The sequence below is a fragment of the Artibeus jamaicensis genome, unplaced genomic scaffold, assembly GCF_021234435.1.
Source record: "Artibeus jamaicensis isolate MK-2021 breed Jamaican fruit bat unplaced genomic scaffold, CSHL_Jam_final contig_867, whole genome shotgun sequence".
In the NCBI taxonomy this organism is placed as follows: Eukaryota; Metazoa; Chordata; class Mammalia; order Chiroptera; family Phyllostomidae; genus Artibeus; species Artibeus jamaicensis.
This window is the reverse complement of record NW_026521995.1, coordinates 8463306-8535394: the sequence shown is the minus strand read 5'-3', so window position 1 is coordinate 8535394 and position 72089 is coordinate 8463306. Positions and strand designations below refer to the sequence as shown.

The 72089-nt window shown below is 37.8% G+C and overlaps 1 protein-coding gene across 2 annotated transcripts; it reads left to right on the top strand.

Moving 5' to 3' along the window:
* The first annotated feature begins 22105 nt into the window (after positions 1-22105).
* RAB18 (RAB18, member RAS oncogene family) lies at positions 22106-52839 on the top strand. 2 transcript variants are annotated; one of them, XM_037140828.2, is made up of 7 exons: positions 22108-22309; positions 26623-26678; positions 38251-38312; positions 46886-46958; positions 48933-49051; positions 49125-49191; positions 50920-52839. In XM_037140828.2, exons 1-7 carry the CDS (start codon positions 22242-22244, stop codon positions 51093-51095), a joined length of 621 nt encoding a protein of 206 aa, XP_036996723.1. In that variant the 5' UTR covers positions 22108-22241; the 3' UTR covers positions 51096-52839. The 2 variants fall into 2 exon arrangements, with proteins under 2 accessions (XP_036996724.1, XP_036996723.1); XM_037140829.2 differs by lacking the exon at positions 49125-49191 and having other exon boundaries at positions 22106-22309.
* Positions 52840-72089: the final 19250 nt, after the last annotated feature.

Here is a 72089-nt window from a genome sequence, read left to right as displayed (position 1 = left end):
CCTCATTTTGGCAGCCTCCCTGTGTTTGTTTCTATGTATTAGGTAGAGCTGCTATGACTCCCTGTCTTGGTAGTGTGGTCTAATGTAGTAGGTGTCCAGTAGGGTCCACAGCCTCTCCTATCACCCAAGCTGGGTACTCAAGGTGCTCCCCTTGTGTGGGCTAAGTACATCTTCCTCTTGTAGTTGAGGCTTGATTGCTGTTAGCAAGTCAATGGGAGGGATTTACCCAGATCAGTCAGCTATAAGAACCAGCTATGACTATTGACCACCAATCTCCATCCTCTGTGGAGGATCAGCTGTGCAGGGGCAGAGTAGTGGTGATCTGACGTGGTCTGTAGCTGCCCACTGGGTGTGCAGGCTCTGGGGTTTCCTGGGTAGTGTAGGCCAAGGTCAGCCCCCACCTTTGTTCTGCCTGTGGCCACTCTGAGCTATACAGCAATCTGAGATGGCTGCTACTTGTGCTGGGCTTAGAGATTCCCAGGCAAAACCAAGCTGTGAATCTAGGTTGGCTGCTGCCAGTGCTGGGCCAAGCGTCACTTAGCAAGGGATACAGAGGCTGAATCTTACAACTCTTACTGAAGATTGTTACAAGTAACAATCTTACAGTTGTTACTTGTTGGATAAAATTTGGTAAGTTGAGAATCATGAGCCAAGACCAGCCATTCATAAGGAAAATTCTTAATTAACAATTTGGGTGGGCCCATAATTTGGGTGAGACAGAGTATCAGGGGATCACTAGGGAGGCAAATAGTGTTACTGCCCAGGTTGACTGAGTCTCAGATATGGCAGCAGTCTGTTGGCTCTGTGGCTGTGTGGGAAGAGGACTCAGAAAAGGGCCAATGGACTATGCCTACCTTTTTGTCTGGGATAAAGTTGTCCCCCAGCTCCTGCCTTGATTCTAGATATTTTAGTTCCTCCCCATATGCCACTGGTACCTTTCAAGCTGCTACCCCAGTGCTGGAGCTCAGAGGGAGTGAATCTGAGTAAGTCTGTGTGGGGGTTCTTTAAGGGTAACTGCTTGGGACTCCAGAAGTTTCTTCCACTGACTCAATCCCTACTGGTTTTCGCAGCCCGAAGTTATGGAGACTTACCTTCCTGTGACTGGAACCCTGGCCTGGTATGGGGCTGAGACTCCTCGCTCCTGAGACATCCCTCCTGAATTTTTATCCTTCATACATGAATGTGGGGCCAGCCTACTCTGCGTCTCTCCCCCTCCTACCAATCTGATGGATATGGTTTCTTTAATTCTGTAGCTGTCGGACTTCAATTCAACTCAGTTTTTGATTGTTCTAAGTGATGGTTGATGTGGTTGTGCAAGAAGGCACCACCATCTTGACTGGGAGTCAGTGTTTTATTTCTTACAGTGACTGTGTGTTGGCAATGAGTTCTCCCAGCCTTACTCTGTTTGAAAATATCTTTACTTTGTCCCATTTTTGAAGGATATTTTTACTGTGTATAGAATGTTAGCTTGGCAGGGTTTTTCCTCCTTTCAGGACTTTAAAAGATATATTCTAGTCTTTTCTGGTCATCCTTGTTCCTGGGAGAATTCAACTATCATTCTTATCATTATTTCCCTGAAAGTTAATGATCCCACCCCACCATCTGGATGCTCTTTTGTAATTGATTTTATCGGGGTTACATTGGTTAATAAAATTACATAAGTTTAAGGTGTACAGTTCTATAATGCATCAGCTGTATATTGCCTTGTGTGTCTATCACTCCAAGTCATGTCTATTTCTGTCACCATTTATCCCACCTTTAACCTCTTCTACCTCCCACTACCCTTTTTTTCTGGTAATGACCATATTGTTGTCTATTAGGATTTTTTTGTTTTGTTTTGTTTTTGCTTAATCCCTTCACCTTTTTCACCAAACCCCCTACACCCTCCCCTCTGACAGGTGTGAGTCTGTTTTTATTTTATTCATTAGATTTCACATATTAGTGAAATTATACAAAACATCAACAAAATGAAAAGAGAATCCACTTAATGGGAGAACATGTTCACCAATACATCTGATAAGGGGTTAATATCCAAAATTTATAAAGAACTTATAAAACTCAATACCAAAAAATAATCCACAAAAAAATCCAGTTTAAAAATGGGTAAAGACCTGGCTGGTGTAGCTCAGTGGATTGAACGTGGGCCTGAACCAAAGGATTGCAGTTCGATTCCCAGTCAGGGCACATGCCTGGGTTGCAGACCAGTTCCCTGCGGGCTATTTCCCAGCAGCAGAGGTACTAGAGGCAACCATACATTGATGTTTCTCTTCCTCTCTCCTTCCCCTCTAACGATAAATAAATAAAATATTTTTAAAAAATGGGTAAAGAACCCGAATAGACACTTCTCAAAGAGGACATACAGATGGCCAATAGACATATGAAAAGATGCTCAGTGTCACTAATCATCAGAGAAGTGCAAATTAAAACCACAATGATAGTTACTTCACCCCCATCAGAATGACTATCATCAAAAATCAATAAACAATAAGTGTTGGCATGGATGTGGAAAAGAGGGAACCCTTGTACACTGTTGATGGGAGTGCAGATTGGTATAGCCACTGTGGAAAGCAGTATGGAGTTACCTGAAAAAGTTAAAAATGGAAGAGCTTTAACTTAGTGATTCTACTCCTTGGAATTTATCTGAAGAAACCTGACACGCTAGTTTGAAAGAATATATGCACTCCTATGTTCATTGTGGCATTATTTACAATAGCCCAAATTTGAAAGAAACCTAAGTGTTTATGAGTAGATGAGTGGATAAAAAAGTGGTGTTATATTTGCAGAATGGAATACTACTATGCCATTAAAAAGAAGAAAATCTTACCTTTTGTGACAGCATGGATGGACATGGAGAGCATTATTCTAAGTGAAATTAAACTACTACATATACAATGTTAAACCATTATTGTTATTGTCCCAAAGAACTCAGATTCCCTACCTTTTTCAACCTTTTCCCCCCCTTGTTTTAGTTTTATTTGGATAATTTTAATTGACTTGTCTACAAGCTCATTGATTTTTTTCTTCTCTGCTGTGTCCTATCAACTAAGCCCATTGAATAATTCCCATATCTGTTATGCTTTTATTTCTAACATTTCTATTTGTTTCTTTTTATACCAGCTCTCTATAGATATTGTCCATGTGTTTATGCAGTGTCCATCTTTTACTCACTATATGTTTTAACATATTTATTGTGGTTAGTTTACTGTCCTTGTATGACAAGCCCAACATCTGGTCCTCAGTTTGCCTTTACTGACATTTTTTTCAACAATAGCTCACATTTTCTTGCTTCTTTGAAGGTGTCATTATTTTTAATATTAGATCTGGCATTGTGCATAAAAGAACAATGAAGAGGGAGGTAAGTAATATTTACTTCCAGAAAAGTGTATTCTGATTTTTCTTTCAGACCGCTAGTCTCATAATACCAGAGCTGGCAAGGATGTGGAACTACAGGAACTCACATGTAGAATGAATGAGTGCTTAAGTCCAATGACTTTGGAGGATGGTTTGAAATCCTGTGATAATATTCAAGGTATGTCTACTCTATGACTCAGAAATTTCACTTTTGGCTCCACCCTAGATACATGTACAGTAATAATATTCACAGCAGTGTTGTTGCTGAAACAACCCCAAACTGGAAATGACCCATGTGGTCGTCATCGGCAGAAAGGATAAAGTGTGGTATTTTTATAAAGTAGAATCTTATACAGCAATGAAGTTGTGTTAATTATAGCTGCACACAACATAGATGCAGGTTATAAATGAATTTTAAAAAGCAAGACAAAATATATTATTCCACTTAAAAATTTAAAAACAAGCAAAAAACAAAACATATTTCTTATGGATGTGTGCATATATAGTGAGAATATAAAGGAAAGCAGGAAATGATTAGCATAAACATTGGGACAAACAATGACATCTCATGGAGAGGTGGGGTTGGGAGTAGGAAGGACTGTATATATGGGTGGCTGCTTTGCCAGAAAATTTCTGTCTGGTGATCTATATGATAATTGCACTGGCATATGGGTTTTTTAAATTATTTGTTAAGCCATACACATATATTTTATGTGTGAGTAATATCTGTGTGTGTGGGGTGGGGGAGAGATTGAATCTTAGTTTGATTTATGTGGTCCCAATATTGTTCACTGAAGCAGGTATTTGTCAGCAACAATAAATATTTTGCTCAGAAATTTTAAAAATATGCCTTAAAAATTTGGAATGGAGATGAGAAAATAACCATTCAGTTACAAGAAGTCATTATTGTATCACTCAGAGATCGGCAGGGATAGAAATGCTGAAGAACTGGTGAGCTGAAGCAGATCCGTATCATCCAGTGGCTTCCTTACCACTCTTGGTCTGTGCGGAATTTTTCTATAACTCCTTAAAAACCTCTCTGTTTTCTCCTAGAAGTAGATGAGATCAGTACAGAATACTGTAGTTCTGTATTTTCCAACTGAAGGCTTTCTCACTACCCAGGAATTGAATGAGTCACATCTACTCCAGAGTTTTGCTATGTTTTTGCATCTATAAATTTTCAAAGTATGGTACCAGAAAGGGATAACAACATAACTCTGAGTTATGTTTGTAGAAGTTAAAAAGTACATATTGTTAATTCAGGGCCTCAAAGCTGCTGCAGGAACACTTCATTATTGTTTTTGTCCTTCATGGTAAAAAAGGCAAACTATAATTTTGTAGCTGTATATATAAAACACCCCTGACTTTAAATGGTATGAAGAGTTTGTTGTGAAATTTAACTCTCCTCAAAACAAACAGACATGAAACTGAAACTACATCTTGTACATACATGCACAAAAGCACCCAACAAAACAGTTTCCTATAACTGCACAGTGTGGCTTCACGTTCTCAGAAGGAAAAAAAGACCGGTATGTTCTGTATGAAAACAATTACACTAAGTATTCAAGTAAGAGGAAGTTAAGGAACTAAAAAATCCTTTAAAGGGAGAATGAATAGCTAAGAAAGTTAATGAAGGATCTGGAGAGCATTATGCTAAGTGAAATAAGCCAGGTGGTGAAAGACAAGTACCATATGCTCTCACCTATAAGTGGAACCTGATCAACAAAACAAACAGGCGAGCAAAATATAAACAAGAGACCTGGAAATAAAGAACAGACTGACAGTAACCAGAGGGGAGGGGAGAGGGGATAATGAGGAAAAGCAGGAGAAAGGTAGTCAAGGAACATGTATAAAGGACCCATGGACAAAGCCAAAGTGTGTAGGATAGAGGGTAAGAGGTGGGAGGTGGTGGGGAGGAAATGGGGGAAATGGAGACAACTGTACTTGAAAAACAATATTTTAAAAAAGGACGTTCATTATTTGTAGATGTAAAACAAAAAATTAATGAAGGAAATAAATATAGGCATTCAGGTCATGACATTGCTAATTTGGAACACGCTGTCTTCAAATATTTAAAATAATCACCCTGAAGGAAAGCACATTAAATCACAGTAATATGGTTAAATTAGAGTAGTGGTATAAAATTAAGCAAGAACTAAATTATTTATTATCTTCATTAAAGGTGAATTTTGAAAAATCCTTCCAGGATGATTGACTATGGTCAGAAAATGACATTTTAGGAAATGAATGACTTTCCAAAAATTTTTGGTGTGGTTGGCTCTTTTTGGTTTAGAGAATGACAGTTAGTTAAAATCTTTGTTCTACTGAAGAATTTCTGCCCCTTCTCTGCAGCCTGCAGGCTCGTTTCACCAGGTCAGCAGCTCCAGTTCTCCATCTCCAGATCTCCTGGGCATTCCTGCAGCTCAGTCAAGCAAAGCACATCAGGAGAACTCAAGGGAAAGGACCCTAAGGCCAGCTTCATGTTTTTGTTCCTTTAGTGTGCAGAACCCTTGAGGAAGAGATGGGGGATATGGATCCTACACACTGCATGATTTAGAGCAAAACACTCAAACTTCACAGATCTGTGGGGTTTTTTTATCTATAAGGTAGGAAAATATCACAAAAATGACAAAACTGAAGCTGTCCTACTTTGGACACATCATGAGAAGTCAGGGTTCTTTAGAAAAGTCAATAATGGTGGGAAAAAACAGAAAGCTGCAGGAAAAGAGGAAAATCAACTCTGGGGCAGATTGACTCCATAAAAGAAGCCACAGGCATGAGTCTACAGGAGGTAAGCAGGGCTGTTGAGGGCAGGACCTGGTGGAATCACTCATTCAAAGGATCTCCAGGAGTCGGAGCTGACTCAATGGCCTGTAACTGACACAAAAGCTAGTGATAAAATTACATATCTTGCTTACTCATTGCATTATTAAAAGGATCAAATAATGTGTTCTAAAAATACAAAGTAAATTATAGGATCATTACTACTGTGCTCTAGACAAACTTCCTGATGCTTATTCCACCCCTACTTCCCCAGTGTCCTTTGTCCCTGACTCAGCCATGACCTTGCTGATGAATTTCCAGGCCCTATAGTGGAGCCAGCCATAGGAAGACAGTGGTAGTGAGGTGGACAATGGGAAGCGAAGAAGCTGAACAACAGTACCAATAGCTCAGTTGCTCCAGATTACCACCTACACCCTCAGTTAAATTCATAGCTAGGAAGTAAATTTCTGACAATTATTATGCAATAATAGAAAGATTTCTGAATAAATTTTTTCTAGCTCTGAGTTATGTTATTCTGATCTCTAAAATTAAGATTTAGGATTGGTATGAAGGAGGGGTCTTATTCTGAAATAGTCACCTTTACTGGGAAGATTTCATCCACACTGTTGAATTATGAAATGAGTTAAGTACAATGGAATTTCAATGACCAAGTATGGCTTGAGATAAGCAGGACTCTATACAGGTTTCACAATGGTATCATTGTATAAAATACACATCTTCTAATGGGGTGAGGAAAAGAATGTGTAGTGACATGTTTTCTAGACTTTTCTGGGGCTGAACACAGTTTTGTATTACTACTACAGGCGCATGATTTATATAGGCCTGAACATATGATCACTTTAGAATGAAAATTACCCACTTTTATGAGAGTTCGCAGGCTAAGAAAGGAACACTTTGAGGTTAAGGAATGTTAATATGTGTGGAGGCACCAACAAAGTTGGAAACCAAGACTAACCAGACTAAATTGTCTTACTACCAGTTTCTCAGCAACAGTGCCATTGGCATTTGAGCTGGATACTTCTTTACTGTAGGAGACTGTTCTGTGTGTTGTGTGATATTTAGCAGCATCTGTGGCTTCTACTCACTAGACACCAGTAACTTTGTCCCATTTGGTAACAACCAAAAATGTCTCCAGATCTTGCCAAATGTCCCCTGGGGGGCAAAATCATCTCAGTTGAAAAATCACCGCACTAACATCATTAATTTAATTTGCTGCACAAAAATATTTTTTCTGATACCAGAAATTTGCTCTGATAAAGGACATGCTTGTCAAATAATCAACAAATTTCAATTTTCACTAATTTTACAAACAATTATTTTGTGGCTTTGCAATTTACAAAATACTTCTACATGCAATATTATGTAAGTGAGAAAAGGAAAGGTGTCGATATTTATTATTCACTATATGCTGTCTTCTAAAGGACATACTTCAAATAGGGCCCTCCAGTTAAGTCTCAGCATATCTCTCCTTGGGAGACATCTGCATTTTACAGATGAAGAAACAAACTTAGAGATGTTAACGATCTTTTCCAAGAAATGTAGATGCTCTTCGGACTTTACTCTTCTTTGTCCCACATCACCACTGTCAGTGAGACACTGATCATTTCTACTTGAAGACAAAAATATAATATAATTTATAAATTATAATTTATAACACTGAAGAAAAATATAAATTATAATCTATTTGTCAGAAGTAAGCTATCAGGTCACATTATGCTTTTCCATTTTACAATTTGAGAGACTGGCCCCAAATCACCAGGTTGCAGGCATGTATATCATCATTAAAAGAAAATCCAATGCAGTGTCCTGCAACAAGCCAGTTAGAATACCCAATCAACCCATGCTCTCTCTGGGTTATTGAGTTCCATTACTCTTCCATCTGGCTAATTGGTAATATATGGCAGCTGGGTAGCAGAGTCATCAGGGTGGTAGCAGATGTTACTGCGGATTTGGAGCAATGGAGCAGGTCTTCACTGCAGCCACCTTGGAATTAAGTATCTGGAATTAAATATTAAATACCCCTTTTGGAATTAAATATTAGATACCCCTTTTCATATAAGTCCTTCCACTACTGCCTCTCCAGAGTGCACCCCATTTTTCCAGCCATTTTCCCCAGGCCCCAACCTCCCATCACACAGCTTAACCACTCCTCCCCCTCAAGTATCCCCTCTTATTCCCTGATTCTCTAGACCCCTTCCCCTTTGGCTCTTCTGGGAATTTAATTACCTGCATTTATAGGGTAGAGCAATTAGCTCTCCACTCCCTCCTCAAGTTGAGGTTCACCTCTGCATATTTGAAAATACATGTGTCATTTTGCTAAATAAAGGGCATCTCCTCAGGAGCTCAGCCCTGTGCAACACTGAAGAACTGGCAGACTGTGCAATTTCTGTTTTTCTTTAGTTCCTGCCCCACCTGCACTGTCCTCCTCCCAGCTCTGTAAGTGGAAGACTTCAACACTGACATTTGTTTTCCCATTGATAAGAATTATCTAGCCACACCCCATGCACATCTTGAAAGGAAGCTGTGGTTAGTCAGTTTTCAATTTCTTTTAATAGTTGGTACAGACCTATAAAACACAGACTAAAAAGTGCAAATTGATAAGTGTACATCTCTATGAATTGTTATAAACTGAACATACCTGTGTAACCAGTATCCAGAGCAAGAAAGAACATTATAGGCCTTCCAGAAGCCTCTTTGTTCCCTCCCCCAATCACTGTAATACTTTCTAATGACAGAGTTTGCTCTCACAAGAGCAATGCGGTGAGTAACTTGTTATTACTGTGTTGCATTCAATCACAAGGCACACACAATGGCTTATATTACTTTTACACATACCATTGAACATGTAGTGATTATGTTAATGTTGCAGTTTAGGGGTCTGAGCGGGGAGAGAAAACCTCCCAGGTCCTGCTCCTGGGACTCCTCAGAGCCCATCAGTCTCTCCCAGGTGGGGTTCTCCCCTAGTCACCAGGAGTGATGAAGCAATTACAACTCTCCCAGCAGAGCTCACATTAAGTGCATGTGAAACTCTGGCTCCCAGAATCACCAACGCTATCACTTTACATGCGTGTGGCTGCCTCAACACGCATGAGACACTGGACTGGGGGAATTCTCTATCCCGGTGAGTCTTATTCCTGGCAGCCCATGTCAACTCTCTGTAAAATTACAATAAAGAAGGCTCGTGGCCACCCTAAACCAATGACCTCGGAATCTCTTGCGAGTCATCCAGCATTGATAATTTTAGAGTTTTAGGTATTTCTAAAGGGTTGAAGAGCATTGAGACTTTCAACTTTTTCTTGGAGCCCCCTTCCCTTTCTACTGTTGGCATAACAGCAACTCTAACGATATTCTCAAGGTGACTGAAAATTTAGCCCAAACTTGATTGCCTCACTACCTTTTAAACATAGGGTGAGGCATTGGGGTTTTTTTCCCCAGTGAAGGGACTACCCTTCAGTTGTCACTAACTGGTAAAAAAAAAAAAAAAAAACCAAACCCTGTATTTTCTCCCAATTTCCCTCCATCGAGCACAAGCACGGGGCGGGAATAGTGAGGTAACCTGAGACCCCTGCGATGAAGGTGTGATCACTGGAGTTCACTGCCACTGGAAGCCACGTCTTCTTTGGCACTGAAGTGTGCCTCCACCTGACTGTGTTCATTTCAGGACATGCAGACACTTGTGTAGGGAGCCACATATACAAGTGCTCTCTTGTCTCCGAAGGCAGTTTTACTGTCAACAATCATCCGTCAGTCACCAGCTACGTTTTGGTAGCTTGTGAGTTGCAGTTGTGATGTGAGGGGGAGAATGAGGCCTGGGGCTGCTCCAGGTGGCTGGCAGGGAAAGAGGTACTCCAGAAGTTAGGTCTGGGAGGAGTCTGGAGAGAGGTGGAGGTAGGGGAAGGTCTGTGGAAGACTTTTCTTGTGATAGAAATCAGTCCCTGTTTCCTTGCATGTTATCATATGCCCTTTTCTCTGGATTTCTCTGCCATTAGGAGGCATTGTATTCCAAGAGATCTATCTTCCTTGGAATTGCATCCCGCTTTCAGCACCGCTTTCACATAAAAATCTGAAAGTATGGCTCTACCCAGAGGACCAGTTTGTCAGGAGTTCTTTTTCTCCGTATCTTGGCTTGACTTTCTTCCCTTGGGGTTCTGTTCTTAATCAGGTTTATATGTATGACAGCTAGAGGGCTCCCAGCAGCTCCAGGCCTGTGTGTTAACCTTCCAGCCTCTCTTACAACCTGCACTTCCCCTGACAGTTTTAGTAAGAGACCAAAACTTTAGTAAGTTTCATCCCATTGAATAAGGTGCCCATCCAAGAATGAAATCATTTTAACAGAGGGAGTGAGCTGATAGATACGCCGTGGGTATGTGCCATCTCTGAAATTGGTGTGAGGAGGTATCAGTTTTTCCTAAATGATATTAAGGAAGGTGTTTCCCAAGGAAATTAGGAGAGGGCTAAGAAGAAGAGGAAATACATTTGGGGTACTTAGAGACAACAATGTCTACCATAATGAGCCCTTTCATACACACACACAAAATTGCCTGTATGCTTTATCTGTGATTATCTTATGGGAAAATATAAATCAGTCTCACTTAAGAATATGTTTACATATGCAAATTCATAAGTGAAATGCCAGAAAATATAACTGAATATTATATAAAGGAATATTTTACTAAAACCAATCAAGATGTTTTGTAGCTTAGAATATTAGAACAAATGTATTAACATAATTTTTAGATTAATAAATTATGAGAAATAACAAATAATAGGTGCAGCTATAGCTAGTCCCATTAAACTTAAGAACTAGAAAAAGTGATGCTCTTATCATTATTAGTTAATTTTTAAAAAGTGCTAGTTAATGCATTAAGGAAGAGAGCAGATATTAAAAGTATCATAAATAGAAAGTGGGAGAATTGTTCCACCAACGGGAGACCAAACCTAGTGAAAGTGGACAGATTCAGTATAGTTTATCAACAAGGAGAATCTGTTCTGAAGGACAAGGACACAAACTTGCCTTGGAACAGGGACAGTGAGGGTGTTAGTTACAAAGCCAGGTTGTTCTAAGAATCATCTCAGAATCAGAGGAAAAGAAGAACAAGACCCTGCCCACAGGAAGAGGCACTGGCAGGAGTGGAACTGGAAGCAGGTTCCAGCCAGCTGGCTTGGTGTACCCACAGGACACGGAGTCCTCAAGTGCTCTGGGTAGAAGAGAAATGGGTAGGAGCCCAGACTTGCCATGTTGTGTATTTGTCAGCACCTGTTGGTACTGGAACTATAGACACACCTAAAGTAAGCACACTTAGGTGAGAGCTACAGGGCAGGATATTTTATGTAATGTTGGGCTGGCTGATCACTGGTTGAGGAGTGGGAGAGAGCAGGCAGCTTATTCCTAAATGGGTACTTCTTTGGCAATACACCTGGGTTGAGAATGGTATGAGACAAACCTTGACAATTCCCTCCATGTATAGCGAGGATTGTTTTAAATACATTAATGAAAGACATTCTGTTGAAGTTTGAGCTGTTGATGTGGCAGATGATTCTTTGTTACTCAATAGATCTAGCTCTGTGAGTAAACTAGAGGGCCAGAAATGCCAACACTCAAAAGCCACTGGTCAAAGGGTCCAGTTCAGGTAAGAAAGAACAAGTATGCTCCACCCCTACTCTCCCACCAAGTGACGCTGGAAAGCCTGGAAAGAACGGATGGAGCAGCAGCCGTCTGAAGACTCTGAACAGTACATAGTAGCATGTGACTTGGGGAAGAAGGCCCGGATTTGAATCACCACAAACCCCACAGTGAGTTTACCACTCCCCCCACCCACCACCCCATCCATCCTGGCCTAAGCTCAATGCATGGGAAGCGGGCAATGGGACACAAAAAGACATAGCTCTAGGAGTCCTCCGGTGGTGACCTGAAGATTGAAAAAAAATGTAATGTCTAAGCTCAAAGAGAGTATGGAAATTTAGGCCCCTCTTTTTCTTTTCTTTGTGCTTTTATGCCCCAGGCTCCAAGCAATGCTGTGGCAGCCAAAGCAGCCACTGGCAATAACAGGCAAAACACACAGAGAAAACCTTCCTCTCTGTTTAGTGAAGATAGCAAGATATCAGGGCCATCTACCAGTGCTGTGTTTTCTCCCTCCGTTCTCCCACCATTTGACCACAGACATGAATCAGTTATGAAAGTGCACAGTATACCAGGGTAACTAGAGCCCTAACTTTCTGGCTGGAGGACTGAGAAGAGGATCTATGGGAATCAGGAAGTATTAGGCAGATAACCAAGAGGAAGGAGCTCAGAGAAATGACACCATGCATTTGTTTGTAAATTCCTGGGCTGACCCCCAGGCTCACATGGTGGGGCCTGATCCTATTCAACAAACCAACAAGTCGGAGAAATGAACAAAGAGATACACCACTGCCGGTGTACCACAGTGGCCACTGAGTGGTACATACACCAGATAGGTCCAAAAAGCTCTGCAAAACCTCTGAAAACTGATCTTGTATATAAGAACCACAGTGGACAGAAAGTGAGTTGGAAATTTTTCCTTAACCTAGTCAAATAATCTGCTTGCTAAAACAAAAATATCAACATTCTCCATAGGTTTTAAATAAGAGTCAATGTCTAATAACATAATATTCAGAATGTCCAGAATATAATCCAAAATTATTCAGTTTACAAAGAATGGAGAAAATTTCAACTCAGAAAGTCAATGAAGAGATTCCAATACTGAGATGACATAGATTCTGAGATTATTGGACAGTGATGTTAAAGCAGCTATTTTAAAATGCAATTATAAACACACTTGACCGGGAAGCAGCCAATATCAGAAAAAAAATAATATAAAGAAGCAGATAGAAATTTTAGAACCAAAAAACACAAGAACAGAAATTACAAACTCACTGGATGGGATTAATAGCAGAACAGGTATGTCAGAGGGTCAACAGAAACGATCCAATCTGAACAACAGAGAGCAAAAAGACAGGAGCACAGGCTGGGGACAGCAGTGAAATTCTAACATTCATTAGTACCTGTGAGATCATAGTTTAACATTTATGCCATCAGAATTTCAAAAGAAAAACAGGTGCAAAAAAAATTTTGAAAAAATGGCTAAAAATTCTGAAATATGGCAAAAGATGTATACCTACAGATTTAAGAAAATCAGCAAACCCTTAACAAGAGGATAAACTCATTTCTAAACATATTATAACTTGAAAACTTCCATTGCTATTCATTACCTATAAAGGGACAATGATTCAAGTGGCTATTAATTTTTTCGGCAGAAACCAGGGAGCCCAGAAAGAAGTCAGTCAGTTTACAAGTGCTGAAAGAAAAGAACTGTCAAACAAAAATGGTGTATCTGGTTAAATATATATACACACACACACACACACACACATATATATGTAATACATATAATATATAAAACATATATACCATATATATTTCATATATAAGTATATATCCTTCAGGAATAAACGTGAAGGAAATATAACCTTAGATTCAGAAAACTAAGAGTATTCATTTTCAGGAGACTTGATATGAGGGAATTGCTAAAGGAAGTTTTTCAGACAGAAGAGAAATAGTGTTGTAAGAATACTTGGAATACTGTTAAATAAGGAAGATCAACAGAAGAGATCAATATCTGGGTAAATACGATAAGTTATTATTTTCCTCTAGAGTTCTTTAAAATGTGATGTTTGAATGCAAAAGTTTTAACCATGTCTGATGGGAGCTTCAGTGTGTGCAGCTGTGATATATACGATAAATAGAACATAAGAGGGGGAAATAACAGGGACCTACACATTTGTAAAGTTTCTACATTTTCCACTGAAGAGGAAAAATACTTATTTTAAGTGCCCTGTGAAAAGTGAAGTACGTATATTGTACCCTTAAAACAACCATTACAAAACTGTGCAACAATATACAGTTTTAAAAATAGGTAAATTAAAATGGCATACTAAAAAGATTCAATAACACAAAACAAGTCAGGAAAGAGGGAACAGAGAAATAAAAACAGAAGAAAAAACTAATAAAATTGTAGATCTAAATTCAAATATATCAATTTCAATCACCTAAATATAGCAATTAAAAGAGTTTGTCAGAAAGAATTTAAAAATATCTTGAACTAACTCAATGGTGTTTACAAGAAACTCACTTTAAATATAATGCTATATAAAAAAAAGCATCATTTAAAAGAGAGCTGGAATAGCTATGAAACTGGAAAAGTCAGTGTTCATGCTGCCTGTCACTGCCAAAACCAATAAGAAGCAACAAGTACTGAATCTTTATGGGCAGTTTATTCAGATGCCAGAGATCTGAGAAGACAGCGGGTTATGTACCCTCAAAAACTCTCTTAACATTGCATCTCAAGCCAACCTTTTTATAAGGAGAAGAAAAGGTTGGTAAGGGGTTGGGGAAAAAGTTAATTGACAAGAGTTGTAGTCCAGCAGCAATTTTCCTAGTACTTCTTTATTGGTTGATCAACCAATCCTTCCTTCTTTACTTCCTTCCTTTTAAAGAGAGAGAGGTAATGGAGGGAGAAAAACATCAAAGTATGGTTACTTCTCGCACACCCACACCTGGGGACCTGGCCTGCAACCCAGGCATGTGCCCTGGGGGAATGGAACTGGTGACCTTTTGGTTCACGGACTGGCACTCAATCCACTGAACCACACCAGCCAAGGCTAGCTTGAGTTCCCCCATCAGCTGTAGCTTATCAAAGTAGACTTCAAAGGGAACAAAAGTACCAGGGGTAAACAGAAACACTCTATAACAATCAAAGGGCCAACTCATCTAGAAGACTAAACAGTTTTAAGTGATTATGTATCTGTTAACCTAAAAATAAAAGGCCTTTCAAAGTGAGAGGCAACTGCATTTATTTGAGGTCAAAAAGAAGATCTATTTGGGAAGCACTGACTCAGGCAGAAGCCCAATATTCTGAGTAGGGAACAAAGAGAAAGGATACTTATGAGAAATAGAAGGGGAACAATCATTTCAATAGATCGAAGCATTTCTATAAATGCAGATACCATAGTTAACTGATCCTGCCTTAGGCCATTTCAGTCTATCAGACCAGTTCCTAGTGTGTGGTGGGGTGTAGTGATAACACCTATGAAGTCCAAGGGCAGTCATGAGTTCACTACCACATTGCTTTTGTTGCAAAAGAAATTCTGTGTTAGAAAATGAAATTGTATGGGTTATAATTGGTCTGGTCAAATGAAGAATAACAATACAGTTGCCGTTTTCCCAATCTGACCTAAATAGTCCCATTGGCCCTAAGGACTGCACTGCTTGTCTCTAAAACCTCATCAGTCTCTAGACCCTGATCCCTCTCATCCTAGGGCTGAAATCCCACCCCAGGGCCCAAAAAGGCACAGCAGTTACCTCTTCCAGGGATTTCATCTCTCACCAATGCTCCCAAGTCCTCAGAGCGTTATCAAAACAACTAAACAGTAAAATGAACTCCTCCTTGACAACCAAAGCTTCTGTGCTTATCAGCAGAGGCAAGGAGGTAGCTGGAAATTAGGGTGTGGTTTTGGAACCTCTACTAGAGGTAGGTAGGAGGTGCAGAGGAATGCCATAGGATTCTTCCCACCAGTAGCACCTGAACTCCAGCCACAAACACCTGGACACAGTAGCCCTATACAAACCATGAGTCATAATGCTCATGTTGGTACCTGTTCAGAGCAATACAGTTCTGTAAGCAACATTTCTATTCTTTACCATTGATACTGAGAGGAACAGCAGAAAGATGCAGAAAGGTCAATGGATCAAATCTGATCTTTTTTCTCCCCTCTAGTCTCTTTTCTGGGACTGTTGCTGTGGGCATGTTGTGCATAACCCAGATTCAGGAGGCTTTCCCTGCCGCAAGTCCACGTGCTTGTTAATTACAACCTCTTCTGTTCTGGGCTTGCTCATAGGTCATCCCAAACTTCAAGGCTTCAGAATCTTGGCTTCGATATCCCCTAATTATCTGACAATATCTTTGAATGTCACACAAAGAGTTAATACAAGAAGATAAATTCACATTTCTAAAAAAAGGACAATACGTTATGTCTGGGCCTAAGAAGAAGTGACTCTTTTTCCCCCAGGAATTTAAGAATAATAATGTATATGTGGAGCAGGGCACCTCGGTCAGATCATTGGTTAGGTATGCCTCCTTCCTGATTTTTCTGTTTTTGTGTCTTGTTATCTGCCCTGAATTTTAGAACCACTGTTCTAAAAAGGTTCTGAAAATTTTTGCCTCCAGGACCTACCTTCACATAAAATTCAACATGGTTAAAACCTAACTCATTTTCTTTCCTGTTTCTGTGATGAGTTTTCTTTGTATCCATGGCCCTGAGGCTTAACACACCAGAGAAATGCTCGATATTTTCTCTCCCTTTTCTTCTCCTTGTCCTTCGCTGGGACAGTTACACCTTGTGCCTTTTCAGTCCCTCCATTCTCCAGCTCCCACTGTCACCACCACATCCAGGTCTTCCTTTAGTTTCCTGTGGAGTCTGTCTGCCGTGACTCCTACCCTGTCCCTAATTAAGAGCTATTGAGGGCTTTCTCCCCCTAATGCTCGATATAGAGATTCAAGAGACATCCTAATCTATATTAAAAAATTACAAGTGAACAAGCAGATTACTGTTCCAAACTCCTGAGGTTGACTTAGGGTATTTTAATAATTTCAAGCAACTACTCTAGGTTAGGCATCATACTAAATGCTGGAGGCAGAACAATGAACAGGGCATTAATTAATTCTCCTTTCAAAAAACACACATTCTGGTAGGGGGACAAACAAACATACATTTATAATACTGTGGAGTACGCACCACAATAGATGCATAGGCCACTATCAGAACACATCACTGGAACGTGTAATGTTGACCTGGGAGGCCAGGGAAGTCATCCCAGAGAAAGGATCCAAAAGCTAGATTGTGGAGGAGGAGTTGCCCAAGCAAAAGTGTGTGAGTTTGTGCATGGACCCACGGACCGCATGAAGGATGGAGGACAGAGGAGTGCATTAGGCAGAAGGAACAACATATGCAAGGTCCTAGAAACAAGTAAAACATGGTTCCTTGAAAATATAAAACGAGTTTCCTTTGGCCAGAACACAGAGTGGAAGGCATGGGATATAGAGAGATGAGGCTGGAGGGGTAATGATAAAGACTTGTAAGGGCAGTGAGCAGCATGGGGAAGGTGCAACCAGGTTTGCATCTGAAGAATACCAAACTCGAGGGAGAGGAAAATAGAGGAGGAAGGAGTTGGGCAGTGTATGATAGGTGATCACTTAAATGATATTGATAGAGTGGTGAAGGATGGAAAAAGTGCATACATTTCAGGAATGCTTAAGGAGTAGAACAGTAATGACTAAATGTTTGGGTGTGGTAAGTGAAGGAGAGCAAGTTAAATGGGTGTTAGTCAATCCTTAAAAAGAAAATCGGCAACCCCCCCCCCACTTATAGTGTTTAGGGGAAAATAATGAGTTCAGTGTTGGTCATGTTTCACTTGGCATTCTCCACCAGGAGATGACATACCCACCAGGAGATGGCATACCCACCTGGAGGTGGCATACCCACCTGGAGATGACTTGGCAGTTCTGTGTTGGCCTGGATGAAACATAGGAGAGAAACCGCCACCAGAAATGTAACTTTGGGACTCCTCAAAGTACATGGGATGAGGAAGCCATAAGTCGAAAAAGACAAAGGAGTGTGTGCAGAGTAAGAAAAGAAAGCCAAGCTAAAACCCAGAGAACAAAAAAATGTTTAAAAGATGAGCAAGAGGATCTCACAAAAAACTGAGAAGTGGCGAAGAAGTAGGAGAAAATTCTAAGAGAATATAGTGTTGCCAAAGTAGTTCAACGATGTTCCATGCATCATCAATAAATCCAGGCCTGGTTTTCAAAATACAATTTTTATTTTTTAATCTTGTTGTGAATAGTACCAAGCAACAGTTCTCAAACTTTTTGGTTATACAAGTTATTGTACACACTTACAAATTATTGAGGACTCAAAAGAGCTGAATATGTGGCTTTAGTTATTAATATTTACTAGGAAATGAAAACTGAGTTAAATTTAACTATATGTATTGATTCATTTAAAAATATAACTATTACTAGTTAATTTATGTGTTTAGAAAAGTTATTTCAAAACAAAAAATTAGTGAGAAGAGTGGCATTATTTTATATTTTGGCAAATCTCATGAAGGGTTAATAAAAGTCTCATATCTGGTTCTACCTTCCATCTGTTTGCTGTCATGATTTGTGGAAAATTCCACTGTAGCATCAGAGAACAAGAGTGAAAAAAGTAAATAGCAATTTGAATAATTATAAAAACAGTTTGCTGATGGAGACGCCATGAAAGAGAGTTCTATGAACCTAGTGACTACACTTTTAGAATTACTGCCCGAGAGTGGGGCAGCACAGAGATACTGTGCACCTCACAAGTGTGCTCTCGATACTGTAGCCTGGATTGACATTTCAAGAGCTATTTTATGAGAGGTTGAGGTTGTCTGGTTGACACAACCCCCCAAATTTAGGAACGGACTCCAGAACATTTATTCAGTTAATTCCCTCATAAATATTTATTCAGCATACACTATATGCCAGGAACTACTTTAGACGCAGAGGCTATGACAAACCAAATGGACAAAATTCCTTGATTTCATGACGCTTCCCTTCTCTTTGGGGAACATTAAACAGTGAACAAATAAAGTAGTAAAATATTTAGGTTATTGGAGGGTGGTGAGTGCTATGCAGAAAAATAATGTGAAGAGGACTTGCAGATTTCAGTAGTATGGACAGGGAAATCCTCATTAAGAAGGCAACGTTTGAGCAAAGACCTGGAGGAGGTGAAGGAGCCATTTGGACTTCTGGTGAAAGAACTGTCTCAGGTATTGAAAAAATTAATTCCTTAATTTATTCTAATTCTTATTGATATGTATTCTTTCATCGGATCTCTATTGTAGCTGCAAGTATAAGAAGATAAAACCCAAGAACAAGTTTTCTATTTAGTCCTGTCATGTTGCCAGACATTTTGCTAGGTATTATGTACCTTCACGAAGATTAACAACCTAGTGAAGGAGACAAAGCATATACATATTTAAGTCTTTTATCCACCTTGAATTTATTTTGGTGTATGGTGTAAGTTGGTTCTCAAGTTTCTTTTTTTTTTTTTCACATAGCTGTCCAGTTCTCCCAACACCATTTGTTGAAGAGGCTATCTTTACTCCATTTTATGTTACTGCCCCCTTTGTCAAATATTAATTGGCTGTAGAGAGTTGGGTTTATTTCTGGGATCTCCGTTCTGATCCATTGGTCTATGTGCCTGTTTTTATGCCAGTACCAGGCTGTTTTGATTACTGCGGCCTTGTAATACAGTTTGATATCAGGTATTGTGATCCCTCCTACTTTGTTCTTCTTTCTCAAAAGTGCAGCTGCTATTTGGGGTCGTTTATGGTTCCATATAATTTTTTGAAGTGTTTGTTCTATGTCTGTGAAATATGCCATTGGTACTTTAATAGGTATTGCATTGAATCTGTATATTGCTTTGGGTAGTATGGACATTTTGATGATGTTAATTCTTCCAATCCATGAACATGGTATATGTCTCCATTTGTTTGTGTCTTCCTTGATTTCTTTCTTTAGTATTGTGTAGTTTTCTGCATACAGGTCTTTTACATCCTTGGTTAGGTTTATCCCTAGGTATTTTATTTTTCTTTTTGCTATATCGAATGGGATATTTTTTCTTGATTTCTGCTTCTGCTGTTTCATTGTTGGTATACAAAAATGCCTTTGATTTCTGGATATTGACTTTGTATCCTGCTGTTTTGCCAAATTCATTTATTAGCTCGAGCAGCTTTGGGGTAGAGTCTATATGATTTTCCATGTACACTATCATGTCATCTGCAAACAGTGACAGTTTTGTTTCCTCCTTTCCAATTTGGATGCCTTTTATTTCCTTTTCTTGTCTAATCGCTGTGGCTAAAACTTCCAATACTATAGTGAATAGAAGTGGTGAAAGTGGACAATCTTGTCTTGTTCCTGATCGCAGTGGAAAAGATTTTAAGCTGTGACACCATTAAAGTCCTAGAGGAGAACATTGGCAAGAAAAATCTCAGATATTTCACGCAGCAACTTTTTTACCGATATGTCCCCCAGAGCAAGGGACATAAAGGAAAGAATAAACAAATGGGATCTCATCAAAATTAAAAGCTTTTGCATGGCTAAAGAAAACAGTATTAAAACAAAAAGAGATCCAACTGTATGAGAAAACATATTTGCCAATGATACCTCAGACAAGGGTTTAATCTCCAAAATATACAAAGAACTTACATAACTCCACTCTAAGAAGACAACCAACCCAATTAAAAAGTGGGCAAAGAAATTGAACAGACATTTCTCCAAGGAGGACATACAGAAGATCCAGGGACACATGAAAAGATGCTCAATATCACTAGCTATAAGAGAAGTGCAAATTAAAACCACAATGAGATACCACTTTACACTGCTCAGAATGGCTATCATAAACAAAGCAACAAACAAGTGTTGGAGAGGTTGTGGAGAAGAGGGGACCCTAATCCACTGTTGGTGGGATTGCAGACTGGTACAACCATTATGGAAAACAGTATGGAGTTTTCTAAAAAAACTAAAAATCGACCTGCCTTTTGATCCAGCAATTCCACTGCCGGGGTTATATCCTAAGAACCCTAAAACACCAATTCAAAAGAACCTATGCATCCCAATGTTCATAGCAGCACAATTTACAATAGCCAAGAGTTGGAAGCAACCCAGGTGCCCATCAGTAAATGAATGGATCAAACAATTATGGTACATATACACAATGGAATTGGAGCAGAAAGAAAGAAGGAGCTCCTTTCTATGCAGCAGAAAGAAAGAAGGAGCTCCTACCCTTTGCAACAGCATGGATGGAATTGGAAAGCATTATGCTGAGTGAAATAAGCCAGGTGTTGAAAGACAAATAACATATGATCTCACCTTTAACGGGAAACTAAACAACAAAACAAATAAGCAAGCAAAATAAAAACAAAGACACTGAAATAGAGAACAAGGGGACAGTGACCAGAGGGAGAGGGGAGGAAATTTCAGGGGAAAAAAGGGAAGGATGTACAGAAACTAGTATAAAGGACATATGGACAACAACTAAGGAGGGTGGAAATGGGAGGGAGGTGGGGAGCACTGGGGGTGTGGGCTGGGATGGGAGTAAAAGACAGAAAACTGTACTTGAACAATAAATAAATTTTGAAAATAAAAATAAAAGAAGCTTCTACCCTAAAAAAAAAAGGATATACATAAAATTCCTGCAGTTGCGGTGTAGTGGTTCTTATAAGGAGTAATCGTTGTTTGGAAGTTTCACTACCAGAGGTCTGCATGCATCTGATCTACCTGAAGTTTACATCTCTCTTTCAACATGAACATAAGTATGATGGGTACTCTTCAATATAACAGGGTATAAGCCACGAAGAGAGTAATATCCAGTCACACGCTTTATGGAGCGCTTAAGTTTACGAAGTGCTTTCATGAATTAACTTATTTAATCTTCATAACAATTCTGAGAAGCCGATATTATTATAAGAGGTATTACTGCGTTGACTGTTGACTGCGAGTTAGGAAACAAGCTCAGAAGACTAGGTAATACAAAGCTGTTATACGGTGGATTTGGGACCTAAATTTAAAATAATCTGCCTTTAACCACAAAGCTTTCCTTACTGCAGCCTTTCCTATTGCAACTGTTAGGAGCAGGTGCTGAAATTTTAAATAGAGCGTTATATTTCCCCAACTCAACAATTTCCCAAGTGCACCTCGGAAGCGGGGTTAGGTTAAGGCCGGGAAGGACGAAGAACCCGTCAGTGAAGACACACACAGTGCCCCCGCCTCCCCGCCACGCCCCCCAATCTGCGCTTGCTCAGGAGAGGCAAGAGGCCGAGGACTGTAGGTTTGCGCAGACGCAGAACTACCTCAAGGCGGAGATACGGCTTCAGCAATCCACCGTCAGTAAAAAGAAGGTGGCAGCGGCGGAGGAGCAGTGCGCATGTACGGGCAGCTCTCTTCGGTGAGGGTTTGAGAGCCAGACGGTGGAGGCTGCGCTCGGAGAGGACAAGGGTCAGCATGGACGAGGACGTACTGACCACCTTGAAGATCCTCATCATCGGCGAGAGTGGCGTGGGCAAGTCTAGGTGAGGGCGTCTGCGGGTCGTTACAGGAGTGGCGGGGCCCTTTCCGCCTCCCTGGCCGCGATGTTTCGCCGCGACCTGAAAGGTAACCGGCGGCGGCCGGGGGCGGGGCGGGGTCCGCTGGTGCCCTGCCCAGCCTCCCCGCCGCCGAGGCCCTTCGGCCTTTGCGCCCCGCGCCCGCCCGGAGGCCCGTTCGGGGCCTCTGCCAGGCCCGAGTTCGCTGGATCGCTTTGCCTGCGGTCGCGCAGAGAAGCAATCTAATTGGGGAACCGCTTCCCGTCTGGCTTGTTTGCTGCCGCGGAGCACGGGGCGTGGCGGGCTGGTTTAGGCCGGAGTCTGGCCCAGCCGAGGCCTGGTCTAGGCCCCTCGGGGTTCAGGCTGCCTGTCACCCCGCGAGTTCAGAGTTGTAACTTTATCACTTAGGCATTTCTGTGGGGCTTTTCTAAATATGTGTTCTTCGCAGGAAGTTTCGTGACGCCTTAGATCACATTCCTGGCCTGTTTTGGTACACCCCATTGCAGCTTCTTTTCTGTTTCTTTTCTGAGTCAGCTGTGAAAGAACTCATTGGTCTTCTAATTGCCTTTGGTCTGAGGTGCTAGAGTTCAAGCTGTGGGCCACCTTTCAAAATAAAGGGTAATTGTTAGTTCTCATTTTGCCACATCATATAGGGGTAGAAGGACAAATTGGGGCTGTGCTTTCTTTCTTGACACTTTCTTGGGGAAATAACATTGACGGTTGTTGACGTGGAGCTGGGAACGTGTTGCAAGAGGGTAATGATTTCATCGAGGTCTTAGAACAAGTTCTTTGGGTGAACTTGTCCTTGCCAGCTGATTATGACTAGGTGGTAGTCTAGGGTGCCTTGTACTTTAAACAAATTTCGCGTTCCAGGAGCTGTAAGTAGTTTTACATTGTAGTTGCACCTCCTGATAAACGTATTTTTCAAATCGCATTTAAAGTCTTACTTTTTTAGATACAAAAAGACTTGAAATCTTATTTTGTAATACATTCTGAAATTGTATGTATTTTTAAAATATAACAACACATTTCATAGTTTTTCTCATTTAATGTGTACATTGGAGTAAGGGATTCCTACACAACAAGGAATAAAGTAATGAAACACTATGGGCTAGCCAGATACTGTGATTTGTCTGAATAAAATAATTTTTATTCAGTTTGAAGGTTAAATAAAATAAAATAATTTGTCTGAATAAAATAATGTTCATATCTGTTTGAAGGTGTAAAAGCTAGTAAATATACTGAACATTGACTTAATAGGAATTCTATAGCATTGTGACCTTTCTTTTTTTCTTGAGATGTATGTGACTGTCATTTAAGTTAAGGCCTCTGAAATTGCTGATTTTGAAGTCAGTAAAGGTCAAATGTCATTTCATATGGTTCAACCCAATGCATGATTGATTGGGACTTCTTCTAAATGTATTGGATGGATAACTAGTTAAGCTATGTTAAAATTTCCTCAAAGGGTAACAGTGTTTACATAATTGTGGTTCTTCTTCTAGAGTAAAATGTGTTGCATGTAATTACTGGTTTCCTTTGTTCTCTTTTTTCATACAAAAACTTACGTGGATGTAATATCCAAAATTTTTCTCAGTACTTCATGGTGAGGTATGAATTGCTCACTGCAAAAATTTAACACTTTTAACCATCTCTTTAATGGAAATATTGCATTTAGGGAGAAAGTTGCCTTATTTTTCTAGCTAAATATACATGTTGTGTATGTAATATGTTATGCCTATCTTTCTGAATAAAGTGAGAATAAATGACTACTAAAAAAATAGAAGCCTGTGCTTTTTAAGGTGAGTTAGTTCATAAACATATGTCATGGACATAATCTTAAAGGGTTCTAACCAATAATTTATTTCTATTTCTTTTTAGATCTAGAGTTAGTAAAAACGAGATATCACTTTTATTGAGAAATCGTTGCACAACAAAGGTTATCTTAACTCACTGAAATTAGTGGGTTATTTTTCCAGTTTATTTTGGACTCTTGGAGTGTAGTGAGCGCCTATGTTAGCAGTCAGGAGATCAGGATTATGAAACTAGTGCTTCCACTGGGTGTGATCTTGTATCTGACATTTGAACACTGTAGACTTTCATTTCTTTGTTTGAAAAGTGAGGTTGGAATAGAAATCTCTCAAACTCTATTTCATCTTAAATATGTAAGATTCTTTGATTCTATGGCTAGCCCAACAGAAATAAAGAAGTTGGAAAGTGTTTTAGAAACTGGAAGTGATTCTAGGGATCATCTTTTATATAAGTTGCTGTCCCCCCTGTGTCCCTTGTATCTCCATCCTTTCTGGCTAATTTCATTTGTAAATTAAGAGGTGCAAATTAGTTATAAATCACACTGTTTACTTCTTCCATCTTTAGCTCTGCATGGAGAATATTTTGCTCCTTTAAAAATATGAAAGCTTAAACATATGTCCATTAGAGCAGTGGTTCTTAATCATTTTCAGGTTGTGGGTTTCTTTCAAAATCTAATAGAGAAATGGACTCTATACCTAGAAGAATGAATGCATGCATAGATTTTGGGATTAATTTTGAGCTGCCTGTGTATCCCTGGCTAAGATTGGCTGCTTATACCCAGAGCATGTATTAACATTTGTTGCTTTGCACCACACTAATTCCCTGCCTTTCCTGATAAAGTGTCACTGATGACAAGAGTAGTTGTAAGCATTAGCAATTCTGTAAGAAAAACCCCTGCCTCCGTGTCTGGCACATTATCTATGTTTAATAAATAATAGCCAACACTATCGTTATTATTTATATTACTAAAGTATTGTTACTATTACTACTACTACTGCTCTATAAGGTTATGTTAACCTATGTTTTTGTAATATTTTCTGTAGTGACCAAGCATGGATACATACTTTTTCTATTCTTAAATTGCGGATGACTGAAATTTTTAGTGAAATTTTCACTTCCTTAATTTAAAGTTTAGTGTTGCAGAGGGAAAAAAATTTTGAAACAGTCTTTTAAGATTCTTAACTGCTCTCACCTAGCTCATGTTGAAAGTAAATAAAAATAGTTACAGTCAAGCAGGTTCAGTGTTAACCAGAAAAATCTACAGTTCGACTCTTCTCTTTGACTTTGTGGTGCTGGTTTTATGGTAGACACAAGAAAGCGAAACCAGGAAAGGGACAGTTAACCCTTCAAGTACAGTCATTGATACTGGGTTTGGAAATTCTCAGGAAGCCACTATATTTTGCAGTATGCTCTGTGCCCCCCATCCCACCCCCCACTGAACATCTCTAACAATAATTACAACCTATAGAAATACTTATCCACAACGGAGACATCTGACATTTATTGCCTTAATTTCATTTATGCAAATGGGTAAATAGAACAATTTTGTCCTACTTCAGGAGATAATAGGATTAATTTTATAAATCTGGGGCTTTAACAATAGCTTAGATTTTATTTTTGAAGAGCTTCTAATAACTGACACTTCTGCTTCATATTAAATAAAATAATCCTAGGAGATATAAAATCTTAGAATATTCTTCTATTCTGGTATCATTTTGCTTTCATGTCACCTCCCTTTTTAGTGTCTTTACCATTTTTTAGGTTTAATCCTTTGTTAATCTCTCACCACACCACAACCATGGCAGTTGTCTTGCGTTGATTTTTCTTACTTTTTTTTTGCTAGCATAACTTTTCAAAATGCAGAGCAGTTCTTGCCATTCCATTTTTAAAACCCTTCAGCAGCTCCCTATTGCCTACATGATGTTATACACCTTGCATATCATTTGTCAGAGTATATGTACTCCGTACATCATGTGATCTGTCTGCCTTCACTGTTTATTAGTGTATCTTTTTATCCCACATAGGGAATAGTCACACTGTGTACTACAAAGTACTAGACATTCACATCTTTCTGTTTTTAGTTGAATTCAGAATGAATTACACAACAAATATTTTTTAAGAAAATTAACTTGCTGCATTCCAAGAGACTTATTTCTCTCCCTTTGTCCACATTAGTTAAAGTATGACATGATGTTGTATCACTTTCTTGGAAGGACATATCAGTAGAGTTAAATAAACAGACAAACCTTTCCACACTTGGGAATTTGTGTAGGGAAGCATGGGGAATATGTTTTCTAGAATACATTACTTTGCTCTTCTTTAATTGCCTTTCCAGTAATTTAATTTGTCCTTATATACCTGCACTGAAGCAATATTTGGGGAGTAATATTCTTAGATGCATCTAATTGGTGAGAAAATATAACATCACAAACATATCAAGTGCTTAGCAGAAAAGTCAAATTTCTGATCTATGTTTTTTACATCTCTTCTAGCCTGCTCTTGAGGTTCACAGATGATACTTTTGATCCAGAACTTGCAGCAACAATAGGTAAGCCTATGTTTAAAAATCTAGTAGACACACTAAATATTTTCTTGCCGTCAGGATGTTTTATCTACTACCTGCTCACCATTTGTCTTTCAAAGCTTAACTTTGTTGTCATTAAGTTTCTGAAGGCTTTGTTGATCTCACTAAGCAAAAATAACTTTGTAATCTATTGTATCATGTGGCACTTTAACACTGTGGATGTTATGATTACCTGCAAACACAGTTTCTTTTGTGTACCATGGATTGTCTTTTATTCAGCAGTGTCCAATTATCTGAATATTTATTGTATACCAGGCGCTCTCCTAAGAGGTGGGGTTATAATGATGAATAATACAGACTTGGTCACTATCATCATGGACCTAATAGTGTTGCCTTAGTAGCATATGTTAATTTTGTGTTTTTAGCATATGCTACAGTATCTGGAATGAACTCTGCACTCAATATATTTATTAGTGAGTTATTAAACATTGTTAGGAGCAGTTATACGTAAACTCCTTTAAAAAATGAAATTTAGATTACCTGAGAATGGTTTGCCACACTACCTTTTTAGAATATATGAGAAGATAGAGCTAAATATTTTGGTATCATATGTTTAGGGAGTAGACGACAATATTAAGATATTAAGAGATAGCTTGTCAGAGTTCAAAGGGCTGAGTCAGAGCAAGACAGTTTGGGCTGTGCCTTGAACTAGTTGTGATCTTGGGCAAGGCATTTACTTACTTACTTACTTACTTATTTTTTGGAGAATTTTGCTTGGGCAAGGCATTTATTTATTTATTTGAGCATTTTTCTGTATCAATATGATTGTGTGGGTTTTTTATTGAAGATTTTATTTATTTATCTTTAGAGGGGAAGGGAAGGAGATAGGGAGAAAAACATCAGTGTATGGTTGCCTCTCGTGTGTCCCCTGCTGGGAACTGACCTGCAACCCAGGAATGTGCCCTGACTGGGAATGGAACCACTGTACTCTGGTTCACAGGCCCGTGTTCAATCCACAGAGCTACACCAATTTAACTTCGTCACCTTGATTCATAAATTGAGAAGTTTTGCTAATAGAGAATACATTTCTTCCCACTCTGACATTTTGTGATCTGATGACTAGAATGTAGTAATAGATGATCCTAGCACTGTTGTTAGGGAAAATGGTTTCTCTTACTCTTAACTGGCTTTATTTGTTTTCACTAACTGTGGGTCTGTTTATTTTTGTTTTTAAATAATTTTATACCTAGAGAAAAGTTGTGAAAATATTTCAAAGAATTCCTCTATATCTTACTCAAATTCCCCAACTGTTAATATTAATCACATTTGGTTTATCCTTCTCTCTCTGCATTCAAACAGTGGTCACATGTTTTTCCCAAATGTTTGAGAGGAAATTACAGATCTAATGCCTTTCACTTCTAAATACTTTATTGTGTATTTCCTAAGTTAATATGGATAAAATTCCACTGTATACATTCAGATTTTATCGATTTTCTTACTATTGTCTTATGTAGTAAAAGTAAAAAAATTGTTTCTGGTCCAGGAGTCAGTGCAAGATCACACATTGAATTTAGTTGTCATTTGTCTTTAATCTCTTTTAATCCAAACAGTCTTCAGTCTTTCTTTGCGTTTCATGGCCGTGACATTTTTTTAAAATAATTTTTTATTTTTCAGTTACAGTTGGTATACAATAACTTTTAGTTTCAGGTGTACAGCCCAGTAATTAGACATTCATATAGATCATGAGGCAGTGACCCCATTAAATCTAGTACTCATCTGATATTATACATAGTTAAGACAGTATTATTGACTATATTCTCAATGCTGTACTTTATATCCCAGTTACTATTCCTTAACTACAGGTTTGCCCTTCTTAATCCCTTCAGTTTTCCTATTCATACCTCCTACCCTTCTGATCCCCTCTGGCAACCTTCAAATTGTTCTCTGTATCTATGAGCCTGTTTCCATCTGCTTGTTCATTTATTTTGTTTCCTAGATTTCACATTTGAAGGAAATCGTATGACATTTGTCTTTCTCTATTTTACTCATTTCACTCAGAACAATATGCTTTAGGCCCATCCATGCTGTTGCAGATGGAGAGATTTCACTCATTTTTTTTTATGGCTGAGCCATATTCCATTGTATATATGCACCACTTTGTCTTTATTCATCTGTTGATGGACACTTAGGTTGCTTCCATATGTTGGGTGTTGTAAATAATGCTGCAGTGAACATATGGCTGTAGATCTTTACAATTTAATGTTTTGGGTTTCTTTGGGCAAATATCCAGATGTGGAATTGCTGGGTTCTTCTTGGTCTCTTGTTATAGCCTTTGTTTTAAAGTCTGTTTTGTCTGTTACAAATATTGCTATCCAAGTTATTTTGTTTTGTTTTGTAATGAAATGTATTTTCCATCCCTCTACTTTCAGTCCATGTGTCTTTTTGTCTGAGGTGAGTCTCTTGTAGGTGGCATATGTTTGGGTCTTGTTTTGTTACCTGTTCAGCCACTCTATATCATTTGATTGGAATATTTAATCTTCTTGAATTTATAGTAGTTGTTGATAAGTATGTATTTATTGCCATTTTATTATTCAGAATTTTATCTTTTTTCTTCTTAAAGAAGATCCTTTAACATTTCTTGTAATACTGGTTTGGTGATGATGAACTCCTTTAGCTTTTTCTTGTTCAGGAATCTCTTTATCTGTCCTTTGATTCTAAGCGATAGCCTTAGTGGGTAGAGTAGTTTTGGTTGCATGTCCTTATTTTTCGCCACTTTGAATACTTCTTACCAGTCCCTTCTGGCCCGGAGTGTTTCTGTTGAGAAATCAGCTTACGTTCTTATGGGAACTCCTTTGCAGGTAACCAACTTCTTTTCTCTTGCTGATTTTAAGATTCTCCCTTTGTCTTTAACCTTTGGCATTTTAATTATGATGTGTCTTGGGGTGGGCCTTGTTGGGTTTGTCTTGATTGGGACTCTGTGCTTCCTGGTCTTGTATGTCTATTTCCTTCACCAGGTTAGGGAATTTTTCCATAATTTTTTTTTCACATAGGTTTTCCATTCCTTGCTGTCTCTCTTCTTCTGGTACCCTCATGATGTGAACGTGGCATGTTTAAAGTTGTGCCAAGAGGCTCCTTAAACTATCCTCAGTGTTTTGGGTTTATTTTTTTTCTTTTTGCTGTTCTGTTTGGGTGTTTTCTGCTTTTCTATATTCTAAATTACTGATTTGTGTCTGCTTCATTTACTCTACTACTGTTGATTTCCAGTAATGGGTTCTTCATTTCAGTTAATGTGTTCTTCATTTCTGACTGGTTCTTTTCTATATTTTCTGTCTCTATTTTTTATGTTTCTATAAGTTTGTTGAAGTTCTAACAAGTTCATTTACTCTTCCCCTAAGTTTATTGAGTATCCTTCTAACCAGTGTTTTGAACTCTGCATCTGAGAGATGGTATAGTTCTGTTTTTGGAGTTTTGTTCTGTTCTTTCATTTGGGACATGTTTCTTTGTTTCTTCTTTTTGGCTGCCTCTATGCTTGTTTCTGTGTATTGGGTAGAACTGCTGTGTCTTCTGGGCTTGGTAAAGTGGTCTTATACATAGTAGGTGTCCTGTGTAGCCCAGTGGCGTGGTCTCCCCTATCACCCAAGTTGGGTGTTCCAGGTGCAGCTATCACCCCATCCCTCTGCGTGTAGGCTCTGTGCACAGTCGTGTTGTAGTTGAGCCTTGATTGCTGTTGGGAACCTCAGTAGGAGGGACTGACTGCCCCCCAGCCAGTTGGCTATGAGGACCAGCTATGACTAAGTCGGATTGGCTGCTGTGCAGGGGCCAGCCCCCATACAGGACTTGCTTCAGCAGAACCCTGATGCCCAACAGTCTGCCCCTTGAGTGTGTCAGTGGTGGAGGTAGTTGGGTGGTACTCAGAGTTGTCTGAAGCTATCTACCAGGAGCGTTGGCTCTAGGACCTCCCAGGAATTGCAGGCCAAGGTCAGCCACCACCTGTGCTCTGTGCTGGGCCACCTGGCATTAGCTACATAGTGATCCACAGATGGCTGGCTTTAGCGTTCCCAGGAGAGTTTATAGATGTTTGATGCCTTCACATAAGCTCGTTAAAATATTTGGAAATTTGAAATAATTCAAAGGAAAATCTAACTATTCCATTTCATATAATTTCATTCAGTTAAACATTTTAATTGGAATAAAGCAATAAAAATGACACTAGCATTTCTTTATTTAGAATAATGGCAAATACTTCCTCATATTTAATAGTTTGTTTTGAGGTTTTTACTTTTACTTTGAGGTTTTATTAGGAAATGTGATTTTTTCCATTTGTCTTTTCAGCATTGATACACTGTTGATAGACTTTATACTGAAATGTCCTTGCTTTCCTAAATAAGTCTTTACTCATACTGTTTGACATATTTCTGGATTCTGTTGACTGATACTTAGTTTAGCATTTTTACACCTAGCCCTGGCTAGTGTGACTCAGTGGATTGAGTGCTGCCTTTGAACTGAAAGGTCACTTGGTCGATTCCCAGTCATGGCATGTGCCTGGGTTGTGGGCCAGGTCCCTAGTTTGGGATGTGCAATAGGCAACCAATTGATGTTTCTCTTGCATGTTGATGTTTCTGTCCCTCTCTGTCTCCCTTCCTGTCTCTTTAAAAATAGAAGTAAAATCTTTAAATAGAATTTTTACACCTATTTTTAGATATAGTATGTCCCCTCCCCTTTTTTTTGGTATATTTGAAAAATGAGGATCTGGTATTAGAGTTGTACTGGTTTATAAAATGAAGGAGCTTTTTAAATTGTCTTTCCTAGCTTAAATTTGTTCTTTAAAGGTTGTATTTCAATCTGATCCTGTTCTTTTCCATACCATCCCAACCTCTTCAAGTTTTCTGTTTCTTAAGATAGTTTTGACAGTGTATCTGGAAAGCCCAGTTACTTCTTAAGTTAGTTGCACATAGCATTCTTTCAGACTCTTCATTATCTGTGTTTAAGTTCCTTTCTCATTTCTAAACTTGTATATTTTTGTTGTCTGTCTTTTTCTGAGGGATGTATCTATTTTATTGTTTGAGGAATTGCTTTACTTTTTCAGTTCCTTTTGAATTTTGGTTTAATTTGTTAGTTTCTTGAGATTTTTAATGTCATTTTTAATAAAGGTGTCCTCTTAGAGTAAGTTTTACTGTGTCGCATAGGTTGTGCTGTGGTGTGTTTCTTTTTTATTTTTCTTAGGTAGTTTGAATTTTCAGTTTGAACATTTGAAATCTTTGATTTAGAAATGGTCTTCTCTATTTCCAGAGCACTTAAATTAGGAAAGGTTGTGAAAATGAAGGAATTAGCCAGGCAAATGCAAACAACCAAAAGCAGAGGTGGTAATTTAAGTTAGGGTAGAATTTAAGGTTAATATACTGGACAGAATAAAATAGGGTCTTATGTAATGATCAAAGGTCCAATTAATTAACAAAGCAGCTATAACAGTCATAAACTAGTAGGCACCAAACATAGAAGCTGTGTGTATATAATATATATATAATATATAAATATATATTATATATATAATTGCTTATGTATATTATATATGTGTGTGTATACACACACATGCATGTGCAAAGTCTGTCCATACATAGAGATGAAGTAAAATTGACTTTTCTGGGGTATACAGTTATTTGAATTTTAACATATGTATTATAATAATTGTATATGATCATATTTTTACCTCCACAGTGGGATGCCATACAGTTGTATCACCCACCAGCCCAACTACCTAGTGCTGTCCCTTCTTTATTTTTCTCTATTTGTTTGTTTGTTTGTTTGTTTATAGAAAGAGGGGGAAGGAGGGAAAAAGTGAGAGGGAGAGAAACATCAATGTGAGAGAAACATCAGTTGGTTGCCTCTCACATGTGCCCTGACCTGGGACTGAACTGGCAACCCAGGCATGTGCCCTGACCAGGAATCAACCTGGGGACCTTATGCTTTGCAGGTTGTCACCCAAACAACTGGAGCCTCACTAGTCAGGGCAGTTGTTCTCTTTTATTGCTGAGTTATATTTGATTGTATGGACATTTCAGAGTTGGTATCTTTTCTCCCATTGTAGGACATTTAGGTTGTTTCCAGTTTTGGGTAATTATGAATAGACTGGTTTTTAACTTTCAGGTACAGGATTTTATATAAATACTAATTTTTATTTCTCTAGAATAAATACTTAGTAATGGGATTGCTGGATTATGTGGTAAATGCATACTTGACTTTAGAAAACAGTTTGGCCATTTTTAAATAAAGTACTTTTACATTATTCCCACTAACATTATATGAAAGTTCCTTCTCTTTCACATCTTCACTTATCATATAGGGATGGGCAAATAATTCACTACTAGGTAATAATACAAGAATAAACTAGGTGTTTCACTTAAAGCTGTAAACCTACTTTTGCATACCCCTGTACTTAGTATAAATGGTCTTTTAAATTTTGACCATCTGGTAGATGTGTATTGGTATCTCATGGTTTAATTTGCATTCTGTAATGACTGATGGGATTGAACATCTTTTAAAGTGCTTACATAGTATGTAAAGTGTTCATTCAAATCTTTCATTCACTTATTAATTGGATCTTGTCTTTTTTCATTGTTGAATTTTGGGAGTTCTTTATATATTCTGCATATTAATCTTTTATTAGATGATTTATGCTTTGCAAGTATTTTCCTCCAAGTCTGGCTCCTCTTGTAATTTTCTTAAGAGTGGAAATTTTTTATTTTGATAAAATCTGATTTTTTCTTTTATGGGTGATATCCATTTTCTATCTTTTGCCCAACAGAAGTTGTATGATTTCCTCTATGTTCTAGAAATTTTACACTTTCATGTATTACAGTGGGTCTGTGTATCATTCTGAATCACTTTTAGATCAGTTTGGGAGAATTGACCTCTTAATAATATTGAGTCTTATGATAACTGAACAAGTTATATCTCTTCATTTGTTTATGTCTTTTAAAATTTCAAGTGTTTTGTTTCAGCTCTTGCACATCTTTTGCTAAATTCAGCATTAAGTATTTCATAGATTTTTATGTAAAATGGTATTGAAGATTTAAATAATTTTTCAACTTCCCTTTGTTCATGGCTAACATGTAGGAACATATGTCTTGATTTTTTTAAATGTTTATTTTATATCCTCCAACCTTACTAAACCTGCTTATTAGTGCTAGGAGCATTCTGCTTTGTTTTTTATTCTATAGATTCCATTGGATTTCTATATTCTTCCTTACCAATCTGGTTGATTACTAAGGGAAAATATTTAATCTTTATTTTAGGTGTGATATTAACTGTAACATTAGGTACATTGACATTGTTTTGCAACCGTCACCACTATAAATTTACCAAACTTTTTTATTATCTCAAACAGAAACTTTACCAGTTAAACAGTCACTCCTACTACACTCCCCCCTAAGCTCCTAGTAATCTTTATTTCATTTTCAATCTCTATGACTTTGCCTAGTTTAGGCACTTCATACAAATAGAATCATACAAAATTTGTCCTTTTGTGACTGGCTTCTTTCCTTTGCATCATGTCCTCAAGATTCTTCCATGCTGTTGCATGTGTCAGAATTTCATTCCATTTTATGGCTGAATTGTTCCAGCCTATCATGTAGCACATTTTTTAAATCAATTTAGTTTTGGTTCCTGGACCCAATTCCAATTTGTGTGGAAGGCGTGTCTTCAATGTCATCAGTTCTTGAGACGCTAGCTGGCCCAATTTTGATATCTAACCAGAGATAGCATCAGATCTTACAGGCTAAGGGTTTAGTCCTATGGGACTGCCCACTTCCTCCTGTCTCCACTCCGCCATCAGTACTTCAGATGCCAGTCCAAATCCCAGGTTGTCACCTGTGCTTCTGACTGGCTATACATGCGGGTTCCCACAGTCTCCTCCTTAGACTTCAGATATCAGTCACAAATTCAAGTTGTTACCTGTACTTATAACTGATTGGCTGTAAATCAGTTTCCCTCTAGTCTCTCCTCAGGTTCAATTAATTTGCTAGAGCAGCTCACAGAACTCAGAGAAACGTTTCACTTACTACATCACTGATCTATTACAAAAGGAACAGACAGATGGAAGAAATGCATAGGGCAAGATGTGTGGGAAGGATTGTAGAGCTTCCGTACACCCCTCATCCTAAAGTCAATGTGGAAGCTCTTTGAACCCTCTTGTTTTTGTTTTTTATAGAGGCTTCGTTATATAGGCAGGATTGATTAAATCATTGGCTATTGGTGATTGATTCAACCTCCGGCCCTTCTCCCCTTCTCCACAGAGATCAGAGATGGAACTGAAAGTTCCAATCCCCTGTTCACAAGGTTGGGTCCCCTGGAAACCAGTCTCCATCCTTACATGGAGTCTAAAAGCCACTTCATAAACATTACTGCAAAAAAAAAAAGCTCTTGGAATTTCCATATAGATTGTGTTGATGAATCTGTAGATTTCTGGGTGTACTGTTGTCATCTTAACAATGCTAAGTCTTTCAACTCATGAACACGGCATCTCTTTCCTTGTACTTGTGTCTTCTTTAATTTCTGTCAGCAGTGTTCGTAGGTGTCAATGTGTAAGTCTTAAACCTCCTTGGTTAAATTTATTCTTAAGTCATTTATTCTTTTTGATGTTATAAGTGGAATGGAATGTTTTTTTTAAATATTCTTTTGGGATTTTTCATTGCTACTATATACAGATGCCACTGATTTTGTATTGATTTTACATTCTACATCTTTGCTGAATTCATTTATTCTTGCAGGGTTTTTTTGTGTGTGTATGTATGTGTAGAATAGTCAATAGGATTTTCTGTATATTAAGAGTATATTGTCTGAATAGATATAATTTTACTTCTTCCTTTCCACTTTGGATGCCTTTTATTTCCCTTTTCTTTCCTAATTGTTCTGGCTAGAACTTTATAGTGAGAGTGGGCCTCCTTGGCCAGTTTTTCATCTCACAGGAAATGCTTTCATGTTGGTGAACACTTGGAGGTGCTGGGAGGATGGCAGGCTTTGAGGAGGGCATGGAAGCCATGTGCCCCTTCCCACATTCCTTGCCCTTTGTGTCTCTTTCATTTTACTGTTCCTGGGTTGTATCCTTTTATTATACCTGTCTTATTTATAGCCACTTGGTCAGAAGCACAGTTAACAACCTGGATTGTGATTGGCATCTGTAATGGCAAGTGCAGTAGTGTTGTGGGACTGAACCTTTACTCTGTGAGATCTGACTCTATAATTCCAGGTTTGTAGGATCAGAGCTGCACTGAATTGTAAGACAGCCGCCTGGTGTCCCTGGAGAGATGGAGAATTGCTTCTTTTGGGGGAAACCCCTACATATCTGGTCACAGAAAATGTTCAGTTTTGTAGTGGAGGAGAAACATGGGAGTGTTCCTAGAGATTCTGCTTCTAGTATGAGCTCCTTGTCATCCACATGAGGAGGTTAAAAAGATATTTTAATCAAATCTAGTAGTAAGAATTTGGCAAAGTCAAATTGATCAAAGAGGTTCCCACATTCTGCTGCCAATGAAGTCAGATTAACAGCCACTTGGAAACAGAACCAGGCCTGGTGAAGGAACAGTCTGAGCATATGAGGGCTAAAGAGCTCAATGGCAGCTCATTAGAATCACTAGAAGAGACAAGGGAAGATGAATGGGGACTTGAGGGGTCTCAGTCTAGATGAGGCCCTGTCAGCCTAACTGTGTGTGTTGACTTTGATGGTAGGGTGTTCTCTGTAACTTTGAGATCTGTTAGATGTGTTAGAAGAATAACTTGGAAACAATTATCAACATCTTTGAGATGTGTTAGAAGAATAACTTGGAAAAAGTTACCAACATGTAAACTACATGTGACAGAGACAGTCATTAGGCTGTCCAGAAACACACAGAAACAGGAAATTATAAAAGAGAAAGGTGATTAGAGGAAGGTAGGAAAACAAACATTCTGGGAACAGTGAGTTTCTTTTCTTGGGTAAACTAATTAGCCAGTAACTAGGAAAAAGGCCAGCTTGCCCCTGATCATGCTGTCTGTGGTTATTAAGGAAAAAAGAGTTCTCCGCTCTCTGAACAACCTTGAGAATTTAACTGTAAAATACGTATGACAGGCTATCTCTCTGTGGATCTACCAATGGCCTTGATTTAGTATGTGCACCAAGTCAGAACTATTACCCTTATCTGGAGTTTCTTAGGTTTTCTTTTATTTTTTAAACTGATATGAATAAAATGTAAGGAATTTCATATATATATATTTTTTAATCCAGATATAGTATATACAAGGTTACTTAACGTGGGATTTTGGGGGGAGGTGGGTTGCAAAGAAACTTTATACTTAGGCTTTCCTTGGGCTATGTAATTGGTACAATCCTTTAACTAATGGTTGCACATCGTCCTAGGCATGGCTTTAACAACTCCTTTATCACTTTAGCCCTAAACACCAAACTGTTTTTTTAATCTTTGGCACACAGAAGACCTGTCATAATGCACATTTTGAAATGCATTTTTATGCCTAATTTGTATATGTAATGGATTACCAGAAATCATCCAAGAATTACTAATATATTTCCTCATTGGTGACAGGTGTTCTATTAAACAGTTAGTATATGGGGGTGCTGTTCATCTTAGTTGTGGCTTTTCTGAATTAATTGTGACAAGCTAATAAGATCTTTTGAAAGTTACTTTCCAAACTTCTTGAGCTAATGTTTTCCCTCTGGCCAGGGGGGTAGACTGCATATTATTTCTGATACTCTTTAAAGGCCTGTGGACAGTTACTTTCATTCAAGCCAGATGGCATGTGTCAACTCCTTTTCCTGAAAAGGGAGATGTTTTGGGGAGTTGCTGTAGTAAAACCTTATGTGACTTTTTATGAAGCTCTTTTTCTCTTTATGTAAATTACTACCAATAGAAGAATTTTACAGAACTGTGAGCACCCCCTTCCCCCCGTCTTTCACAAGGGTTGGTCACAGTTTTTTTTGTGTGTGTAAATTCTCTTACTGAAATTGTGCAGTAGTAAGTGATCATTGATAAAGTTATATAAAACTAATACTGCTTTTAGGATAAAAATAAACAAAACAAAGAATTTACAAGATAAGAAGTGGCTCCTTTATATTTTTACTAGTTTTCCAGGTTTCCTACAGTCAGAATCCAAATTAGGGAGTTGGTTAGCTGGGAATGACACTCTTAATAATAGTGTGTAGATGCTTAGGGAGCCTCTGAAAATTGCCTGGTTTTCACAGCCTGCCCTACATAGTCTTTTGTACTTAAACAGTCTGAATTCTAACTCTTGGCTTGTAATGTGCATGTTCAATCTCCCCCTTACACTGAATTTTATTTTTTCAGTAAAATTTTTATTTTTTCAGAAGCACAGGTAGGTGAATGTTTGAATCCTATAAACATCTGGCTTTCATTTATCCTGACTAAATCCTAAGGTGCTGAACTTTAGTGACACTTTTTCTTTTATCTTTACATCCATAACTCTTAAGAACTTGGGGTGTGAATTAGGGCATTTGGTTAAGTGACTTTTTTGTTTTCTGGTGTTCTTGGTAATTGATTTTAAAAATATATCTTACTGGGATTCTTACCAAAATTTTTATTTTTTCAAGGTGTTGACTTTAAAGTGAAAACAATTTCAGTGGATGGAAATAAGGCTAAACTTGCAATATGGGTAAGACTTTTAAAATGTATTTGTATAAATATGAAATTGTACTTTTTAAAGAAGTAAATCTTGGTGTTTATAGTTTTTTAGAGGTGAATGAACAATTTGTATTGACTAACTTTTGGGAAATTTGATGTTGATTAAAGGATAAGCAATAAATAATTATATCTTATAGTTGGGTAAGAGACCTGTTTTATTTAAATTTTTCAAATATAGAAGTCCATTCAGAATATTAAAAAACAGAAAAATATTTTAAAAATTATCTTGCATGCCAGAAAGAATTATTGTTATTGGTTGTATTTCTTTAAAGTTTTAAAAAGATAACTTAGACTAAACTAACATAACACTAAAGGCAGTTGTTGGGGAAAAGGGAAATGGAGTTATACTTAGAAGAAATATTTATGTTTTAAGTATAAATATTTATAAAATTTGAGTTTTCCAATGTTGGGCTTATTTTTTATTGTTGTTCAAGTACAGTCTGTTTTCTCCCTACCCCTTTTCCACTCCATGCCCAGTCTTTACATACTGCCTTTTCTTTCATTTGCCTGTCAACCAAACAGTTCTGATCTACATTGCTCTGCTGACAAGACATCTTCATAGTAATGCTGAATAGGTAGCTTAATTTAAAAAACATTTTTATTGAATTTATTGGAGTGACATTGGATAATAAAATTATATCGGTTTCAAGTGTACCATTCTATAATACATCATCTGTATATTGTATTGTATTTACCACCCTACATCAAGTCTCCTTCCATCACCATTTATCCCTCCTTTACCCTCTTCTACCTCGTCTCTCTTCCTCCTTTCCCCCTTGTCATCACCACACCATTGTCTGTGTCTGTGAGTTTTTTTTAACCCTTCAACTTTTTAACCCAGTGCCCCCAACTCTCCTCTCCTCTGACAGCTGTCAGTGTGTACTCTACCTGTGAGTCTGTTTCTATTTTAATTTTATTTTGTTCATTAGATTCAACATTTAACTGAAATCATATGGTACTTGTCTTTCTCTGATTGGTTTATTTCACTTAGCAAAATATTCTCTAGGTCTGCCCATGTTGTCACAATTGGAAAGATTTCCTTCTTTTTTGTGGTCAGGTAATATTCTATCATGTAAATGTACTACAGTTTTTTTATCCATTCACCTACAGGTGGGCACTTGGGCTGCTTCCAAATTCTGGATATTGTAAATAATGCTGCAGTGAACAAAGGGGTGCATGTATTCTTTTGAATTAATGTTTTGGGTTTCTTTTATTATTTTCCAAGAAGTGGAATTCCTGGGTTATAAGGCAGTTCCATTTTTAATTTTTTGAGGAAACTCCATATGGCTTTCCATATTGGCTGCACCAGTCTGCATTTCCACCAACAGTGCGCAAGGGTTCTCTTTTCTCTACAACCTCACCAACACCTGTTGTTTTATTGATGGTAGCCATTCTGACAGGTGTGAGGTGATAATCTCATTGTGATTTTAATTTGCATTTCTCTAATGATTGGTGATGTTGAGCATCTTTTCATATATCCATTGGTCATCTGTATGTCCTCTTTGGAAAAGTGTCTACTAAGGGTCTTTTGCCCATTTGTAAATAAAATTGTTTGTTTTTGGTGTTGAGTTGTATAAGTTCTATATAGGTTTTGGATATTAACCCCTTATCAGATATATTATTGATGAATATGTTCTCCCACAGCAGGTTGTCTTTTCATTTCGTTGAAGGTTTCCTTTGCTGTGCAAAAACATTTTAGTTTAATGTAGTCCCATTTGTTATTTTTCTTTTTTTTTACCTTGCTTTAGGAGATGTATCAGAAAAAATATTACTAAGAAAAATGCCCAAGATTTTACTGCCTATGTTTTCTTCTAGGATTTTTGTGGTTTCGAGTCTTACATATAAGTCGTTAATTCATTTTGAGTTTGTTCTTGTGTATGGTATAAGAAGTTGGTTCTTTTTTTTTTTTGCACTTATATGCCCAGCTTTCCTAGAACTATTTACTGAAAAGACTGTCTTTACCCCATTATATGTTCTTACCTCCTTCTTCAAATATTAATAGATCATAAAGGTGTGGCTTTATTTTTGGTTGCTCTATTCTTTTTTTTATTTTTCCTTTTATCGACACTAAAGAGAGGGGAAGGGACAAAGAAAAGGAGAGAAACATCAGTGTGGAAGAGAACCCCTGCCTCTTGTACATGCCCTGACGGGGTACCAAACCCACAACCCGGGTGTGTTCCCTGACCAAGAATCAAATCACGACGTTTCAGTTTGTAGGATGATGCCCAACCAATGGAGCCATACCAGCCAGGTCTTGACCTTCTGTTCTGTTCAGTTGATCTGTATGTCTGTTTTTGCCAGTATCATGCCGTTTTGATTACTGTAGCCGTCTAGTATAGTGTGACATCAGGTAGTGTGATTCCTCCTCCAACTTTGTTGTTCTTTGTCAAGATTGCTGTGGTTATTCAGGTTTTTTTGTGGTTCCACGTAAATTTTTGGAGTATGTTCTAATTCTGTGAAATATGCCATTCATATTTTGATAGGAATTGCAATGAATCTATAGATTGCTTTGGGTAGAATGGACATTTTAATAATGTTAATTCCTCCTATCCATGAATACAGTACATGCTTTTATTTATTTGTATCTTCTGCAGTTTCTTTCTTTGGTGTCTTAAAATTTTCCGAGTAGAGGTCTTTTATATCCTTGGTTAAATTTATTCCTTGGTGTTTTATTTTAGTTTTTGAAACAGTCCACTCGGATAGTTTATTGTTGGTACATAAAGATGCACCTGATATCTGTATGTATTTTGTGTTCTCCTGCACTACCAAATTCCTCTATCAGTTCCAGTAGTTTTGCCCATTGAGTACGATGTTAGCTGTGTGTTTGTCACCTATGGTCTTTATTATGTTTAGGTGCAATTCCTCTATTCCCACTTTGCAGAGAGTTTTTATCATAAATGTGTGCTGTATTTTATCAAATGTTTTTTCTGTATCTATTGATATGATCATGTGATGTTTATCCTTCATTTTGTTTATGTCATGTACCATGTTTGTTGATTTGCAGATATTGTACCAACTTTGCATCCCTGGAATAAATCCCACTTGATCATGGTGTATGATCTTTGTAATGTATTGTTGGATCTGGTTTGATAATATTTGTTGAGGATTTTAGCATTTATGTTCATCAGGGATATTGGTGTATACTTTTTTTCCTTGCAGTTTTTTTTATCAGGCCTTGACAGAAGAACGTGGGCCTCTTCCCTCCTCTTGAATTTTTTGGAACAGTTTGAGAAGTATAGGCGTTTGTTCTTTTTTTAGATGTTTGGTAAAAATCACCAGTGAAGCCATTGGATCTAGGACTTTTATTCATTGGTACTCATTAGTTGAAGTTGGTCTGTTCAGATTTTCTATTTTTGTCTTGATTCAGTTTTGGAAGATTGTATGTTTCTAGGAACTTACGCATTTCTTCCGGATTGTCCAGTTTGTTGGCATTTAGGTATTAGTAATATTTTCTTAACAATCCTTTGTATTTTTTTGGTGTCAGTTGTTACTTCTCCTTTTTCATTTCTGATCTTATTTATTTGAGTCCTCTCTTTCTTCCTTGATGAGTCTGGATAAAGGTTAATCATCCTTGTTAATCTTTTCAAAGTACATGCTCTTGATTTCATTGATCTTTTGTATTGAGGTGTTTTTTTAGACTTTTTTCTTTGTTTATTTCTTCTCTGTTCTTTATCATTTCCTTTCTCTACCCATTTTGGGCTTTGTTTGTTGCTCTTTTTCTAGTACCTTTAAGTGTAAAGTTATATTGTTTATTTGAGATTTTTCTTGTTTCTTGATAGTAGGCCTACAATGCTACGTTTTTTTTCCTTTTAGGACTGACTGCTTTAGTGGGGTCCATTAGATTTTTGCTTTTTGTTCTCATTTTCTTTTTTCTCAAGGCATATTTTGATTTTTTCCTTGATTTCATTCTTAACCCAGTCATTATTTAGTAAAATGTTATTTAGCCTCCAAGTGTATGTTCTTCAATTTTTTTCTTACGAGTTCTAGTTTCTTACCATTGTGGTTAGAGAAGATGCTTGATACGATTTCAATCTACTTAAATTTATTGAGGTTTGTTTTTTGTCTTAACATGTGATCTATCCTAGAAAATGTTCCACGCGTACTTGGAAAGGATCTGTATTCTGCTTTAAGTGAAATGCTCTGAAGATAGCAATTAAAACTATCTTTTCTTGTTGATTTTCTGTCTGGAAGATATACCCATTGATGTCAATGGGATGTTAAAATCCCCCACTGTGACTAAGACAGTCAACCTCTCCATTTACATCCATCAGGATTTGCTTTATATATTCAGGTGCTCCTATATTAGGTGCATAAAGGTTTATAAGGGTTATATCCTTTTGTTGGATTGATCCCTTTATCATTGTGTAGTATCATTCTTTGTTTTTTATTTAGCCTTTGTTTTAAAGTCTATTTTCTCTGATATACTGTTCCAGCTTATTTCATTTCCAATTGCATGAAATATTTTTTTTATATCCCTTTACTTACAGTCTCTGTGTATCTTTCATCCTGAGGTGGGTCTCTTGTAGACAGCATATATACGGGTATTGTGTTCTTATTCATTCAGCTACTCTATGCCTTTTTTAAAAATTCCCACGCGCGAGAGAGGAAGGGACAGAGGAAGAGAGAGATAAACATTGATGCAAGGGAGAAGCATTTGATTAGTTGCCTGGCATCCACACGCAGACTGGGGAGCATATGTGTCCAGACTGGGGATTGAACTGGCAACCTAGGTATGTGCCCTGGCCAGGAATCAAACCTGCAACCCTTTGGTTACAGAACTGTGCTTTAACCAGCTGAACCACACTGGCCAGGGCTACCCTTTACCTTTTGATTAGAGCATTTAAGCCATTTACAGTTAAAGTGATTATTGAATAAAGTGATTATTGATAGGTATGTATTACCATTTTATTCTTTTTAACTGTGATTTCTTCTTCTTTTTCTTCTTAAATAAAACCCTTTAACATTTCCTGTAATACTGTTTTGGTGTAATGAACTCCTTTAGCTTTTCCTTGTCTCAGAAGCCCTTTATTTCTCCTTCAGTTTTAAATGATAACCTTGCTGGGTAAAGTACTCTTGGTTGTGGAGGTCCTTGTTTTTTTTATCACTTTAAACCTATTGTGCCAATCCCTTTTGACCTGAAATATTTCTGTTGAGAAATTTGCTGACAGTGTTATGGGAGCTCTCTTTTAGGCAACTAACTATCTTTCTCTTGCTGCTTTTTTTTTGTTTGTTTTTGCAGGGGGCTGGATGGGCTGGGGCATTTATTGATGGTGCATGACAAAATAGGGCTGTCTGAGCCTCTCCCCTTCTTCAGGGTATCTGGGATGGAAACTGTGGAGGTCAGAAGATTCTCAGTGTGTTGGCAGATTGATATAGGGCAGCCACACTCTAGCAGCTGAAGGGATCTCCTCCTCTCCCTGTGACTGGTGTTCCAGGGGCCTTTTACTCCTTGGAGGCCATGTGGACCATAAGGTCCACCACCCTGTTGCTATAGCCAAATTCATTGTCATACCAGGAAATGAGCTTGACAAAGTGGTCATTGAGATCAACCCCAGCCCCAGTGTTGAAGGTGGAGGAGTGGGTCTCACTGTTAAAGTCACAGGAGACAACCTGGTCCTCAGTATATCCTGGATGTGCTTGAGTGAGGGCCCTCTGATGCCTGCTTCACTCTGCCTTGGTGCCACCATGTTAGGCAGGTTTTTCCAGGTGGCAGGTCAGATCCACAACTCACACATTGTGGGTGGGGCCATGGAAGGCCATACCAGTTAGCTTCACCTCTTGCTGCTTTTTAAGGTTCTTTCTTTGTCCTCAACTCTTGGCGTTTGAATTATGATGTGTCTAGGTGTGGGCCTCTTTGGGTTCATCTTGTTTGGGACTCTGCCTGGACTTGTGTGTTTTTCCTTTACCACATTAGAGAAGTTTTCAGCCATTATTTCTTCAAATAGGTTGTTGCTTGCTCTCTCTTCTTTCAGTATTACACTGCATGTTGTTCCAAAGGTCCTTTATCCTCATTTTGAATAGGTAGCTTTAATTTCAGAAACATCCAAGATACTTAGTGTCTTTGTCTGCCTGTCTCTCCCTTGCTCCTATTTACCTATCTACCCATTCATATCTGTCTCTCTATCTTAATATGATTGTTAGTATATTAGATATCTACTACACATATGTCACAAAACATACTACTTTATATACCTAATTTTTCCATATACTATGATAATGAAATATATAAATATATTTTTATAACATGATATGTAATGTTAGAACCGGTCAACTACCGTCAAACTGAGACATACTTCAACATAGTAGTTAAATATTTAGTAGGCATCGTTTCCAGACTGAGACCAGAACATTCATGCATCGTGTGATCTCATTCATCATCGTGGCATTCTTTGAATGGCCACTATTCCTAGGAAGCATTTTATAACAAATAACAAGTAGTTATGTATGTGTTTTAATGTTTTCTTGTTATTTTTTTCTAATATACAAGTTACTGAAGTTGATCTCAGTGAAGACCAAAGGGAAAAATTTTTTATTCAAATGTTTTCTGCTAGTTTTGGAAATTAATTTATAAAAGTATGGGTATTTTCACTATGTAAATAGAATCACTTTTTTCCTGTTATAACAAGAAATCTTGGGACAAAAATATTTCATGTATGGTCATTTCCCTGACCTATATTATATTGTCGAAATTATAATTTGCTTTAGATAGCAAAGTCACTTCACTTTATGCAACTTTTAATTTGTATTATTGTTTTGAGTAAACATGCAAATTGGATAATTTTAAATATCAGAGGCAGGTTTATAAGGGAATTTTTGTAAAAAATTTTTTTCTCATAAAAATCTCTTTAGAAAGTTTGATTTTAATTTGCTACTTTTTCACTTCAACATGGTGGGGAACATTTCTGTAGTGGTGAGAATCCGAAAGCCGAAGACACCCTGAATTCATGTAGCTGTATCTGCGGGAGAGCAGAGGATGTGGGGTGGTCTGTGTGAGAGTTCCTTCTCCAAGTTTCTTTCTGGGACTACAAATTACCTCAGACACTGTCTGCCTTATTGTTATTTTCTGAAAGCATTCTGTACTTTGGCCAGGCTAAGAAACTAGGTATTGCTACAGCCCATTGCTGATGGTTTAAAATTTATCTCCAATCTTATAAACCTGATAGAGGTTATTAACACTTTTTATATATAAAGGATCTTCTATTTGCTCCTTAGCTAAATTCACATTTACAACAATGGAACTGATAGCTCAGTCGACATTTGATAACACCTTTACTTTTTTTCAGGGTACTTTATATTAGCAGACTACAGACTTTTCTTTTTTAGTTTTATTTTTTAGTTATAGTTTACATTCATTATTTTGTTTCAGTGTCAGGTGTACAGCCTAATGGTTAGACAGTCATAAACTTTACATAGTGTTACCCCCCATAGTTCTAGAACCCACCTGACACCATGCATAGTTATCATAATATTATCGATTATATTCCCAATGCTGTACTTGACATCTCTGTGACTTTTGTGACTACCAGTTTTTACTTCTTAATCCCTTAACCTTTTTCACCCACCCCCCACCCCTGTCCCCTCTGGTGCAAACTTTTTCGTAAAAGGCTGGATAGTAAATATTTAGTCCAACCCCAAGGCGGGTCATATGTCATTACATATGTGGATGGGCCTGGCTGCTAAAACATTATATAATAAAACAGGTAGAGGGCTGAGGCCGCAGATTACCACCTGCCGTTTTGCGTAGTCTTGGATACCTGGAGACCACAGTCAGTCCAGGGATGGTAGAAAGAAGCCAGAAGGAATGATTCAGGAAGTAGAGACTTCATTAGTTTTTTCACTTTTTTCCCCTCCGACAGAAGTTGAGCAGCTATCCTATGGCAGGACTTTCTCTAGGCACTGGGGTTAAACTGAAGACTAAGCAGATGAGGATTCTTCCTCATGAAACCTTAATAATTTCCTGTTAGTGTGCATCTTATGTTTATCACCCTGGCATGAGAAAGAAGAAGCATTTTCCTAAAAGAATATATGTAGAAAACACTTGAAAAAATCCAACCTAAACATTGTTACCTAAAGACACCTCTGTGGTTCTCTTTAAATCAGTGTTTCTTATTTCTCAGTCTTGGCCCTATGTTAGAATCACTCGGGGAGATCTTAAAAACTCCCCTCATTTCCTAGACCAATTAAATCAGAATAGTTGTGGAGTGGATCCAGGCATTCATGGTTTTTGTTTCACAGGAAATTTCATTGTGCAAGCCAGAGTTGAGAACCATGCTTTCAATGAAGCGGGTTGCATGTGTGATGAAAATCTTAAAGCCAGAGTAGTAGAAAACCTTTACCCAGTTGCATTTTTCTAGAGATGAGTCAGTATTTAATTTTATCTAAGGTAACATTTTTCATTAACAGAACACTTATTTAAATTTCAAGTTTTAAATGAGCTCTTGTGCATTGATATTTTAAATAATGTTTACTTTCTACTCTTAAATTAGTATTTGAATGTCTTGTTTATAATTGTTTTATTTAATAGTAATTGATTGTCACTTTTAGGATACTGCTGGTCAAGAGAGGTTCAGGACATTAACTCCCAGTTATTATAGAGGTGCACAGGGTGTTATATTAGGTAAGTTTTTACTTTAATATCCTGCTTTAAAATATTATTGTTTATTACTGGAATTTCTGATTTTTCTTATCTGTAAAGGTCAATACAGTTTTTTCCTATAGGACTTCATTTATGTCACTTGAAGTTGTATTAACTTCATTTAGTATTAATGAATATTGAAACTTAAAATTTATCTTCACTCTTTTTTCTAGCAATTAAAAAATAGAAGTCAGACAAATTTATTTCATCTAAAAGCACATGTTAATAAGGAAATAATTGGTCTTAGAATGTTACCAGAAACTGATATTTAGTTAGCAGCATTTTATCAGTCCTAAAATATAGTGCAAAGCACTTAACACAAAATTTTAAAAAGAAAATGTGGGTTCTCAGTTGAGAAGTGCTTGTCCTTTTTTTGGTCTTATATTCGTTTATTATATATATATATAGGTCTGTTTTATGTGTAATACTTGATTCTATCAAATAATCACACCAACGCATCCCATTGGTAATCCTCCCTGAAATAGATCTTTGTGCACTTCGTGCACTTTTGGAACTTGAGATTTCATTACTGATTTCGGTTTTGAGGCTATACACACAATTCACGATATACACAAATTGGGTTAAGGTGATAAAAGTGGGCTGAAAGAAACCATAGGATTCAGAACAATTAAACTGTATTTTGCCTGCATTAGAGCTGCAATGTGAACAGCAAATGGTGTGGGTGTTTCCTAGCTCTTTCACTGCAGTGTGGAAAGGTCTTTTGAAATCTCTAGTAACTGTGCGGGGTGACTGCACGAAGGTGGGCAGGTCACTGATTGTCCTGGTGGAAGCTTCCCCAAGGGCTCATTTCTTCTCCACCTCCCCTTTCTTGGGTTCTTGTTTCAGTTTGTAAATTAGCCAGGGCTGTCTTGAACACATCTTCAGCCAGCAAGGAGCAGTGCAGTTTCACAGAGGGAAGGAAGAGTTCCTTGGTCGTATATGTGTTTTTGGTGGTCAAGGCTACCTCCACTCTCTTCTCTTTCAGCTGTTTGGTGGCTCAGGAGCTGGAGGCCATTGCAGAACCACAGCCAAATTATTTAAACCTGGCATTCACAATTTTCTCCTTTTAATCCACTGAATCTGTAATTTCCTGACATCACCATGTGCTGGAGCCCCCACAGATCCACTTCCAGCATTTTTAGATGTGTTGTCAAGAGACCCCCCTCATTTCTGAGACTTTCATAATGATCAACAACCTTCCAGAGCTGACAGCTGCTGCCTGGAGCAGCAGGGTCTGCCCCGCACACCTCAGACACAGCCCTGGCTGCTGCTGCCAAAAAGTGCTTGTTCTTAATGCTCCTGAGAAAGGCTTTAAAATTAATATTGATCATTTGTAGGAAGAATTCTTTTATATTGTGATTTGTGAGGCTTTGGTTCTGTTTCTGTTAATTTGACCAGGAGGTGTATTATTTTGGTCTTGGCATCTCCTAAGTTTAGAAAATACTGTAAATTAAGAAACCTCTTTATTATAGTGCAAAATAATGTAAAAGCGGTAACAGAGGAAAACAGGATTCTATCTACTAACTTTATTTTACATCCTGGTTGTGTAAGGACAAATTAGCAGGGTCATAGATGTTTAAATTCATGTAAAGTTTTTGGTATTTTGTCATAGATTTGAACCTAAACACTTGGTTTTTAGATAAACTTCATTTTTTGTTGTTATGAACGGGCATGGGGACAGCTGTTTTGCTTAAATTAGTTTTTCGTAATCACACAGGATATAACTTCATTCCTCCTACAGTGTGTGTTAATAAAATTGAAATGTGTGTATTTGTATTTTTTAATTTCTTTGTCCCTTCCATCTAGATCAGTAGACATTGAAGATTAAGCATCGAAGGCTTAAAAATACAGACTTAACCTATATATAGTAATGTTAGCTCCTGTTTACATATCAGAAATATGATGTTATTGCTACCTATTTTTATGCTTGTTTAATAAATAACTTTTTTACTTCAGTTTATGATGTCACAAGAAGAGACACCTTTGTTAAACTGGATAATTGGTTAAATGAATTGGAAACATACTGCACGAGAAATGACATAGTAAACATGCTAGTTGGAAATAAAATTGATAAGGTAAGAAGTTAGAGACTTGGCATTTGGCTCTATGTTTTGGTAGCTTTTCTTAATCTTTGTATCTATCTTTTAGGAAAATCGTGAAGTTGATAGAAGTGAAGGCCTGAAATTTGCACGAAAGCATTCCATGTTATTTATAGGTAGGTGTGTGAATACTTATTCTTTCATTATTAATGAGGAATTTAAAACAAAAATTTCTACTAAATTTTTCTCTATATATCATGAATTATACATGATATATATTTAGCTCATAGTTATCTCACAGTATAAAATGTAACTATAGAATCAGGTTCTTTATTTTTCCTTCTGTAAGAAAAAATAGGATCTAGTGTATGAGGTCATACAGAATCATTCCCGTCAGGGTGTAATGCATTCAATAAAGCTAGGCTCCTAGTGCTTAAGTCGTACCACTTGGGAACTAGCTAGAGATGCTTTATTGCAAGCTGTAACCAGGTTTCTGAATTAGAATCTTCATTTAAAAAATATCTTCATGTGATTTGTATGCACACTAGTATTTTAGAAGTGTGGTAGACCAGGGGTTGGCAAACTACAGCAGGGGCCAGATCTGGCCCCATCATTTCTGTGGAACACAGCCATGCCCAGTCACCGACGTGTCATCTGTGGCTGCCTCAGGGTTTAAGGCAGAGCTCAGTTACAACAGGAACTATATGGCCTACAAAGCCTAAAATGTTTCCGATCTGGCTCTTTACAGAAAGAGTTTTCTGACCCCTCATCTGGAAAAGTGGGCTGCCTTTTAAAAGTACAGGTCTCTGGGACTTATCATAGTTCTGAAAGAGGACCTAGGAGTTAGTATATAAAAACCACCCTAGTTGATTCTGATGTGAAGCTAGATACGGGAATTACTGATTTTCCTATTTCATAGTTTTAGAGTTGACTAGGAATTCAGAAGTGGGTACAGGAGAACATCAATCATATACAGGCAGAAGTAGGGTGGCACAAGGGGAAGATGTGGGGAGTTTGAGAAAGGAACTGAGTACTACCTCTACTACTTACTTACTGGGTGCCCTTTTGTTTCAATATTTATTAGTTTAGTCAATAAATATTGATTGAACATTGAGGATATAATAGTGAATAGAACAAACAAACTCCCTGCCCTTATGGAGCTTACGTTCAAGTATGGGAAACAGTTAAGTAAGTAATGCTATGAAAGAAGTAAAGCATTGTAAGGGAGGAGAGAATGACTGATGCAGGGACTGATTAGGGAAGGTTCTTTAAGGCGATGCTGTTTGAGCAAGGATCACTCCTATGAAGACCTAGAGGGAAAGCATCTCAGGTTGAGAGGATAGCAAATGTTTCTTGACTTCAGAACCAGTGTAGTGTATTTAAGAAAAAGGAAGAAAGCTTGTGGACTGGAGCCATGTGTGTTGGGGGGAAGGGTGGTAATAATGGGAGGTGAGGTTTAAAAAGGTCATGCTGGACCTCACAGGAAATGGTAAAGAAATAGATTTCATTCTAAGTGTGGTAGAAAGCAAGGGAACAGTGCTGTGATCTCATATTCTTTTAAAAAGGGGTGGGGGCCCATTTGTGTTGAAAATAGACCATGAGAAGCAGAAGCAAGAGGCTAGTTATTCTCTTACGATAGCCCAGATGACCAAAGCTGGTGGCTTTGACTGCAGGTGGCAGTGGTGAGTGGTGGAAAGTTGGCCGGTCTGGGAGATGCTTTGACGGTAAAGCTGACAGCCAGTGAGAGTTGGGGAAAATTCACTAATATTAAACGTATGGGGGGAGTTTGTTGATTTGGCTCTTTATATATTGTTGGCTGATTTTTACGCCATGATAGTTTCACAAGAAAATGTAGGAGTGTGACCAGAAAGGAATGTACTATGACATCTTTCCTTGAATTTCAGAGGCAAGTGCGAAAACCTGTGATGGTGTACAGTGTGCCTTTGAGGAACTTGTTGAAAAGATCATTCAAACACCTGGACTATGGGAAAGTGAGAACCAGAATAAAGGAGTCAAACTGTCGCACAGGGAAGAAGGCCATGGAGGAGGAGCCTGCGGAGGTTATTGTTCTGTGTTATAAACTCTGGGAAACGCCATCTCTTGCATATTTGATCAGATAGTGACATCTTTCTGTATATAAACTCTAACTGCTATTTTAGGGACCTTGCAGTTTGCACATATTTGTTTTGTATCATGGCAGTAAATATTTACAAGAAATCCCACTCATTGGCTTTCCCAGGTAAAATGTTATGGTAAGCATGCAATCTGCAGTCTGTAGTTTTTTATGTAACATAAAACTGGTGTACCTTTATAAGTACACTTGATTTTATGATTTACATTTATCATGTGATTTTGAAAAATCCACCTATCATATGTTGAGAACAAGGTCTACTTTTGGTCTTCTTTTTGCTTAAATACTCCTATCAATTACTGAATTAATTGGTATGTAGAATTCCTAGAACCACTGGGAGATTACAGGTATCATCCAATTTGGTGAATTTCTTCAGGAATAAAAAAGAGCATGATTCCACAGCTTTCCTAGGATGTCTGTTGACAGATTCTCTTTTAGTACTAAGCAAAATTCTTTGTACAGGGTGCAATCCAGGCCAATTTATAATTAAATCTCTGTTTTAATGATGCTTCTAAAATAGCATTGATATGTTAAAGAAGTTTGATCTTTTTAATTTAATTCAATGAGTAGCTCAGTTGCTTAACTGGAGTTTTAATTCTGTGATATGTGTACATTGGATTCATGACCCTTTGTGCAGCATTTTTAGTTATGTAATGTTTGGCCGAGTGGCAGTAAGGTTTTTCCTTACTCTGGTTTCAGAAGGATATGAATAGTGTGTCGATGTAGGTCATGTTAGTACTTAACACTTTTTAAACCAACACGTTTTGCTATAAATGTTGGTGGTGTTTGTCCAGGTACCTCCATTGTAGCTTGTGTGATATTTATGATAGCTGAATCTTATTACTTCCATAAATCGCTTGTTGATACTCAGAACCTATGCCTGTGTTTTGAAGGTTGGGGAGAAAAACACTAAATTTGCTTCCAGATTTTGATGTGTATGGGAAAATACTGTTACAATGAAAATCTTGGTAATTTATTGTAACAAGTAGTCAATATTTTATCAAAACCAACTTGTACAGACTAATAAATCTTTGCCACAGTATTCAGGTTTCTAACCTCTAGCTCTTGTACATTGTATATATATTTTTAGTCATATGTTAATTTAATTCACATTGACCTCTGCTATTTAAGCCCCCAAATAAGAAATTTATCTTTTCAGGCAAGTTGCTATAATACAGAAATAATACAAATTCCTGGGCAGTTTGTTTCCTGTATGCAGTTACAATGAATAAGCTTTTTTGTGGGTCATCTTTACAATACATGTGATAATGGATTTACTCTTTCTAAAATGTTTCTCTTCGCATAAGAAAACCTTACATTCTACTTGGTTCACACTTGTAGACCTCATTACGTGTGATTAAGGGTTTTATACAGTATGTATGTTTTTACCAAGTATAAAAACACTTACTGCTTTAATGTTGGAAGTAGTTAGCCAACACATGTGCTTAAGATTTGTTCATGTTATGTTAAAACTATAGATTTGTATATTCATGTAGTGTCTGTATTGACAACACGTTTCTGTTTGTTGCTTTTTGCTTCTTGGGCTATCTAACCCTTCTGTACATTGGATTATTGCCTTGATTTGGTCAGAATTTGGATACATATGGATCACTTAACTTTTAAAAACTAATTTTGTTTGATTTACATTGTAATCTTTTATAGTTTTGAATAAATATAGCCTGCTTTCCCTAGATGCATTTGTGCAGGAACTCTTCTACATTTCCCTGTTACTCTCATCAGCTGAGAAACCTCTGAGTACAGTGTTATCCAAGTTCTGTTGTATTCTGTGGCTTTCACTTTACTACTTTGTTGCAAGCTTATTGTTTCATGGTGGAGGTTTTCTAAGTGAAGTGTAGTATGTACAATTATTAGCCACAGAAAGGATTTTGTTAATTTTTCTTTTCTAATCACTCGAAGTAGTTTTAAAGTACTTTCTGCAGATGGTGCAAGTTAGAACAGTTAGGTTACAGTGTTTGTGTTCTAGGAGTACTAACAGAGACCTAAACAAATAGCTACTCAATTTATATTAAGTGTAGTAACATTTATTGAAAGTTTCCTTGCTGTGTGGTGCTAGATTATCTCATGAAACCTCACAACAACGGTCAGAGATGGGGTGGTACCATTATTATGCCCGTTTTGAAGATGAGGATAGTGAGACACAGATGTGTTGGGTCAGTTCCCAAGATCACACTGCTGCTCAGTGATAGAGCTGGATTTCAGTCAGTGCCTCTTCACTGCGGAGTCTGTGCTCTTTAATCACGGCTCCCTCTGCTCTGATTAGGTACCAGCTCGCTGTCTTACCACAATTGGGTTGAGAGGGTTTCCCTATTATTCTTTTTCGGATAGTTTGGTTATAGAGTAAACCCCTTTGATGTAAGCCAGCCATGTAAGTCGTTTAACCAGAAAGTTAAGATAGAGGAGGAGGTTGTGTCTTAGTTCTTTTATCTTCTCAGGCTGCAGTGAAAACCCCTGACTTCAAATAGTACAAAGTCAGGGGACTTACGGCACCTTAACTTTGTTTGTAATTGGATTTGAGAAAAATTAAACCTAAGGACAGCCTTTAGTTTAAATTAGAAATCTGGGGGTATTTTCATTTCAAGTGCTTAATTATCATCAACAAATTCACCTTGGTGTTGACTTTCAAATTGAGGTCAGTGGAATTGGACTTCATTTTGACACATACTTAAGAAATATACATGATTCTGCACAAAGTGTGGGGCTGGCCCCAGAGCTCATAGGAGCATCCTTCTTATGCCTCTACTGATTCTACTTGTGGGATGGCACAGACCTACCTCATTGCCATAACATCTTGAAATACAGTTTAGTGTATATTCTTCCTAATTTTCAAGTGAACTGGAATAATTGTTTAGGTATGCTCTAGATGGTAAGTCTTCTCTGTATTCAGGCGTTATGCTTCTATGTCTTGGGGTATATTTCACCTTAGGAAGTTTTTTTGTCTTTCATGTATTCTTCCCTAGTTGGATATGGGGTAAAATGTTTAATCAATTTTCAGAAGATATTTTACTAGTTCTGACCCCAGCTATGCCAAGATTAATTAACTATAGACTTTATCCTGGATTTTGTCCAGGAATGTTAAAAGAAGAGAATAGAAAGAAATAGGCCAAGTCAAGACTCAGAACTAAGGAATATAGATTTACTCAGGAATCTCTGATTTTTTTTTCCCAAAATGGAAATACCTATCAGGTTGGGGGAGGAAAAAAAGCAGTCATCTTCTGTTACATTATGGGGCTTTAAATTTTACTATTTGTTGCTAGCTTTTTGTTTTATATTTAGCAACCAATAATGTTTCTAATCGGGGTATAAAACTTGCTTTAAGTGCCTGTTAGTTAAAACTGTACACAAGCACCATTGTGTTAGCTCCTCTTCTCAGTCCTGCCTCCTCACCACCTCTCTCACACACACGGACAATAGTTCTTTCTTTATTAACCTGAAAACAACACATTATGTAATTTTATTTGTATTTCCTTGAATACTAATGAGATTGAGCACTTTTCATATTTTATTGGGTAAATATCTTGTTCATGCATGCTGCGGTTGCCCATCCAGCACCCACTTCTTTCTCCCACAAGGCCGCCCGCTTTTTCTTTGGATAACTCTCTCCCCATTGTCACGCATGTGGTTCGGATGGGATTGTCGTGCCTCCAGTCCTAGAGTGAGCCCAGTTACTTTTAAACAGTGCCACAGTGAGTGGTTCAGGGATAGGCAGGAGACTTCAAGCTACTTGGAGACGAGGTGTTTGCTGAGGCTTCCTCAGGAACTGTTGACAAAGACATCTGCTCAGAACTGTGATGTGAGGATTCACATCTGACCTTGATACAGCCCATTTTTCTAACATGAAGGAGCCAGCCTGAGGCCTGTACCAAGAAAACGAGAGGGATTCAAGCTTGGAGCCCTGAAGCAATTTGAAACCTCCATCAGATTGGAACTGAAGGCAAATTATTTGTAGACTTCACTTATGAGAGCCAATAAATTCCTCTTTTGTTTAAACCAGTTTGAATTGGATTTCCTTTTTTCCTATAACCAAATGTATGCTGTGTGAGTACACATACAGGGGCTCTTTGTACATCAGGTTCAATATGGGATGACTATCACTTGAAAAGTTATTACTCTTAAATAACTTATATTTTAGTGAGTTTACTTATATTTCTGTGTGGATATATACATATAATGAGATAACTTCAGCCCTGGCTGGTGTGGCTCAGTAGATTGAGCACTGGAATGTGAACTGAAGGTCACTGGTGTGATTCCCAGTCAGGGCACGTGCCTGGGTTGCAGATAGGTCCCCAGTTGGGGGCGTGTGAGAAAGCATCCTATTGATGTTTCACACATCCGAGTTTCTCTCCCTCTTTTTCCCTCTCTCTGAAAATAAAATAAAAACAAAAAGTAAATGAGTTAACTTCATACATGTGACTTTAAAGTGCCCTATTTTAGAACCAGAGGTTGGGCTTTCCTAATAAGGTCCAATATTGTGGAAGGTCCATACACCAAGACAGGCAAGCTATAAAGACAGGCAATGTTGGAAAGATTCTTGACAGATTTGGGGAGTGGAATAGGTGCGTGTATAGGTGCCTGAGGTGGAGTGGAAGAAAAGGTAGTTGGAAGTGAGGATGCTAAATTGTTAGATAAATCTTGGATGTTTCTTCAATCAATAGATAATACAGTTGAATTATTCCTAGATTCTGTTCTGTTTTACCAATGTAGTCTGCCAAAATCATAATCATTTGGTTTTATGGTGTATTTGTAAATCAAGGTCTTTCAAAATAAAGTACTAATTTTATAATAACTTATTTTGGCAGTCATTTTATCTAGTTACAAAATAAAGCTTTTTGGAATTGCAACAGGAGCTATATTAAATTTATATAGTATTAGATTATAAATAGACATTTTAAAAAGTCTTCCCATCCAGAAACATGGCTTATCCTTCCATTTATTCAGTTCTTCTTTCATGTCCTTCAATAAAACTTTAGCCTCTCTTTATAATATACCTTGTAGCTATAATCGTTAATGTATTCCTGGGCATTTTATCATTTTTGTCACTATATCAAGGTTTTTAAAACTTTGCCATTTTTCTCTGTCACAGAGAAAAATTAGCTACGTGTTTTTTATAAACAGCATCTTACCAAATTAGTACTGCTCATATATCTTTTTTTTTTTTTAATTTTATTTAGTTATTTTTTCAAGTACAGTTTTTTGTCTATTTTTCCCATCCCAGCCTCCCCTGCCCAATGTTTCTTATTTTCTAGGTTCAAAGTAATATCTCTGAGTAAAGGTAATTTTGTCTGATCTGAGTTACAACGGTAGTTTTAGTATTTTTTTCTAATGTACTATTTTTTAACTTTAAGAAATAGTGTTTAATATTTTAGAAAAGTATTTTGGTTTCATTCTTTCAATATTTGACTTTAATCTTATTTCAAATATCAGCTGAATTTTTCAGGGTTCTTTTGCCATGCATTGATACAAACAAATGGTTTTGTTGCTTGGTTAATTTTTTTTTTCAGAATTTTTTTATTGATTATGCTGTTACAGTTGTTCTATTCCCCCTTTATTCCCCTCCACCCTACCCCCCATCCCCACCATCACCCCCCCTTTAGTTTATGACCATGTGTCTCAAGTCCTTTAGATTCTATATTTCCTATGCTATTCTTGCCCCCCCATCTATTTTCTATCTACTGTCTATGCTACTTATTTTCTGTACCTTCTCCCCCCTTCTCCTCCTCCCACTCCCCTGTTGCTAACCCTCCTTGAGATGCATTGATACAAACAAATGGTTTTGTTGCTTGGTTTATTAATATAATGAATTACATTGAAGATTTCCCATTGCAAAGCCATCCTTACATTCTTAGGATATATCTTACTTGTCTAAAGTGTATTTTTTTCTTTTTTTCCAATTACAGTGTATATTTAGTATTTGTATTTGTTTCAAGTGTACAGCATAGTGGGTAAACAATCACATACATTACAAAGTGTTCTGCTTGTTACTTCCTGTACGCAACTTGGTACCATACATAGTTATTACAATATTATTGACTATACAGTGGTTCTTGAACTTCATTCATTCTGGAAGGCTGTTTGAGAAGTGATTTGTTCAAAAACTGAATCATTTTTTCCCTATTAGAAATAATGCAAATTAAATTAATCCATTCCAGACTCCCAAATAATTCTGTTTAAACCTTTCTTTTTTACATGTCTAATGTACTGCTAAATCTATAAACACTCTAAAAACAAATGAACAGGTAATGTAAGTAGAAATTTACCAGAAAGGAAATGAAATGTACAATAAAAAAATGACAGTTTACACACACACTTGAACTTACCTTTAATGTCGAGAGCGACTGATGATTGAATATGGAGAGGAGGGGTGGAGGGATGGTACTGTTTGGAAGGGGAGCCCCCTTTTATAAAAACATTAGGTCGCTGCTCGGGGTTCTTCCTCTGATTGTCCTTTTCCTCCACTGGACCTTGCTTCAGGCTCACTCGGCCTCTGTCTCACTGAAAACCTGTCCAGTGATGTTTGTTTTGGCCCGAGTTGTATCCCTTGCTTGAAGTGAAACTGTGTTGTCACTGGACAAGTTGATCCCACGGATTGCTACTTCTCTGTCAGGGTGATATTTCTCAATGAAACTGCATTTTCTCCGTTTCCCAAGCATCTCCTAGACAGCGAAGGAGGAATATCCTTCCCCTCCCTCCGCCTCTGAAGAAGGCTCCTCAGCTGCCGTCTGTTGCTGCTCCCTCTGAAGGTCTTGGAGCCCCTCCGTGCTCAGCGCAGTGTGGTGGTCCTCCACCAACGCCCCCGCCCTCTCCGTCCAAGGCCCGTGGACTTGCCCAGGGACACAGCGTCCTGCGCAGCAGGCACAGGCCCATCCTCGAAGCCCCCCGAGTCTCAGCAGCAGACTCAGGCCACATTTTCCTCCAGGCTGATGGTCCTGGAAGACGCTCCCTCCCATGCTTTATCTGTGAGCCTCAAGCAAGCGAGGATAGTAAAATGTTCCTCCCTGAGGGCTAAATTACTTTCAGAGGTCACCTCAAAACACCTCCCAAACAGTACATTTATGTAATTTCTTAAAATTAGAAATGTCCTGCTGGCGGGTGGGCTGGCTGAGAGGACTTGTGTTGGGGGCAGAAATCGAACAGTGATGAAGCTCTGCTCTCCCACCGGCTCGGCCTCCCAGGCTGGAGGGTGGGCGGGAGCGTCGTCCATTTACAAGAAGTGCCCTGAATAGGAATTGTTTATCCTGGAAGTCTTTCTTCACATTTGGGGCAAACACATTCTGAATCCACTCAATAAAAAATTAACTGGTTATTCAAGCTTTACTATTAGCCCTCCACATCGCATTCAACTTGTTGTTGGTTTTAATAATAGCTTCCATTTACTTTTGTAAAAGATTTTTAAAAAAATTTTCGGAGCGTGAGGAAATGAGGGAGGAGAGGGAGAGAAACATCAATCTCGTACCCCAAACAGGGGACCTAGCCTGCAACCCAGGCATGTGCCCCGACCAGGAATCAAACCTGCGACGTTTTGGTTCACAAGCGGGTGCTAAATACACTGAGTACACCAGCTAGGGCTCAACTTGTTTTTTACGCCATTATTTTTCCTGAAAACTCGGGTTTTCAGAATGGTAGACAAGTAGAGGCTTCAATTTAAAGTTCTCACTCGCATTCCCACTCAGCAGTTATGTCAGTCTGTCCTTCACTGGCTTGTATCCGGGTAGTAACTGCTCTTCCTGTGTGATCTGGGTTCTCTTTGGCATTTTCCTCCAAGAGGCACCTGTCTTACCACAGTTGAACACCTGTTAGGGGAACAGATCCCTCGGCCCCTGCATACTGAAATTCTGTCACAAAATTAGCAGCTGCTTTGTTAGAACTGGCAGCTCCCCACGCCTCACTGCGCTGTGAATGCCACTTCGTAAGTTTACCAAACCAGCCCCTGTAAGTCCTAAATGAGTCACTTTCGGCACCTGTTCCAGGCATGTCTGTCTGTCAGGAGGTCACTGCACAGCATCTTGGCTTTTTCATATATTACTGCCTCCAAAGTGCTACGACCAGCCGTCTGCTTTTCGTTTACCTAAACAACAATTTTTCTACAGTGGCCTGTGATCCTTGTTTTGTGAGCACTCCCACACTCTTATGAACATCAGCACTACTGATGGCTTCTTTATATTGGAAAATTGTCCTGATAGTCGATTTCACTGTGCCATGCTCCAGGCAGATCAACAGGTGAACTCCTCTATCATATTTGCAATTATTGAAGCACTATTTTTGTTCTCACAACTTTTAGCTGCTGTCACTAACCTTCTTAGGACGTATGGTGACTTTCTGTACATATTAGTAATAATGAGTAGCAACAAAAGCAAAAAAATATGCACAGCACAGTTCCTGCGATGTTAACAATGCAAGGTTTGGTGATAAGCTGACTTGTATTCAAGCATTCTCTCCTTTGTCACCTGAGAGACGTGACTGATCATAACAGGTATCGGCATGAAAGGGCTGTGGGGTCGAGAACCAAAGTTTTGTTCTACAACCAAGATGTTTCTTCCATGAACAGCTTGGTCAGGACCAGAATTGTTCAAGATGGGAGACATGTGAGAACTGAGGTTTGTCTCCTGAGCTATAGTTTACATCCCCATAACTGTTTTGTAAATACCTATCTGTAGTTCTCAGCCCCTTAGCCCTCTTCACCCAGTCATCCAACCCTACTTTCTGCCCCTCTGGCAACAATTGTTCTGTTCTGTTTCCTGTATCTACTAATCAGTTTCTGTTTTGTTTCCTCGTTTATATTGTTTTTAGATTGCACATATAAGTGAAGTCATATGATACTTGTCTTTCTCTGACTTATTTCACTTAACCACAGTACCCTCCAGGTCCATCCATATGTTGTCATAAAGGGTAAGATTTCATTCTTTTTTATGAGGGTAACAACCCATTGTGTAAATGTAGCACAGTGTTTTTATCCACTTGTCTGTTGATTAGCACTTGGGTTGCTTCCATAGCTTGGGTATTGTAAATAATTCTGCAATTTACATAGGGGTGCATATATTTTTTTCCAATTAGAGTTATGGGTTTCTTTGGCTATATACCCAGAAGCAGAATCACTGGGACTTAAGGCAGTTCCACTTTTAGTTTTTTGAAGGACCACCATAATGTTTTCTCTAGTGGCAGCACCAATCTGAACTTACACCAACAGTGCAAAAGTGTTGCCTTTTCTCCACATCTTCTCCAGCAGTTGTTTATTGATGGTAGCTGTTCTGACGCTTGTGATGTGTTATCTATCTCATTGTAGTTTTAATTTGCATTTCTCTGATGATTAATGACACTGAGCATCTTTTCATATCTACCAGCCATCTATCTATGTGTCCTCTTTGGAGAAGTGTCTATTCAGGTCCTTCACTCATTTTTAAATTGGGTTGTTTCTGGGTTTTTTAGTGCTGAGTTGTGTAAGGTCTTTATAAATTTTGTATATTAACCCCTTATTGGATGTATGATTAGTGAATATGTTCTTCTATTCAGTGAGTTGTCTTTTCATTTTGTTGATGGTTTCCCTTCTTGTGTAAAAACTTTTTGGTTTGATGTAGTCCCATTTGTTTCTTTTTTTTTTTTCTTTTGTTTTTTTGTGCCCAAGGAGCTATATCAGGAGATACAGGATCCAGCAGAAGTAATGCCTGTTTAAGTGTGGTTGGTAGGGTAAAAATATGGGTGTGATAATTTATAGTTTTAATTTGAACATTTTACTTAAATATCATATGGTGTGCTTGAGTGTGATATTGTTATGTTATGGAATTACATGCTTATGATTTTGTAATAAAAGATTTTGTAATAAAAGGGGTGTTATTTGGGCCAGACCCTGTATATTATTAAGAGAAATGTTCAAGATTTTACTGTCTGTGTTTTCTTCTAGTAGTTTTATGGTTTTGAGTCTAACATTTAAGTCTTTAATGCATTTTGAATTTATTCTTTTGTGTGGTGTCAGAAGGTGGTCTAGTTTCACTTTTTTGCATGTATCTGTCCAATTTTCCAACACCATTTATTGAATAGACTGTCTTTACCCCAATGTATTTTGTTGCCTCCTTTGTCTGATACTAATTGACCTATGGTTGTGGATTTATTTCTGGGCTCTCCATTCTGTTCCATTGATCTATACATCTGTTTTTATGTCAATACCATGTTGTTTTGATTATTGTGGCCGTGTAGTGTAATTTGATAACAGGTAGCATAATACCTCTAGCTTTATTCTTCTTTCTCAAGATTGCTGTTGCTATCTGGGGTCTTTGTGGTGTCATATAAATTTTTGGTTTATTTATTGTACTTCTATAAAATATGCCATTGGTATTTTGATAGTAGTTGCATTGAGTCTATAGATTGCTGTGGGTAGCCTAGGCATTTTAAAGATGTTAATTCTTACTATTTCATGAGCATGGTATATGCTTTCATTATTTGTATCTTCAGTTCTTTTTTCAGTGTCTTATAAATTTTTCAAGTACAAGTCTTTTACCTCCTTGGTTAAATTTATTAACCTAGATATTTTATTTTTGATGCAGTGGTAAATGGCATTGTTTTCTTAGTTTCCATTTATGATCATTCATTATTGGTATAAAAAATGCAGCCTATCTCTGGATATTTATTTTTTTATCCTGCTACTTTTCTGAATTTATTTTTCAGTTACAGTTGGTTTTGCTGGAATAGTTAGAGTTTTCTATACACAGTATAATGTCATCTATAAATAATGATAATTTTACTTCTTCCTTTCCAGGTTGGATACCTTCTATTTTTTCTTATGTGATTGCTCTAACAAAGACTTCCAGTGCTATGTTGAATAAGAGTGGTGAAAACAGACATCCCTGTCTTGTTACCAATCTTCAGTGAAATGCTTTTAGATTTTGCCCATTGAGTATCATGTTGGCTGTGTGTTTGTCACATAGAGCCTTTTTTACATTGAAGTATGTGCCCTCTATTCCCAATTTGCTGAGAGTTTTTATCAAATGGCTGCTGGATTTTTCCAATGCTTTTTCACAAAAAAGAGAGAGAGATCAAATGCTTTTTCTAATCTGTTGACGTGATCATGTGATTTTTTACTCTTTATTTTGTATATGTGGTGTATTACATTTATTGATTTGTGGATATTGTACCAACCTTGCCTCCCCAGAAAAAAAATTCCACTTGATCATGCTGAATGATCTTTTTAACATACCGCTGGATTTCATTTCTAGTATTTTGTTGAGGATTTTAGCATTTATGTTATGTTCATCGGGGATATTGGCCTATTATTCGTTTGCGTGATGTCTTTATCTGGTTTTGAAATCAGCATAATGTTGTCCTCTTAAAATGAGCTTGGGAATCTTTCCTCTTCTTGAATTGTTTTGGAATAATTTGAGAAGTAGAGGTGTTAGTTCTTCTTTGAGTGCTTTGTAAAATTCACTGATGCAGCTGCCCAATCCAGTTTTTTTGTTGTTGGTTGGTTTTTTAATTGCTGTTTTAATTTCATTATTTGAAATGGGTATGTTCATATTTTCTGTTCTTTCATGATTCAGTTTTGGGAGATTTTATGATTGTAGAAATTTATTCATTTCTTCCAGATTGTCCAGTTTGTTCACATATAGTTCATATTTTTTTAATAATTTTTTGTATTTCTTTGGTGTCAGTTGTTAGTTCTCTTTCATTTCTGATTTTATTTATTTGGGTTTTCTCTCTCTCTCTTTTTTGTGATGAGTGTGGTTAAAGTTTTGTCAGTCTTGTTTATCTTTTCAAAGAACCAGCTCTTGGATTCATTGATCTTCTGTATTGCTTTTTTAGGCTCTATTTTATTTCTACTGTGATCTTTATTATGTCCTTACTTTTACTTACTCATCTTTGTTGTTCTTTTTTAAGTTCCTTTAAGTGTAAAGTTAGATTGTTCATTTGAGCTGTTTTTTCTTGTTTCTTAATATAGGCCTGTAATGCTATGAATATTCCCTGTTAGGACTGATTTTTCTTTCTCTCAGATTTGGGGCTGTTGTGTTCTCATTTTCATTCATGAAGGTATCTTTTGATTTCTTTTTTATCTCATTTTTCACTCATTCATTTTAACATGTTATTTGTGTTATATGTCTTTGTGTGTTTTTCAGTTTTTTTTGTAATTGGTTTCTAGTTTCATACCATTGTGGTCAGAGAAGATGCTTGATATGATTTAAATCTTTTTAAATTTATTGAGACTTTTTGGTATCCCATCATGTGGTATATCCTAGAAAATGTTCCATGTGCACCTGAAAAGAATGTATATTCTGCTGTTCTGGGGTGCAGTGCTCTTATGGTAACACTTAAATCCATCTGATTCAGTGTGTCATTTAAGGCTGCTGTTTTCTTGTTGATTTTATGTCTGGAAGATCTATCCATTGATGTCATGTGCTGTTAAAATCCTCTACTATGACTGTTGATCTCTCCCTTATATCTTTTAAGATTTGCTTTATATATTTAAGTGCTCTAGTGGTGGGTGCACAATGCTAAAAGTGTTAATATTCTTTTCGTTGATTCATCCCCTTTATCACTATATAGAGTCCTTCATTGTCTCTTGTGATAGGCTTTGTTTTAAGGTCTGTTTTATTTGATATAAATATTGCTACCCTAGAAACTTTTTTATTTTGATTTGCATGAAATATTTTTCCCATCCCTATACTTTTAGTCTATATGGGTCATTTGCTCTAAGGTACATAGTTCTCTTATAGACAGCATGTATATGTATATGTATATGTATATGTATATGTATATATGTGTATTGTTTTGTCATTCATTCAGCTACTTTATACCTTTGACTGAAGCATTTAAGCCATTTACATTTAAAATGATTATTGATAGATACATATTTATTATCATTTTTTTCTTTATAACCATTTACCTCTTCCTTATTTTTCCTTTTTTTTTTTTTTTAGAGAAGACCCTCTAACATTTCTTGTAATGTTGATGTGCTCTTAGTGAACTTCTTTAGCTTTTTCTTGTCTGGTAAGCTTTTTATTTCTCTTTCAACTTTAAATGATAGCTGGATGAAGTAGTCTTGGTTGTCAGTCCTTGTTTTTCATCGCTTTGAATATTCTGTGCCAATCCTTTTTGTCCTGAAATGTTTCTGTTGAGAAATCAGCTGATAGTCTCATGGGAGCTCCCTTGTAGGTAACTGTCTTTCTTGGGCTGCTTTTAAGATTCTTTCTTTGTTTTTAGTCTTTGCCATTTTAATTATGTTCTGCCCTGGTATGGACCTTTTTGGGTTCATCTTGTTTGGGACTCTCTGCACTTCTTGGACCTGTGTGTCATTTTCTTTCACCAAGGTAGAAATTTTTTAGTTATTATTTTTTTCAAATATGTTCTCATTCCCTTGTTCTCTCTTTTCTTATTCTGGTGCTCCTGTGATACAGATGTTGTTACACTTTTTGTTGTCCCCAACATTCCTTAAACTATAGTAATTTTTAACCTCCTTTTTTCTGCTGTTGCTCTGATTGTGTGCTACTGCTCCCGTCCTTGTCTTCCAAATCACTAATTTGATCATCTACTAATCTAACCTACCGTTTATTACTTCTGGTGTAGTTTTCCTTTGAAATACTGTGTTTTTCATTTTTGACCGGTTCTTTTTTATGGTTTCTGGTTTTTTATTTTTTTCATGCTGTTGATGTTATTTAAGTTCCTTGAGCATCCTTAGAACCATTGTTTTGAACTCTGTAACTGGTAGATTGCTTGCCTCCATTTCATTTCATTATTTTTCTAGGGATTTCTCCTATTCTTCCATTTGGGGCATGTTCTGTGTCTCCTTACATTGGCTTCCTTTATGTAGGTTTGTATCAGCTAGCCCTTCTATTAATTCTAGTCTTGGTAGGGTGCCCTTCTGTAGTAGGTGTTCTTTGGGACTTAGTGGCACAGTCTTCCTGATCACCTCACATGGGTCCTCCAGGAGTGTCCCTTGTGTTGGTTATCTTAGTCCTCCTGTTGTAGTTGAATTTTGATTTTGTTGGCCATCTGTGTATGTATTTGACCCTCAGGATGGCTGGGTGTGAGGATTGACCCCATCCACAGTACAAGCTGCTGCATGTGCTCACCATACAAAGCAGAATTCACCTCAACAGGGCCTGGAGCTTGCATAGATCTCCCTTTAATATGCCACTTGTGGAGCCAACTGGATCATGCTCTGAAGTATGTTGTCAGAAGTCTTCACCTGGGTATGTTTTTGTGGGGCCTCTTGGGAGGGACTCTGGTGCAGATCACTGTCAGATGCTGCCTGTGAATGACCCTGACAACCTGTTGGGAGCTACAAAGCAAAGCAGTCTACTGTTTGTGGCTGCCTCTCCTGGGGCCTGGTGTTCATGGGAAGGTGCATGCTGTGCACCAAGGGTGGCTCCTACCAGCATCAAGCCTAGGGACAGGTCGACAAAATCCCAGGGTACCCAGAAATCAGCCTCTGTCTGCCTTCACTTACCAGCTGCCTGCTTGGCCCAACTGTCACTGAATTAGTTTCTGAAAGTACTTGAGTTGCATGAGCTAGGTTCTCAGAGAGTCACCAAGTAGGGGCATTAGTGTTCAGCAAATTGATAAGAGATTTAAACTCAGTGCCAGTACTGGGTGAGGACATTCAGCGCGTCTCAAGATATACCACAGCCAGCTGCCACTTGTCAGATGCCCACAGACCTTTGTGGTGGGATGGGGTCTCAGGGTGTTGCAAGGGGAGGTCAGCAGAGTTGGTCTCTCAAACAGAGCAGGATTTGGCTGTGTGAAGGGAGGGCTCTGTACTGCTCTGGACTGAGGGAAAAATGGCCCCCATCCGACAGCCACACAACTGAGTCTGTCCTGGATTCTTCCTGGACCTCATGGAGAACAGGAGCTGGGCAGGATGGGGCCACTGGGAATCAGGAGGGTGGAGTTAATGTATCTCCCATAAAGGGATGGCTCAAGTCAGGCTTGAGAGGAGATGGGATGGCCCTACCCCAGAGCCACACAAATCAGTCTCTGACACCCCCTGGAGTTTACCTGGATCTATATACTGCAAGCCTAGGCAGCTGACTACTTTGCAGGGTGCTAGCTCCTCAGGGTGGGTGACAGCCAGGAAAGTGGGACCATTGCATTCTTCCAGGGTGATGATACATGGTGGGGAGTGCTCCATCTAAGGAAGATGGCATCTGTGAGTGGTATGGGAGTATAACTCAGCACAGGGACCCTGGCTGCTGTCCTTACAGCTCTCTCCCCAGCACCACACAACCAATTCTCTCCGTACACAACTATGTTGTTTTATACCCTGGGCAGGAACCTGGGATGAATAGCTACAAGTGAGATTTTGTGGCCTGGCCCTTTAAGAATGGACCTGGGTTTCTAGTTGACTCTTATCTCTCCTTGAGCAATAGAAACTCTGCTGATTATTGCAGCTCTTCCCATCTCTGTTGCTCTGGGCTGGGGAGCACGGGAACCTGTGCTCCTCAGGGGGAACCTTTGCAGCTGAGATATTTCTCTACTTCTCAACTGCCTCCCATGGAAAGGGCCAGCCCTTTTCACATCTCTGCTCTTCTACCAGTCTCAATTTGGCTTTTTCTCTAAATCTTTGTAGAAGTCCTGTGCAGCTAGTCTCAAGTTGGCTGTTTAGGTTGATCGTTCTATATATATTTTAGCTGTAATTCTACTTTGGCCCTGGAGGAGGTGAGTGTAACATCTACCTACTCGGCTACCATCTTGAATCTCCCAAACTATATTTAAAAAGCTACTGGATTCACCTTGTATGTGTATAACTTATGCACATATAAGCTGCATACAGTCACATTCGTGCATACAACTGTGCTCCCTGCCAGAGCTGTGGGGGTTCTGTTGTGTTTTATGGGAATGGGTTCAGTAAGCACAAACTCTGTAGCCATCAAAGGAAGTCCTGCCTTTAAAAGTAGCCCATACTAGTACAGTTTATTTACCTTAAAGATTTCAAAGTTACTGCCATTGAATGTATGAGGTCTTTTAATTTCTCCTGTAGCTGGGGTAATACCTTACTTCTCATTAACTGTGTTCTTTCATTTTCTCTCCTTTATTCCCCTTAGTCAGACTTGTTGGGGATTTAATCTGTTTTATTTGTATTTTTTAAAAACAAGATTTTATCTTATTTTTCCTTCCATTTAAAAATTTCATCCTTTATTCTTTTTAAAACCTTTTTATTTTGGAATAATTACAGATTTGCAAGAAATTACAAAGATAATACAGAGGAGTCCTGTGTCCCCTTCACCCACTGGTTTTATCCTATATAACTGTAGTGCAAACCACAGGCAGGACATTGACACTGGTCCAAAGCCTGTGCATTTCTGTGCTATTCTATCGCAGTAGATTAGTGTAACCTCCACCATACTGAAGATACAGAACACTTCCGTCACCACAAATACTTCTCTTTTTCTGTCCTCCTGTAGTCGTGTCTTCCTATTTCCCCGCTTTCAGCAACCAATTTGTTCTCTATCTATATAATTTGGTTATTTCAAGAATGTTATATAAATGGAATAGTACAGTATGTGATCTTTTAAGATTACCTTAATTTTTTTTTCACTCAGCATAGTGCCCTTCAGCTGCATCTGAATTGTTGTATTAATTGTTCTTTTGTTTTTTTGCTGAGTAGTAATGATACGGGTGTACATATTTTGTTGACTCATTCACCTGTTGTAGGGCATTTTAACTGTTTTCAGTTTGGGTCTGTTGTAAATAAAACGGCTGTGAATAATCATGTGCAGGTTTTGTGTACACAGAGGTATCCAGGAGTGGGGTGCTGCTGGGTCATCAGTCTTGATTCCTAATTTTCCGTGGCTTTCTTTTGATTTATTTTAATTTAACAAAATGTTTTTTAGTTGTATACTTAGTTTACTGTCAGTCTTTTTTTGTTTTTAGTAATGGAAACATTTAAACTATTTCCTACGGCATATAGGTTAGCTGTGTCCAGATTTTTTATATGAAGTATTCTTATTACTTGAAATACATTTTAATTATGTTTGGGGGTAGCTACTGTTTTGATGACTGGGTCTTAATTTTTTATTGTAATGATTTTGGTTTTTTCCATTTGTTTTTCTGCTTGTAAATTTCTGGTTTACAATTCAGTTATAGTTAGAGAATGTGGAACAAAAAATCTGTGGTTTTTGGAGTTCATTAAGGTTTTCTTGGTGGCCAAGAGTTTGATTTTCTTTTCTGGTTGGTATGTTTATGTTTTATCATTATTTTATTTTATTTTTTAAATGATTGTATTAATTTTTATTTTTTAGTGAGAGGAAAAGGGAAGGAGAGCGGGCACACACACATCAATGTGTGGCTGCCTCTTGTGCGGCGCCTACTGGGGACCTGGCCCACAACCCAGCCAGCATATGCACTGACTGGGAATTGAACCAGTGACCCTTTGGTTTACAGGCCAGCACTCAATCCACTGAGCCACACCAGCCAAGGCTATCATTACTTATTTCAGATTTACATTCGGATAGCCCAGGGCAGCCAAGGCAGGAGAAGTTCATCTGGCGTGTTATATTGCAGTATGTTGGGGTTTCCTAGATTGGATCACCTAAAACTTTTCCAAGTAGAAGAGAGCTGTGCCGTAAAGATGGACTAATGAGTGCTTAGTACTCAAGACAGGGAAAATGGAAACCATGAAGAAATATAGTAACAAAAAGAAAAAGTACTTGTTCTTTCCTCTCTCATAGGTGCCAGGTCTTGTGTTTGGCTCTCATTTGTATTAATCATTAAACCTTCAAATGCATTCCTCACTCTGTACTGCGTGGAATACAGTATTTAAATGCACATGTACCGAGAGGGAGAATATTGTGTTTCTCTCCCTCTCCCTTCCCCCTTCCCCTCTAAAGATAAATAATATCTTTATTTTAAAAAAATAAAATAAATGCACATGTATTGGAGATGTTTTTGTGACTGCGAGAAAAAAATTATGAAGCTGTCACAACAATCTAGGGAGTAAATGTAACAGTTTTTATTTTACAGAGAAGGAAATAGAAGCTTAGAAATATTAAGTAGCTTTTCCAAGGTCTCAAAGATGATAAATAGTAGAGTTGAGGTTTTGATTGATTTATAAAACTACTTCATGATATAGAATTTTAATACATATTTGTAGAAAACAAAAGCTTGTATAGATGCACCTGTTAAGTAAAACCTGTATCATTCACATCTTCTATAATACTGTTATTTTGCCTACTTAAGCTATCAAATTCTGAAACAGTTGTACTAAGGTTATTATGATATATGATTTTATCAAGTTCCTATAGCTCCTGAAGTTTTCACTTTATGTTTAAGCTATGATTATAGCTTTTATGATTATGTAATATTCCTTTTCATTTTATTTAATTAGTGTGGACATTGAGTTTTGCTTCATCTGATGATAAGGTTGCCACCATGTATTCTGTTGGTTTTGTTTGATTAATGTTTTTTAAAAGAACATAGATAATGTCAGTATGTTACAAAGAATGATAGGACGAACACCCATTGAAGTTCTGTTGTGCACACATGTAAGTTTGTTTTTAGAGATTTCTTTAATTTCTATATAAACCAGGCTTGGTGATAAAATTAAAAGCAGAACTATCTTTCGACTTTCTGTTCCAGCTTTGGAAAAAGTTGAAGAATATGCAAACTACAGGAATTCAGTTTTGTTTTCTAATTGAATTAAGGTCTGGTTGAAGGCTGGAGTGGGGTCCATAGGAAGTAAACACAAAACACAAATTCGGTGGAGGAGAGGGCCTGGCTGAAGCGTTCAGAGGGATGGCTGTGAAAATACCGAAGTTCACTCACGTCACTGCAGATGATTTAAATGGAAGCCCCATTTCAAGCTCCAGTGAGAAATACCATTGTATAAATGACATCTTAGATGTGTCAGTTAACTGAACGGAAGAAATTCTTTTACAGTGTACGTGTATACAATGTTCACTTTAAATATCTTACCATTTTATTTGTCAATTTACCTCAATAAAGCTAGGGGGAAAGCTGTTCTTTCAAAAATGGGTCTTGATTCATAAAGGTTAAGTATTGGAGTTGCTAGATTAGTATTTGAAAACAGGGATTGAAGTAAATTCAGCAGTTTCTAAAACTTTATTGAACTTTAGATCCTCTCCGACTTAAATTTAAAAGAAAACCAATCTTATTTTGTTGATGGTAGGCATCGAATGTTTTCATAAACGTGGAAATGCAATGAAGATACAGCTGCTAGTGGTTATCACTGTGTAAACCAGTGTTAATTTTCTCATTCACAAAAGAAGTATTTTCCATTTCTACAACCTACAACCAGATAGCCAAGTTCCCTACTTCATGGAATTTATATTCTAGTGGGACAAGACAGACACTAAAAGAAATTGCATTTAAACTTTGAGGTTATTTTTTTTCTGGATCAGAATCCACACTATTGAATATTTGCCTTCTGCAGAGAGTGACACGTTGTTTCGTTTGCCATTAAGATACGAACGCTCCTTGGAAGTGAATTCATGACCGCGTTTCAGCGTTTGTGCTTGCCCATTTGTGCTTGCCCATTTCTGTTGCTAGGATCACCTGGCTTGAGGTAGGAGCTGAAACTGGAAAGGCAAAAGTACAAAAAGTAAAAGATTTTTTTATTTTCAGTCAGAACTTTGCAGGAATGGTAGTCACGGAGCGTCAAGATCAACTTCAATTTTGCTGTTCTTAATTTTGAAATTGAGCTGTTACATTCATAAAATGCGTGCTCAGGGCAGAGTAGCCTGTCGTGTCAGACTATGGCTCTGCAGTCATGTTTGGGGAACAGAATTTGAGTGATGGTGTATCTAAATCTAAGTAAACTACAGTAAGACTCTGTGTTTCATCCTTTCATAGGCATGTGCTATATAATATTATAAGGATGAAAACTGAATAAGTTATTATTAAAGGAAAATTATATACCAAGAAAAATGGGCATTTTCTATAAGACATATTTATGGGTTTTTTTTTTTTGTAGTTCAATAGAAGAGAAAAGGCAGGTAGGCATAACTGTGTGATTGCAGAATACTATTTCTAACTGAGACCTTTCCTTTCTCCATGAGGTGGCAGCAGCTCCTCAGTTATCTGAGAAATTCTGCAGTGAGGTCCCGTTCAGAGCCTTAGGAACTGTGCCTGTGGGAGTTTTTACAGACGAACTTTTGTGTGCGCCAGCGTGCACGCCTCATGTCTCTTTCCCTCCGTCCCCCTCTCTCCCTCCCTCTCTGTCTCTCTTTGTTTTTCTTTTTTGGAGACAAAGTTCAGCCATGGATCACCTTTTTATTAGATCCAAGTCTTTCTGTTCTGAAACGGCCTGCTTATGCTGAAGTCAACAGACTGCGAGACAGTCCTGGGGCCAAATTGCAGTTCAGCAGAAGGTGGAGATAATGGATGCTGAGAGATCTTGCATTTTAGAAGAGAAGATTGCTTCCTTCCTATAGTACGCCTTTATCTTTTTAAAGAGATTTTTCAGGGGATTGAAAAGAAACATTACAGATGAGATGAGGGTGCCACCAGTATTTTTGTAAAACTGAGTTAATTTAAGGCTTTACAGTGATTTTTTTATCTTTATATTTTTGCTTTAAAATCATTTTAGAGTTTAGCCCTGGCTGGTGTAGCTCAGTGGATTGAGCACGTGCCTGTGAAGCAAAGGGTTGCTGGTTCCATTCCTGGTCAGGGCACATGCCTGGGTTGTGGGCCAGGTCCCCAGTAGGGTACACATGAGAGGCAACCACACATTGATGTTTCTCTCCCACTCTTTCTCCTTCCCTTCCCCTCTCTCTATAAATAAAATATTTTAAAAAATCATTTTAGAGTTTAAAGATGAGATTATATTAGGCTTCTTTTGTGAGGAGAGAGAAATGTTTCCTGGAAACAGTTAAAGAATTTAAAATTGCACTTCATTTTCCACAAAACTTGTAAAATTAAATTGTTCGGTGATTTTGACTCCAGTATATTGAATACATTGCATTCAAACAGGATTTCTTATCCAAGTGT

What these genes read in the sequence shown, in the direction of transcription:
- RAB18 (XM_037140828.2), top strand. Translation starts at nt 22,242, where the DNA reads ATGGACGAGGACGTACTGACCACCTTGAAGATCCTCATCATCGGCGAG. An exon ending in AGTGGCGTGGGCAAGTCTAG is followed by an intron (nt 22,310 to 26,622) that starts GTGAGGGCGTCT and finishes CATCTCTTCTAG; the next exon opens with CCTGCTCTTGAGGTTCACAG. An exon ending in TGCACAGGGTGTTATATTAG is followed by an intron (nt 46,959 to 48,932) that starts GTAAGTTTTTAC and finishes TTTTTACTTCAG; the next exon opens with TTTATGATGTCACAAGAAGA.